The following is a 70,947-nucleotide window of genomic DNA, read 5'->3' on the forward strand; positions in this document are numbered from 1 at the left end:
AAGACCATCAGAAAAACATAGATACCTACATTATGATTCATAACAGTGGCAAAATTACAGCTATGAAGTAGCAACAAAAATAATTTTATGGTTGGGGGTCACCACAACACGAGGAGCTGTATTAAAGGGTCGCAGCATTAGGAAGGTTGACAACCATTAAATCAGTATATACCCAGAAGAGTACATCTATTTTCTCAGGCACCCAGAATTCCTACAAGAACGAATCTGCCTTTTACAGTCTGGTGTTCTTTAATCTTTGGGCTTCTCCTCTTCCTGGTCATGTATGCTGAGCTTTGACCATGTTGGAAGTCTGTAATGGAGTCTTGCCTGCTTCCCACTCCATCCCCACCAGGTGTCCGTGTCAGAGGTGAAGGTGGTGGCTGAAGAGAAGTTTGGGGAACTCCTTGCAGCTGTGAGGAAGGCCCAGGCTGACGTCATGCTTTTCTTAGAGGAGAAAGAACAGGCTGCATTGAATCAGGTCAATGGCATCAAGACCCACCTGGAGTACAGGAGCATCGAGATGGAGAAAAGCAAGCAGGAGCTGGAGAAGTTGGCCACCATCAGCAACACTGCACTCTTCCTGGAGGTACAGAGGCTGCGGGTGGATTGGGAGCAGGGGACTCTCGATGCATCTGGCCTGAGACACACCCGTGCAAGGGACTGTCTTTTCATACAGAGAACTGTAAAAGCAGGGGAGTCAGGTCTTGATTCATCAGGAAACAGTAATACAGGAGGGGCCGAGAGGACTGATTAGATGGAGAAGGTCCTGGAAGGTGGCTCAAGTTCTGAGCTCTGCGTGTGCCAGAAAGAGACCACCATGTGCAGACAGGACTAGAAGAGACCAGGGCTGGCACAAGGAGTCAAGGTGCTTTGACAAGGAGTGGGTGTGGGGTCTACAGTGGCGGAAGACAAGCCCGGCAGGGCCAGACCAGCATGCAACCGTGAGGGACTTTAGGTGGTGATGCGAAGGGCACAGAGATATGTTTCATGAAACACTCTGGCAGGTGTGCATGACAGTGTGAGACCGGCTAGTTTTCAGATTGGGCTTTGTCCACTGGGGTAACCGAGGAGGGCTGAGCAAAGGGGATGGAACCTTCCATCTCACAATGTATCATGTGCATGGGAGGCGTAAACCAGTTAGCCCTAGGTCTGCAGAACATGCCCTCTTGCAGGATAACACTACCCATCACTAGATATCACTGTGTAGTGTTGAAAAAACTCACCCAAACTCTCGAGGGTATCAAATTCCTCACTCACCAAACTGACAGGTCGGAGTCAATAATCTGCAACTTTTCTTTCAGTTTTACTATTCAAATACAAACAATTCCTTGCTTTTGTCTTTTTAAACAATTCCCTTCTACTTACAGAAAACCAAATACTTATGATGAAAACCAGAAATATGTGAAAGAAAAACAAACAAAAATGCTTGTAACCTTAGTAACCAAACTCAGCCAGTGAAAATACTAAAAAAGGCCATGAAAAGTGGACAATCGCTCTTTCTCTCCATTGTTTTGCTTTGCAGTTCCAAAACACAAAGAAAATGTGAACATTTGAGTCCTCAGTCCATGAGACTCTACCAGGATCTCTTTTAAAAAGTGAAAGTAATTTCCCTTTCTTCTTCTTTTGTAACTTTATTATTATTATTAGACAAGGTCCCATGTAGCCCAGGTTGGCCTCTAACTCACTATGTACTGAGGATGACCTTGAACTTCTGACCTTCCTCTTTCTTCCTCCCAAATGCTGAAGTTATAGCAGCAGCCACCATGCCCACTTTATGCCATACTGGGGGTCAAATGCAGGTTTTCATGCATGTTAGGCAAACACTCTTACCGACTGAACTACATCTCTAGGCCCGGTAACTTTTATTTTTGAGATTAAAAAACTTGAATAATCATAAAATATATTTTAGCATAATGTAATTCAGTTGTAAAATTTAGTGAAAGATGGGTTACTGTTTCCACAAATAATTCAAAGTGAAAGCATTTCTTTATTTATTTAGATAGGGTCTTCCTATGTAGCCCAGGCTGGCCTTAAACTTGGGCTCCTCCTGCCTCAGCCTACTGAATGCTGGGATTACTGGCATGGACTGTAATTTATACCAACAGTACCCATGTTTTGCTTCACCTATTTGAATTACTTTTATCTTGCACTGCACCAAACCAATATACAATATGAAAATGTTCGTCTACAGAGCTCTGGTTTGGACCCCTCTTCTATAGGTCTGCCTGGGTATGACCAGTTTCGTTACTGCTCTATCCTGTCTGCTATCTGAAGCTTCATCTGCACCTGAGTAGTGATGATGCATTCATTGCACATAAAAACAATCTTCCCTGACCCTACATTGGGTTTGGAACTTAAGTAGCTTAATGTGATTTACTGATGTATGCATAACTTTCAAATTCTAAAACAAAGTGCAAGAATAGCAAATGCATTCATTGGGTTGACAGGACTGAGGGTTGGCTTGGGACTCTTCAGACCACAGCAGCAGCACCAGCAGCCAGTTCTTCCATTCTCACCACAACTCACACTTAAGCTACGGAAAGAGAAAGGATTTAGGGAAGGACCGACCTAAGACTGTTCTTACTCCCTGGTCCCCAATCTGAGTTGTATATGGGAGCTGTCTGCAGTCATACATCTTTTGACATTAAGAAACCCCCTTTCCTACTTGATTTTAAGAAGGCTCACTTCCTTTGTAGGGTCTAGAAGCATAGAAAAAAACACTTTATATGCACTTCCTCTGTGAAGCATGCATTGCCGTCAGCCCATTTCAAAGATGGAGAAAGAGACATGCTGAGAAGAGCTGCCTGATTCTGTTTCCCTCTCTGCAGGAGTATTGCAAGATTAAGAAGACAGAAGAGACTGTCTTCCCCAGCATTTACATAGGGCTGAAGGATAAACTCTCAGGCATCCGCAAGGTCATCACAGACTCAACTCTGCACTTAATCCAGTTGCTAGAGAGCTATAAAGAAAAGCTCCAGGAGTTTTCCAGGGAAGGTGAGGAACTTTCTAGAATGGTGATGAGGAAAGAGGAAACCTGGGAAGGAAGGGAAAAGGACCCATTTCAAAGCCATTCTTTGGCTAATGATTCTTATCTCGACTTTATTTTATAATTGTAACCTGAAGGAGGTAAATCGGCCATATTGCATCAGCATTTCTGTGACTAACTTCTCAGGCTGCAGACATTTGGGTTTTAAGTGGATTCTGTGTCAGCCTGGGCTCTTCTCCATCAAGGTTTGTCTGGTACATGGTGTGTGCCCAGGTTCCCAGGCACCAAACCCTCCAGAAGCCCCTGGAAGGGCAGCCTGTTTCTTGGGTACTCCCAGTCAACTGGACAGGTGCTATTCACAACTCTCTGATTTTCTAGAGGAATATGACATCAGAACTCAAGTGTCTGCCGTTGTCCAGCGCAAGTATAGGACCTCAAAACCTGAGCCCAGAACCCGGGATGAGTTTCTCCAATGTAAGTTGTGAAAGGCAGCCCCTTCCAACACACTGGTGGCAGTGGGATGCTTTGCCAAAGCAAGAATACCATATCTGGTAGAGGATTTAGGTTCTTGTAACCTCTCATCTATTCCTCAATGATAGACTTTAAAGTTTTTAATTGAAAACATTTCTTCCTGAAATAAATTGAAAAATGCAAAAATTCCTATATACCTACCTAACACTCAGTTTCTCCAAAATGCTGACATCATACATAACTATAATACATCATGCAAGAAAGTAGCATTGCTCCTATATTATTAACAACGTTGCAGTTTTTTACCCCAGCTGTCTTCCTTCCTTTTCTATTACTATGATAAAACGCCACAACCAAGGTATTCATAAAATAAAAAACAAAGTGTTTGTTGGGAGCTCACAGTTTCAGAGGGTCAGAGTCCATGACCGTCATGGCGGGAAGCACGGCAGCAGGCAGGCATGGTCCTGGAGCAGGAGCCGAGAGCTTGCATATTGAGAGGCAACCTAGAGGCAGAGAGAAAGAGACACTAGGAATAACATGGGCTTCTGAAACCCCAAAGCCCAGCCCCAGTGACACATCCCCTGCATCAAGCTCACACCTCCGAATGCTTCCCAAACAGTTCTGCTAACTGGGGACCAAGTAGTCAAATATGTGAGCCTGTGGAGGCCATTCCCATTCAAACCACTGCACTGCCCAAAGTTGAACTCAGAGACACAGATGTGTGTTCTGTTGCTGTGAGAAAACGCTCCGAACAAAAGTGACTTAGGAGCCGGGTGGTGGCGGCGCATGCCTTTAATCCCAGCACTTGGGAGGCAGAGGCAGGCGGATCTTTGTGAGTTGGAGGCCAGCCTGGTCTCCAAAGTGAGTCCCAGGAAAGGCACAAAGCTACACAGAGAAACCCTGTCTCGAAAAAAAAAACAGAAAAAACAAACAAACAAACAAACAAACAAACAAGGAAGTATCCCACCACCCATCTACAAAAGCAATGTGTGCAATATATGGGAAGTCATACATTAGCCAGCCTGATTCAGCCACTCCATAGTGTATATATTTCAAATATCATGTTGTGTATCATAAACACAAACAATTTTTATTTGTCAAATTCAGAACTTAAAGTGAGAAAGTGCTCCATGGTAGTCAAGAATTCATCAGGTTTCACCTCCCAGCTGGAGAAACTTCACTGTAGTCACAGCTCATTTGTACGGCATCCTTCTGGAACATGCAACTGAGGTGTGCTCCTGTGTGGTTGCCCCATCTTTTCCTCTGGTTATTATGTGGGCCCCAGAAACCCACAACTATGTCTTGCTCTTGTCGCAACTCTGAAGGTCTTGGCCTCCACCTGCTTTGTTCCCTCCTGTCTCCTGTCAGAAGCACATTTTAGAGACAAACGTAAAACCATATGCTAAATGCCATTTGGTCTTAAAATGAAAGTTAAGCATACCCCAGTATAATTTGTCTTTCTTTACAAGTGGTTTTACATGTGTTAAACTTTCTTGAATATTATTTTAGGTAATAATACAACATATCGTTTTGAAATACTATTCTTACTGGGGAAAATAATTAAACAGCTTATTATACTATGCCAGGCGAGATTAACATATGGCTGAGATGGGGGTGAAGCAAGAGGCTTGGAAGGAGTGGCTGGGGTACGGGAGGCTTGGAAGAGTGGTGACTGTATTGTAGGAAGGATGAGGGCAAAAGAAATATGGGAAACAATTTTATGTTTGACTTGAGTAGATGTGCATTGGAGGTGCTGTTGTTAGTCTTTGTGGTTAGGAAGAAAACACACTTGACAGTGTGTCTAAGGTGTACCATGTTAAATGCTGGTCAAATACTTAGCAAATGAATGAGTGGATCCAATGTAGGTATACAAGGATCTGAATTTCTGAACTCACCCCAGACCTGTAGAATAGTGCCTGACTTCCTGTATACAGTCTATGAATGAATGGACAAGTTAATTGCTCTATTGAGTTCAGATATTACAGCAAGTGCAATCAACTCGAGCTTCAGAAAGGGGTGTGTTCTCTCCACTGGTTTTCACTTATCCTAGGGAAGCACTGGCTGGGCAGACAGAACCAAAAGATGGTGTACTCTCATGAATGCCTTGGGGGTCAGCTAGGTTTAAAGTTGTCTTCTATGTTTCCTCAGATGCATGTGACATCACATTTGACCCAGACACAGCACATAGGTACCTTCGTCTGCAGGAGGACAACCGCAAGGTCACCAACACCACACCCTGGGAGCATCCCTACCCGGACCTCCCCAGCAGGTTTTTGCACTGGCGGCAGGTGCTGTCCCAACAGAGTCTGTACCTGCACAGGTATTATTTTGAAGTGGAGATCACTGGAGGCGGCACCTATGTTGGCTTGACCTGCAAAGGCATTGACCGGAAAGGGGAGGAACGAAATGGCTGCATTTCCGGAAACAACTTCTCCTGGAGCATTCATTGGAATGGAAAGGAGTTCACAGCCTGGCACAGTGACACAGAGACCCCTCTCAAGGCTAGCCCTTTCCGGAGGCTCGGGATCTATGTCAACTTCCCAGGAGGAACCCTTTCTTTCTACGGCATAGAGTATGATACCATGACTCTGATTCAGAAGTTCAACTGCAAGTTCTCAGAGCCAGTCTATGCCGCCTTCTGGCTGTCTAAGAAAGAGAACACCATCCGCATTGTGGATCTGGGAGAGGAGCCCGAGAAGCCTGCTCCGTCCTCAGTGGAGACTGCTCCTTAGACTCTAGGATCTGCCTCCCAGACTTTGCTAACTGTGACGACTGGGCAGCAGCTGGTATTTTAAGGTAGAGAGAAATATCTGCTGGTGCTAGTTGGCTCTGGAAACTGTGTGGGTCCTGAGTGAACTTTCCTGCCTGCTTCTCATTGCAGTTCTTGAGTGAAAGCAGACACTCTAAGGCACCAAAGCCTCTCCCCAAGCCTTCTAGTGACGGGGTCTGCTCGGGTGATTACCACCCTTCGCTCAGAATTTATGACTAGGGCTCTTCTGAGCATAACAAGACTGCATAGGGTCTGAATAAATCACAAACACATCTCTGTGCATTTCTTATGTACTTGACCGTGTCTGGAGTGTTTTTTCTGTGTTAATTCATGTCATCTTCACGGGGTAAACATTTATGTTGTCTTTATGTTACACATTAAGAGACGGTGTCAGGGCGGCTAGCTAACTTGTTCACGGTTGGTCTGGTCACTCAGTAAATGAGGGGCAGAGTTGGGATTCAAGTCTGGGTAGGCTATTGTTGAACTTGTGACTACGTGTTACGCTTGCCTCATTAGATCATTGTGGTGGTTTGACAGAAAATGGCCCCCAAAGGAAGTGGCACTATTAGGATGTGTGGCCTTGGCCAGGCGGTGGTGGCACACGCCTTTAATCACTTCAATCACTTGGGAGGCAGAACCAAGCCAGGCAGATCTCTGTGTGTGTTTAAGGCCAGCCTGGGCTACAGAGCGAGATCCAGGACAAGTACCAAAACTACACAGAGAAAACCTGTCTCAAAAAAACAAAAACAAAAAAGAACTTGACTAAGACCCCTTCTCACTCACAAAATCCAAAAGATAATGCACATGTGGGGGTCAGAGGACAGCTTGTGGGAGTGGGTTCTGTGTTCTTCTACCATGTGGGTTCCAGGGATTGAACTCAGAGCAAGCCTTTACTGCCCAACAAAGATGTTATTAAAACAGAGGTCCATGTAGTCCAGACTGGCCTCAAATTTATGATTTCCTTCTATCTCCCAAGCATTTGGATTACAGGCTTGTGCCACTTTAAAAAAAAAAAAAAAAAGGATGTGTGGCCTTGACTACTCCGTTCTCCTTTAGACAGATGACAATCATCCATCAAGTCTTTAGGCACACCATGTTAAAATAGATCTCTATGGACCTCACCTGATGTCCCTGGTGGGATTTACCAGAATTATTACTTCCGTGTCATTTCCCATGACCCGTGTCAAGGCCAAATCTCTTCCTGTTCAACCAGTCTTGTGATCCTGTCTCAACAGTGTTCCTTTACCCACTGTGTGTGGGAGTGGGGTGGGGTGGGCTTTGAGCTCTCCTTTTCTCAAGCTTGCCTCAGTGTGACAGTCAGTCTGACCTGTTGCCTGCAAGATGGAGCACTCTCAGCTCCATCACCACAGCTGCCTGCACGCTGCCGTGCTCCCCTTCTATATCATAACGGACTGAACCTCTGAGACTGTAAGGGAGCCCCCTCAATTAAATGTGTCCCTTATAAGAGTTGCCGTGGTCATGGTGTCTCTTCACAGCAATAGTAAACCCTGACTGAGACCATCATGAATGTTACGTGTAAGGGGTAAACCACATGCTAAACGGCCTAGCCAACAAACATCCCTGTGGCTTCCCTCTCAGGGTTTGCTCATCTTTCTGCATGTTCCAGGCTCAGCTTGGTCATCAAGCCTTACACCATCCAAGCACTCACCCCTCGCACAATAGCAGCATGTTATGGTTTTGAACAGCAAGGTTTAGAATAAATGTTTTAGTGAGGCCCTTTAGGGAGGAGTCTCTGTCCTCTCTTCCAAAGTTATACAGACTTCATCGACTTGTCTATTTTCTTGTGCAAAGAGATAGTTCTTCAAGAGTCTGGGGACAGTGCTCACCTCTACTAGGAGCTCTTCCCGTGTTTGTGCTAAGCTGATACTTTCTGCCATGGTTCCTATTTCTCCCCGACACTCTGTTGACTACTCCGTTCTCCTTTAGACAGATGACAATCATCCATCAAGCCTTTAGGCACACCATGTTAAAATATAGATCTCACCTGATGTCCCTGGTGGGATTTACCAGAAATATTACTTCCATGTCTTTTCCCATGACCCGTGTCAAGGCAAAAATCTCTTCCTGTTCAACCAGTCTTGTGATCCTGTGTTGCTTTAGAATTAGACTCTGCACCTTTGGCTCTAAGGCCGTGGACAGTGCGGTAGTTCAATATTTTCACTTCATGTGCTCATATCTGCTGTGCTGAGATACTTTCCTGACCTGTCATCCAGCACATTACCTCTCCTTCTAGCAGAAATAGATTGCTTGCAGTATCCATGGTCTTCTCTTGAGTCTGAACCTTGTGGGTAGATACACTGATTATGATGGGGCCAAAGCCAGAATGTTGGTGACTTTCTTAACTTCTGGGTTTAGTGACACACGAGGTCCTCAGTGGTAGATCTAGGCAGTGGCATGATTCACTGCTTGCCTCCCTTTCCCACCAAACGCAATGAAACACTTTCTCTTTTCTTTCTATTTGAGATAGGGCCTCACTATGTAGCCTAAGCTGGCCTGGGATGCACTATGTATCCTCAGCTGGTCTCAGACACACAGTTCTTTCTCTTCTTAGCTTCCCAAGTGCTGGAGTTATAAGCATGAGTTACCAGTGTGATGCTCAGCTCAGTGAAGGACCTTTTCAGTAGCAAAAATCAGTCTGAATTTCTTGGATCTAGCTGTTAAAGAATACTCTTCAAAAGAGAAAAATCATATCATCTTGGCCTGCTCCATTTTTTAAAAAAATTAAATTTCTTTGTTTTTTATTTTTATTTTTAATTCATGCACAATAACTATGTACATTTATGGAATTCACTGTGGTTATCAATACATGTATGTAATGTATAATAACCAAATAAGAGCAATTAACATGTCTATCACCTCAAATATTTATTTATTTGTTGTAGGAACAAATCCTGTTCTCCAAATGTTTTGAAATAAGCCTTCTTCTTCTTCTTATTATTATTGCTGGTAGCTGCCATTTTAATTACCACAGACTATCTGATAAACCATTTTAGGATTCTGCTTTAGATTAATGCCTCATTTGTGAGTCTCTTGTTTTCAGGAAAAAAATTTTTTTTTGAGACAGAGGACTCATAAACGCTGAGATTTCAGGTGTGTTCCACCGTGTCTGGTTTACTTGGTGTTAAGGAATGAACCTGAGGTTCTATGCAGTCTATGCACAGCTCTCTACCAACTGAACATCTCCAGCCCTTTATTAAAAAATTTAATTTATTTATTGACTCTCTGTAGCAGGAATCTTAAAAGTTCTTATTAATAAAATCAAACTCAGGGCCAGTTACTGGGGTGAATGCTGGAAGATCAGAGAAACAGAACAAGCCACAGATACCTCACCTTGCCAGTTCCTGAGTTGATTCTGTTTCCTCAGACTGGAAACCTCTGAGTCCTCATCTGAATGGGTCCCAGCTGAACTACTTCTCAAAGCCTAAAAGCTTAACCAGCCAAAAGCTGCTAGTTTCTGGTCCTCACGCCTTATATACCTTTCTGTTTTCTGCCATCACTCCCTGGGATTAAAGGCGTGAGTCACCATGCCTGGCTGTTTCTAATGTGACTTTGAACTCACAGAGATCCTCCTGGCTCTGCCTCCTGAGTGCTAGGATTACAGGCCTGTGCTACTATCACTGCCTTATGTTTAATATTGTGGCCATCCTGTTCTCTGACCCCAGATAAGTTTATTAGTGTGCACAATATTTTGGGGAACACAATACCACCACAACTCTCTCTCTCTCTCTCTCTCTCTCTCTCTCTCTCTCTCTCTCTCTCTCTGTATATGTATGGGGGGCAGCGGAGAGAACCATGGTACACATTTGGAGTTCAGAAGATAACGTGTGAGCCAGCTATTCCTTTCTCTCTTTTTTCTTTTTGAGACAGAGTCTTGTTCTTAGCCCCGGATAACTTGAACTTATAACTTTTTCAGCTCAGTGTTACCAAAAAGCCAGGGATTAAGCTGTGCACCACAAAACCTGATTGTTCTTAAGAAAAAAAAATCAAAACTGTCCTCATCTCTACCCTTCTCTCCAGTTTCTCAAAGATTCAGTATCCTGAAATGTAATTCAATTAGGCCAAAATATCCAAGCTTATCCACAAAGAGCCCTTTAGCTGTCTCTTTACCTGGCTTGCACTTTGGTTTTTCTTACAGCTTTTGCCCATTAGTTTTCAGGTTGAAGATTCCTTTTCATATAATAGATCAAAGCAAAACTAAAGAGACTTACATTTGCTTGCTTTCTGTCATTTGCCTCAAGTGATGGACATACCACTTTTCATTTTCTTTGAAACCTAAAAATTAGCTATAATACACAAATAAAAACTAAGGAGAAAAGAGAGAGTGAGCAAAAGACTATTTTTTTTTTTTTGGTATTTTTCACAAGCTGTGGACTTCTCTCCAAGCTTGTGGAAATGTATGCCAACTGTTTGTATTCTACCGTTCTCTGTTGTCCCCACCCCAAACCCCCATTGCGTGGACTTACCTAAAAAGCAAAGCAAAAAGCAAACTGGACCTCAGAAGGCGCTCACTTTGATGTACTTAGATGTAATTTTTAGGCACCGCCTGATTTATTATTAAAAACATTCCTCTGTGTGTGTGTGTGTGTGTGTATGTGTGTGTGTGTGTGTGTGTGTGTGTGGTGTGTGTATGTGGTGTGTGTTGTGTGGTGTGTGTGTGTATGTGGTGTGTGTGTATGTGTGTGTGTGTGTGTGTGTGGTGTGTGTATGTGGTGTGTGTTGTGTGGTGTGTGTGTGTATGTGGTGTGTGTGTATGTGTGTGTGTGTGTGGTGTGTGTGTGTGTGTGTGTGTGTGTGTGTGTGGTGTGTGTGTGGTGTGTGTATGTGGTGTGTGTTGTGTGGTGTGTGTGTGTATGTGGTGTGTGTGTGTGTGTGTGTGTGTGTGTGTGTGTGTGTGTGTGGTGTGTGTGTGTGTACACATGATGGGGTATGTTGCATGTATATAGAAGTAAGAGGACAGCCTGAGGGGGTTGGTTCTCTCCTTCCACCACATTGACTCCAGGACAGAATTTGGGTTGTCAGCAAGTGTTTTAACTTACTGAGCCATCGCCAGCCCTAATTTATCCTTAGCCCTTTGAAAGCAAAGTCCATTTGGTGCTATCTTCCAGGATTCTTGGGAATTCTGGGTAAATCTCCCATGCTTGGTGACCAATGATGAAACATAAATGTTCTGATGTTGTTGTCTCAGTCAGTTCTGTGTTGCTAATATCAGAACACGGAAGACCAAGCAAACAGTAGAGAAAGTAAGTGTATCATTCACATTTCTACAGGTTCAAAGTCAGGGGCTTTACATCTGCATCATCTCTGCGTGGAAGGGAAAAGACAAGGAGACCAACCTTGCAGCCTTAACTCTTTGAAAGTTAGCACTAATGTATCCATGACAACAGGGTCCTCATGACCCAAACATCGGGCCCCACCACCCACGTCATTGCTTCCAACACGTGCTCTCTAGGGTCACAATCAAGCCACAACACTTTTCAACTTGCTTCAGCATATTTTGATAATGAATGTCTGCAAATCAAACTGATTCAAAGTGTGGCCTTTCTAGTGAACAGTATGAGACTAACCGAGAAGAAAACAAGCTGTGTCGTTTGATCACAAGATACCAATTTAAACAGAAGTGAAGAACCATTCCTATGAGAAGAGAGAAAAGGGAATCCATTCTTTAAGATGACAACGGAATAATATGGCTGCATCTGGATTCCCTGCCTCTAATTTAACATCTTTTCTTGGCGTCTTCAGTGGCTGGGTTCTGTAACGTGTTGGTCACTCATGTCCCCGGTCATTTCCCATCTGTAGTGGATGGCCTCAGAGCCTCCACTACATTAGCCTGGAGACTGGAGAAAGGAGGTGTGCCAGTTCCGGCTTGAGGTAGACCCCTTCTGTTTTAGTACCAATACCCAACGCCTCCCCACTCCCATCTACACCACTCGCATATTGGGTGTCGGGGCAGGTGACCCTTGCAGGGAGGGCCGCTGTGCCATGTGACCCTAAAATTCATATGCACAGCACAGTCTGTACAGCTCACAGGGAGCCAGCCACTTAGGCTGCATGAACATACTTATGTTTTGTCTCTAGTTTTGGTTTGCTTGGAAATTGTATTCAGAAAGTCCCATTGTCTTCCAGGAAGACCAGATACCAGAAAAGACAAGTGAAAGCAGATCATTTATAAAATACTGAGGATCAGTACAGCAATGCTTGGTCATGCAATGTTAAAATCCTTTCCCCCAAATCAATAATTTAAATAGTGATGTTAATAGCTATCTAAAAAAGGCCATGTATATATAGGCACAAATGCATCTTTTTTTTGTCTCACGTTTTTAATGTAAACTGTCCTTACAGGCTCATATGCAGATGAGCTAATGCTGTTACCTTGGGAGGCCATGACAGCTTTAGGAGGAGGGGGGGTCTAGCTAGAGAAAGAATCATGGGACATCCCCTTGAAAGGTATACCTGTCTGTCTTAGTTTTCTATTGCTTTGATAAGATGCCATGACCACAACAACCTATAATAGACAGAGTTTAATTTGGCTTATGTTTCCAGAGGGTTAGAGATTATGGTGAAGAGCAAAGGTACAGTGTCAGGCCACTGGAGCGTCAGCTGAAAGCTCACATCTCCATCCACAAGCAGGAGCCAGAGAGACAGAGAGGCACACTGAGAATGGCATGAGTCTTTTGAAGCCTCAAGGCCCACCTTTAGTGACACACCTCCTCTAACAAGGCCACACCTTTTAATCCTTCCTAAACAGTTCCACCAACTGGGGACCAAGTATTCAAACATACAAACCTATGGGGTCATTCTCATTTACATCGCCACACAGTCCATGGTCCCTTCCTCTCTCCCTCTGACAACCAGCAGCCAAGAGGAAAACAATTTTCTTCTTCATAGTCTTGAACCATGATGTTCTTCTTCACTGTGGCCCAGAAACAATGGAGCCAGCTGATCATGTACTAAAGCCCCTGGACCCAAGAACCCCAAAATCCTTCCTCCACCAAGCCATTTCTCTCCCATATTTGGTCACAGGATTGAAGAAGTTGAATGATGTTTCAGAGAGCCCATCCTTAACACTTGAATCCAGAGTCAGGTAGTTCTCTTTCAGTTCAAGCCCAGCCTTGTCTACATAGCAAATCCCAGACCAGCCAGAGCTACATAGTGAGACCCTTTCTCAAAAATATCCCCCCCACACCCGCAAAACTTTCACCAAGTGGTTACAGCCAAACTTTAATCCTTTATAGACCTTAGCGGCCTTTAGCAACAGTATCTCACTTTAGTCTTTTCAAGTAGGTAGGGGTCTACAAAGCAATCCAGGCTTCAACTTCCCAGCTTCACACAATGGCATCCCTAGGCCTCCATTCAGGGGCACCCCTGACACATGTCTGGCCTCAGCGGCTTTCTTTAGTCATGGAGGCAAATTCCATAACCCTTTTCTTCTCTCCTTGACTCTAAAGCCAAAACCTGGCCAATGCTGCCAATGCTGCTGCTTGCTGGGGCTGGAACATGGCCCCTTTGCTCAATTACATCTTCACCAGCTTTCTGTTTTCCATGGTTATCTTCACTGCCTGAGCTCGGCTGTTCTGGAACTTGCTCTGTAGACCAGGCTGGCCTCCAACTTAGAGAACTGCCAGCCTTTGCTTTCTGAGTGCTGGGGATTAAAGGCGTGCAGTACCACACCCGGCTCTAAGCTTTTCTTTAGTTCCTTTTTACAAGTTGAAAATCAACTGGGTGGGATCTTGCCCAGGGCTCACCACTCCCTTTATTTCATTTCTTAATCTGTTCATCTCCTGGAACACAGGACTTAGCTCCATTCCACTTCCTGGTGCCCCTTTTCTCCTCAAAATTTACATTTTCTTACACCTTTTCATCATAAATCTGTATAAGAGTGACCAGTAGTAATTACACAACAGAGTATGTACTAGGCTGTTTTGAGACTTCCTCTGTCATAGGAATTAATTTACATCCCTTCCCTTTAGCCTCAGGCAGACTCTTCCAACAAGGGCAAGAAGCAACCATATTCTTCACCAAAATATCACAAGACCGGTCTCTAGGCCACATACTAACATTCTTCTCCTCCGAAACCTCTTGAGCCAGGCACACACGGTGCAAGTCACACTCGGCACCGCTGTCTTCCATGCGCCTGCTAGGATGGCTCATTAAGCGGTGCTTAAAGTGTTCAACTTCTTTCCTAACCCAAAGAAAGTCCAAATTCCTCCCAACAAAGACATGGTCAGGCCTGTCTCAGCAAGACCCTACTCCTGATACCAATTTCTGTCTTAGTTTGGGTTTCTATTGCTGTGAAGAGACACCATGACCATGTCAACTCTTATAAATAAACACATTTAATTAGGGTGGCTCGCTTACAATTTCAGGGGTTTAGTCCATTATCACCATGGTGGGACATGGCAGTGTGCAGGCAGACAGGGTGCTGGAGAAGAAGCTGAGAGTTCTACATCTTTGATCCGCAGGCAACAGGAAGTAAACTGTGTCACTGAGTGTGGCTTGAGCATATGTGAGACCTCAAAGCCCACCTCCACAGTGACACACTTCTTCCACACCTACTCCAACAAGGCCACACCTCCTAATAGTGCCACTCCCTTTGGGGGCCATTTTCTTTCAGACCACCACAAGTGCTGTTTTTGAATACTGTTTCTCATTTCTTCTCTCACATAATCCTGGTATGCCTAAGACATAGATACTGCTTTCTCTGTTCCACAGATGGAAGATGAAATGTCTCCAAGATCCGAGAGGTTAAGTAATTTGGCCCCGGGCCATTCCACAAGAAATCATGATGGAATTAAGCAATGCACACTTGTGTCTAAACTAGAGTGAGTCTGACTGCTTCTGGATGTAGGTCAGTCTCACAGATTAGAATTCTAATTTAGTCAAACCTTGAAAAACAAGGTATTTTTAGCTGTGGCATTTGTGAGGGTAATCCACCTGCTCTTGTATAGTTGGACAGTGTGCTTTGGGCCTCCCTCTTCCTATTGGCCTCCTCTGTGGTGAGTTAGATCTCAGTACCCCCCTGCCTGCTCTCCAGTTCTCTCTATATAGAAGAGGGTGAGCTTTTAGAACTAACCTCATTTGTCCCCAACCCTGGCCCCAATATGTGACCACTGGTGCCAGCAACTACAGGAGATCATTCCCACTGCCTTCTTCCAACTGTTCTAGCCTTTGGAAGGGCACTGGAAATCCATCTCATATTATATAGCTGAGTAGTAAGGAAAATAATAACATCACCTGAGTCCATGGAGTTTATCTAAATCTACTTGTTGGCTACAACACAACTGCTTTCCTCCCTTCAGTTCTAAGTGGAGAAACTGAGACCTGCTCAGAGGAGCTGGGTAGCTTGTGCAAGACTGCATAACTGAGACATGAACCTTGTATGAAGGAGGAGAATTATCTCAGCACACCTCAGTGAGTACTGCTAAGCCTTTTCCAGTGATCTCCACTCTCCATCTTTATTAGTAATCTGGAAAAATTTCCAATCTATGAAAAGCTGAGAGACTAGAACAGTGGATACTTATGTACTCTTCATTCACACCCATTAACTCTCAGAATTTGGTTATGCCTGATGTTGAATATTTTACAAAGCTCAGGGAGAACTTTATTTCCTTCCAGGATGTGAGGGTGAGCAGAAGTCTTCTTGAGGAGCCATATGGACATGTGTTTGGCCCTAATAATCCAAGTCATTACTTCTGGGGGTGTAGGGAAAATATCCCAGATAGCAGGTAAGACATACATTTCATGCTGTTTTTCTTTTAAAAGCTGCATGTGCGTGCGTGCAGACACACACACACACACACTCACACACTCACACTCACACACACACACACACACACACACACACTCACACACACACACACTTATTGCACTTTTCTTACTCAACTTGACTTATTAATTAAACTTAACACTGGTATATGTGTAGGAAAACACATTGTTTAGGGTTTAATGTTCTCTTTTGGCTTTTGTGACCCATCTAAGTCTCAGAATGTATCTCCCATGGATAAATGGAGACTCCTTCAATGATCACAATGACAGCAGGATGACAGTTGGCACGTAGTGAGGGCGATGTAAGTGCTGTGCAGTCTCTTAAGTGCTGTGTGTACAGTATCTCACTTAATTCTCACATCTCCTATGTAAAGTAGAAACCATCACGGTCTCCACTTTCAGACAAGGAAACTGAGGAAGATTAAACAATCTACTGGTGTCCACACCAAGGAGCAGCCATACCCTAGATCTCACAGTCTTCACTACCAAGCCACACTATCTCCCCACTGCATGGGTGGTGACTGAGGCTAGAAGTCAACTCCCGACATATCCTTGGGACAACTGAAACTTCTGTACTAGACAGTGGTTCCCTGCAGATTTCTGTCTAGCACTGAGAAGTGATTAAATAACTTAACATTGAGGTTAAACTTGTAGGACACTGGAACAGCCCGTCTAATGGCTATAAATGTAAGAAGATCATACCTAAGTTTATATTCATGAATATTTAAAAGTCCTAAATAACAACAACTGAAAGCTCCAGACGTTTTTATTTTTAAAGGGGGTTGTGTACATTTTACATTTGGTTAACAGCATACCTGCTATAGAAATTAGATGACCAGCTCTTCCAGAATATACAGCAACTGTCTCTACTTTTGCAGTGCCAGGCTTAGAAGATTTACGGTAAACTATGTTTCCAAGGAGGTCAGTACAAAAAGCCAGACAGGCAGTTTCTGGGTCAGACCAGTTTTCCATCCATCGAAGTGGCTTCTGTTTTCTCCAGATGCTTATCACTAAGAGCCTCCAAAAAGGCAATTTTTCTGCTTACCCTGTCCCTCTGGTGTTTGGTGGTGTTGCTAACGGACAAGGTTAAAATGAACTGGCCATCTGAGAGTCATGGAAAACATGGAACCAAGACTTAAGCAGGCTCCCTATTTTCGTTGTGAAAAGGGACCCGATTGGGTTCCTGTGTGCCAGAAGTGTGAAACCTGTGTCTTAGCGTGGAAGATCTTTGCTACCAAAGAGTGGTTCAGGAGGGTCAGTGACATATCCCAGAGGAGGTTTTTAGTGAGCATCCTGGGGCAGTTAAACAGCCTATATTTGTTACACTACTTCCAGAATATCCTACAGACCACCCAGGGGAAGGATTTCATCTATAACAGGTCCCGGATCAAATTCAGCAGGAAGGAAGGGAAGGAGGACGTTGTGAAGTCTTCCTTGAACCAAATGTTGGACAAAACGGCGGAGCAGAAGATGAAGGAAATCCTGTACTGGTTCGGTAACAGCACACATCGGACTAAGGCAAACTACACGCTCCTGCTGCTGCAGATGTGTGACTCCAAGTTACTGCTCACTGCTGCCGATGTGATCCGAGTCCTGTTCATGAAGGAGTGGAACAGTATCTCAGGTGAGAGCACAGGGCCCCAGTTGGGCCGACAGTGACTACCCACAGTGCAGGTTGTGGTTCTGTGAACCTTGTCCCGATGACGACACCCAATCGTTTACCAAAGGAGGGACTGCAGAGTGGGACTTCATTCTAGAAAACTATTTGCTGGCCAACACAGGAGGAAGGACAATCCTGTCAACCCTGGGCGCTGAACACAGCTTTCTGTCTGCCTCGGGCCCAGGAATGGCTGGTCCCAGGCTCTGACCACTGCAAGCTGTTGTCATTTCTTCCTTGTACTACTAGGCTTTGACTGGGTGTAGGAGGGATGTGCTGGGGAAACTATTTTGCTTCTCAGCTGCTACAGGCAGAAGCCAAGCCAAATAACACAATTTACAGCTTAAAGAAGTTTCATCTTACCATGTTTCTTGCTTAAGCATGAAACCAAATTTCAATAAGATGCTTTAGAGGCCAACATGTGGCTAATAGTCCGAAATTGCCCAGGGCAATTTCATAAGCAGTGGTTTGCATCTGAGTCTCCAACAGGGCTTGATAAAATAAACTGTGGGCCTCTGTCAGAGCCTGGCCCGGCAGCTGGTCTGAGGTGATGTCTGGTGGGCCTGAGGGGTGCAGGTGTCTGTTTCTGGCTGATACAGACATTGCTGGACCTTGCGGAGAACCTTCTTGGTCCTGAGTATTGACAGGAAAGGCTTGGAAGCAAAAGAAACCAGAAGAGAGGGCCGCGACTTTCAACTAGGAGGGACCCTGAGTGGAAAGGCTGCAGGAGGTTAGGGAGCGGAGAAGAGGTTTAGCCAGGGGTGGGGGGAGAGCAGGAGGGGTGTGCTCGCAGAGGGATTTTGGAGTTTGAGCTCTGGAAGGTGGGTAATTCGAGTCCCCAAAGGATATTTGACTTGTGGTCCCTCCGTAGGCTAATGGAAAACCCTCCCCCACTTTAGAGACAGGGTCTGCTTTCCTTGGCAACCCTAGAGACTCCAACAGCATTCCTCCTCAGTCTCCCAAGTGCTGGGATTACTTACAGGCATGCACCACCATTCATGACTTTCACAGAAATTTCAAAGCTTGATGACCTAGGATGCAATTAGATCCTCACACATGCCAACTGGTTTTTCTTTTTTTCTCTTCCTTCCTTCCTTCCTTCCTTCCTTCCTTCCTTCCTTCCTTCCTCCCTCCCTCCCTCCCTCCCTCCCTCCTTTCTTTTCTTTCTTTCTTTCTTTCTCTTTCCTTCCTTCTTACCTGCCTTCTTTCTTTTTTCTTTCTTTCCCTTCTTCCTTCATTTTGAAAAATGTGTCTATTTTTAGTTTGTTGTTTTGCCTACAGATATGTATGTGTCCCCTGTGAATGTCTGATGACTGTGGAGACCAAATGAGGGGGTCAGATCCCCTGGAACTGGAGTTACAAAATGTTGTGCACTGCCATGTGGACGTGAGGAACTGAACCTGCCTCCTTTGCAAGAGCAGCCAGTGCTCTTAGTAACTGAGCCGTCTCTCCAGCACCTCTCTTTGTATCTTTGGTATCAAAGATATAAAGGATGATACAGCTGAGAGAAAAAAAAAATGAGGGAATCCAAGTGCATTAAAACTAAGTTAGGTTAGTGTGCTGCTCCCTAAGTTTCTACTAAAGAAACAAAAGTCTGGGGAATCTGAGCCTTGGGGCTTGGCCACGCAGCATAGCTGCAGAAAGCCAGCATCTGCCCCCAGCACTTTTCACTGCACTGTGCAATGTGCACGCCTGTCACCCGTTCTCTTTCACCGGCTCCATCCCATGCTGTAGACTCAGCTGTTTGCACTGGGGTTGGATAAGCCCTGTTCTAGATTAAGGCAGATTTCTCTGCCTAGGAGAGCATCGCTCTTAAACAGTTAGAGGTTCTGGGCCTGGAGAGATGGTCCAGTACTTAAGGGAAGGCCCTGCTTTGCAGAAGTCCCTCACTGGACAGTTCACAACCTCCAGCTCCAGGGGACCCCACACTCTCCTCGGAACTCCAAGAGCCCTCTGCTCTCTAGTCTACATATCTCCAGACAGACACACAGTTAAAAATGATAAAAATAGACATTTCTTAAAAGGTAACATTTCTAGTCTGCTGCAAGGGCAGTCACACGTCGAAAGGAAATCAACGAGAGCTTCAGAGAGCTACCCTTCCTGCAGGTCCTTCCACAGCTCCCCTACTTCCTCCTTAAGTACAGAATGCTAGCGATATCTGCAGCGGAGACTTGCCCATAGAGCCCCCCCCCCCCCGAAACTTTTACATGGAAACTCAGACGCCTTGAGTAAAACCAACAAGCCCCTTGTTTGTGCTGCATGTATGCCTCTCTCTATATATATATTTGTGTGTGTGTGTGTGTGTGTGTGTGTGTGTGTGTGTGTGTGTGTGTGTGTGTGTGTGTGAATTCCAGGACCTCAATATCCATAGATGCTCAGGCTCTTTTTAATGTAAAACAATCTAATATTTGCACAGGCTCTGCACAAACTTCCTGGGAATGTTCAATTGCCTCTAGTTTGTTTTTTCAAAGGGACTACAGACCACATGTCGTGGTAGATGCTAGGCTGTACTGTTCAGGGACTAGTGACCAAAACTCTGTGCATATCTGCTACAGATACAGGTTTCTTACTTTTGTTTTATTTTTTAAATTTTCAATTAAAGGTTGATTGAATTTGAGAGATTCAGAAAACTGGCTGTATTTAAACCAAATGAGGAAAAAAAAACCCACCAAGGCCTTTTCTCCCTACTTCATTCCCTCTCTACACCTACTTCAGGAGCAAACTTGTCTTGGTTTTTGTTCACCAGGCCTCCATCAAGACTCCAATGATATCATGTTTTTCCCTGAGAAGAACTACAACCCCGCATCTGACACTTCATACATCTCTTGGGCAGCTAGACCCAAACCCATGTCATTCCCGTTGTCCAAACCTAAAGGTGGGACTGAAACAGGGAGAGAAGCAACTACTGGTAAGTCAGGCTCTACCAAGAAATCCAACACAGCACCAGATGAATTAGACGGCTCACCCTATAGTTTTTGGTTTTTTGGGTTTTTTTTTTTTTTGTGGGTCTTTTGTGACTTGATGGTATCCTGTGTCAGAGAACATCTGTCCTTACATAGTTTGACTTAAGATTTTTTTTTAAAAGATTCATTTATTTATTATGTACACACAGAAGAGGGCTCTGGATCTCATTACAGATGGTTTTTTTTGAGCCACATGTGGTTGCTGGGAATTGAACTCAGGACCTCTGGAAGAGCAGTCGGTGCTCTTAACCTCTGAGCCATCTCTCCAGCCCCCCCCCATTTTTTAAAAATTTTTTTAATGGTTATGAGTTAGTAAAAACATTTTGTTGTGGCTTTCTGAGTTAGTCTTATTATGTATCCTGGCTGGTCTTGAACCCATGATCCTCCTTGATGTACACCCTCTTATTACAATCATAGGCACATGGCAGCATGACATTATTTTTCCTTATGATGGCTTTTCCAGGATGTGACCTCATGTGACATCAAAGGGCTCCTGTATATGAGGTTGGGAAATCTCAATGGAGTTGGAGGCACTGGCAAGGCCTTAGGAGCTGGGGACGTCAGCTGTGAACACTAACCTTCACTCAGCATTATGTGTTGGAGCTGGGTAGTGGTGGCACATGCCTTTAATCCCAGCACTCGACAGAGAGAGCCAGGTGGATCTCTATGAGTTCGAGGCCAGCCTGGTCTACAGAGCAAGATCTAGGGACAGGCACCAAAACTACAGAGAAACCCTGTCTCGAAAAACCAACCAAACAACTAAACAAACAAAAAGCATTATGTGTTGGGCTCTCGGACTTTTCTTTTCTCATTTAATTCTCACAGATGGTAAGGGCAGAAGGATAACAACTGGCCAGTATTACCACTGATGCTCATGCTTTCCCTTCCATAAGACACTCCTGAAAACAGAGGTCAGAAAGGAACTTTCTAGAGCCTCTCTCGAATTTTCCCTCTACTCTAGGCCCCAGTGTACTCTCTGTCTCCTGAGCTCTGGTACAGTACATGGTGGCCCTCTAAGAGTTCAGCTCACCAGCAGCTGTTTTTGAAGCATTGAATTCAGTTTTGTGAGGGAAAATAATGTCGCGGGCAATGTGGTTCTGGACCTTCCCAAGTTGGTCTTTAAGAAGTGAGGCCCACGAGCTCATGAGTCATTAGTTCAAGTTGGCCTGGGAATCTGCTATGTAGATAACTCTGGGCTTGAACTTGTAGTTCTTTTCTGAGCCTCTCAAGTGGTGGAGTTAGGGGTGTGCAGCACCACACCCAGCTAGGGATATGTTCTGGGAATGTACTGTCAGCTGACTGCCATTGTGGGAAGATTCTGAAGTGTACTTTCATAAACCTGGATGGCATAGTCTACTATATACTTAGGCTAGGTCATACATGCTGTCCATCATTGTCTGAAACATGGTGTGATTCATGGCAGTCCATGAAATAAGCGTGAGAAATACAAAGTACCTTTTAACTGAAAATTTCAAATTTGAAGGTACATAGGACAGCATAATAGCTAGTCATATGACGGCTAGTCATACTGACCAACGTTGATCAATGTTTTAGCAGTGTTAGTAATTTTGGGAAGCTGGTCACTGAACCTCAGACCTCATCCTTGTTAGTAAGTGCTTTACCACTGAGCTACACCTCTGACCTGGCAATTTTAACTTACCATTCTTCCCTCTTTTTAAATTGTTTCAATTTTCCTTTACCAGAGCATTGTGTGTGTGTGTGTGTGTGTGTGTGTGTGTGTGTGTGTGTGTGTGTAGTGTGTGTAGATACTGGGTGGGTGCATGTGGAGGCCAGAGGTTTTTCTTAATTGTTTTCTATTTATTTATTTATTTATTTATTTATTTATTTATTTATTTATTTATTTATTTATTTATTTGGTTTTTCAAGACAGGGTTTCTCTGTGTAGCTTTGCACCTTTCCTGGAACTCACTCTGTAGCCCAGGCTGGCCTCTAACTCACAGAGATCTGCCTGGCTCTGCCTCCTGAGTGCTTCCATTTTATTTTTTGAGGCAGGCACTCTCACAGAACTGGGAGCTGAGCCCCAGGAGTCTTTCTGTTTCTGCCCTCCCCAGCTCTGGGGTTACAGGAGCAGGGGATCACTGTGCCTGGCTTTTAAGTTGGTGCTTGGAATCAAAACTCAGGTCATTATGTCTGTGCGGCAGGCACTTTATGGACTGATCTCTCGCTCATTGGAGCATTTTATAGGAAACTCCAGATAAGATGCCATTTCAGTCTTTACTACTATAAACATCTGGAGCTGAAAAATACTTGTATGTTTGAATCAGGAGGTTCCGTTTTAGTGGGGAAAGACATTGATTAGAAGATTCAGTGGCCCAGGGGTTTTATTATTTATGAAGATTTATTTGGGGGCAAGCTTTGTGGTGGATTTGTTTGGGGACTAGAGTACTGCAGACTCAACTCAACCATCTACCCTTCTTTGGCTTTGCTCTAGAGGAAAAAGGGAAGAGTTCGCTCCAGTGTATCTCTGAGATGAATAAACAATTTTCTGGAAAAGTGGGTATATCCAGACTGGGAGATGATCCGTGCCACCTGCTGCTGAGCCTGGATGATGTCCAAGTCCTGTCTTCTGGGTCCAGCAAACATCGGGACTTTATACGTTACCTGCCCCTCCACCTCTCCAAGTACATTCTAAGTATGTTGGGTAGCTGAGGGGATTGGCAGAGATTTCCCAGCTGGGCCCAGTTCTGGGGGTTTCTGGGTCCATCTTCTTTCTTTTTCTCTCAGGAATGCTGGATAAGAACAGTCTGAACAGGTGTTCTTTTGTGAGCCAGCACTGGGCCGCTCTGACCCAGCAGGTCAAGCTGGACCTGTCCATGCACTCCTTCATTCAGAACCAGATTTCTCTCCTGCAGGTACTTTGGGTCTGAAAGGGGTGTGTCTGGAGAAGCTTTGTTTCCATAGTAAGGTTGAACATTTGTGTCTCCCTGGTAGACCCCCAAATGGCTTCCTATCCACATGTGTAGCCACCCCCTGGTGCTCCGGCCTCCCTGTGGGTCAACATCTGTCTTTCCATTGTCATTGTGCTCAGTAGGGACAAATACAGAAACCTTTCAGGTGGTGGGATGGTTCAGTGGGTGGAGGTACCTGCTACCAAGCCAGATGACTTTGATCTCCTAAATCCACGTGTTGAAAGGAGAGAACAAATTTCTCCGAGTTTTCCTCCGATCACACATGTGCTGGGGTAGACATGCCCATTCCCTATATACACATACACACAAAATAAACAAGTGGACCAAAAAAATCCTTTTTAACCAGAAGTCTTTCAGGAACACAGGGGCTCCAGTCCAAGATCAGTGTGCTTGTCTAGCATGTGTGGAGCTCTGGGAACCTTACTTTGCGAAATGGTTGAATGTCCTTAACTCAATAGGGCATCACCTCACAGAGTGGAGAGAACATGATACTTGCCTTTTCAAGGGTATGATCTATTGTCATTATATACTGTGAAATTATTATACAATAGATCTCTTGAATCACCATGTCTAGAATCGCAAGATTCCCAAACCGAACCCAACTTGAGAGGCAGAGAATTCTCCCTCTGCAAGAAGAGTTACAGCGGCTTCTACAACCAGAAAGCCGCTGACGAGCTTCTGAATCAGCTCCGAGCTATCCACTTACCCACAAGGCCCAAATGCAGGGGGTTCGGGTGACCAAGAAGTTCTCTCCAACAGTAAGCACCTGAGTATTTCCACCTTTGTTTCTGACCTGAGACCTAGCCCTGAACTCCGGAGTTCAGGCAGCGCCAAAGGGAGAGAGGCAGGCACAGTAAGTGGACCACTGCCAGGAATGGCTCCTCTCTCCCCTGGGCCTCCCGCCAGGCATTTGGTATTCACCATCCTTCTTGATTCATCCACACTCAATCCTGGTGAAACTGGCCTGGCTTGGGTCTTCAGGGTTCAATCGTCTTCAGATTTCATCAAGAACTGGCTTCCCCCCTTTCTCCTGGAGAGTAGAAATGAAGAGGAGTCATTGTGTGTGTGTGTGTGTGTGTGTGTGTGTGTGTGTGTGTATTTTAAATATATATTTAAGGCTGTGGATGCAGCTCAGTAGTAGAGTGGTTGGTTCAACCCCCAGCACCACAAAATATTTTCCTTGAGATGATAAATAGCATTGTATATATTTGTCATGTAGGATATGATGTTTTGAAGTATGTGTGCATTGTGGAATGGTTAAATGTCACTAATGAATGAACCACTTCACCCTGGAGAGAGAGCACTCAGCTTTGCGTTTTCAAGAATGTGACATATCTTCATTAGCTATTATGAACTTACTGAACAACAGATCTCTTGAACTTCCTCCTGGCTAACTGTAATCATGTGTCCTTTGACCACAACCTCTGCCCCCTCCCCACCCAGAAACCACCCCAGTCTCTGGTGATCACTATTCTTTATACCTTTTTTGAGATCACCTTTGTCAGGTTCCACACAAGTGAGATCATGTATTTGTCTCTATGTACCTGGCTTATTTCACTCCACATAATGTCCTCTACTTCCATGCACATTGTTGTAGATGACAGGATTTCCTTCATATTTATGATTTGTCATATTCCATTGTGGGCATGCACACATGCACACACACACACACAGAGTTTTTGCTTTATTCTTCTTTAATGGAGATTTACTTAATTTTATATTTTAGCTACTGTGGATAGTATGAAAATATACACGTGAGTACAGATGTTTTTCTTTTTCTTTTTCTTTTCAAACCACACAGGGATCCTACACACGGGGAATAGATCCTAATTATGCCAGCAAAGTCTCTATCCCAGTTCCTAAAATAGTCAATGATGGGAAGCGTTCACGGGCAAAAAGTCAGAAGTGGAAGCTGAGAACAAAGGTGGGTTTCATGTCTGGGGTAAGTAGCTGAAAGTGTGGTGTTCCTGATGACCACAGAAGGTTGACATCCACAAACAAGGAGAGAGGCTCCTAGGAGGTACCACTATCTGAAGGAGATGAAAGTTCTGTGTTGCTGCCCACATACAAGTCATTCCTTCTACATAAGCCTTGACATCATCCTCCGCTGGATGAGTGGAATTCATTGGGCTGTCCTCTAAGGCATCTACATCAATGGCTTTAAGTCATCTAAGTGGAGGTTTCAGAGGCTGGGAGCAGGGTCAGCAATGCCTCAGACTCCCCATTGTCCTAGGAGTCCACACATGTCAAGGCTACTTGTGTCTGCTGCTTTGGATTGAGAAGGGCATGTAAAGAGAGCTAATGCTTGTCTAGAATGCCAGATTCCTTGCCTCGCTACTGGGTTTGTTCTGTTGTTTAATGGAGGGGAGGATCAGTTACCTATAGCTCTCCTCATCAGTTCTTAGGCATTAATTAATATAGAACAAAGGGAAGAAAATTGGAGCATTATGCATTTACTATCTAGGCATTGTAGTTACCCCCAAGACCATGAGACTTCTAGGCCATCCGCTCTGTTTATGTTCCATTTATTCTGGAATCTATTCAGTTGGTACTAAAGGGATACTTTAATGGGGGGTGGTTTGACTTGGGTGCCCATAGGGAACCTGGGAAAGACAATTTAGAGAAGATTTACCTCATGTGTGTGTGTAGCGCCAGGCAGAGAACAGAGAGAGTGGGTGGCCTGTAAAGGATATTGAGACCAATGAACTGAGAAGCGGCTGCCCTCCCAAAAGGTCCACTAGCTACGCAGCTCCAGCTAATTATGCCACTGAGGACTGTGGAATCTGACCTCCCAGACAATTTGAATTTCCAGGAGAAGGGAAAAATCAGAGTTATGTGAAATCTCTTGTATTGCCAGATGTGGTGGCATATATCTGAAATCTCAGCTGAGGCAGGAGGATTGCCTAGGCTACATAGTAAGCTCCCAGCCAGCTTGACCTGGCTCAGAAACAAATACAAAAACAAACAGATGGAACCTCTTGTCTTTTTTAAAGATGATAGGTGTTTTCACAAACTCCGTAAGCTAAGAAAAGACATTGGGGAGTCTTATTTACCTGCAAATTTTTATCTCCAAGTTGGTTCATTTATCCATTTTGTCAATAAAGAAAACTGAGGGTCAGAAAGCTCAAGGACTTCCAGCCAGCTGAGTGACAGAGGCACATGTTAAACACAGACATAGACACACACATACACATACACACGCACGTGCACACACACAAACGCAGGCACACACACACATGCACGCATGCACACACACACACACACACACACACACACACACACACACACACACACACACACACACCTTTTCTAAGGCTCTTTTGTGTCAACCAAGCTCCATGGCCCCTGGAGATCAGGCAGGTTTGCAGATTCTTCTGGAGCAAGACTTTTAGGTGAGCATCTCTGTATGGTTAAAGCTCAAGAAGCATGAGCAGAGGGGCGAAGGCATCTGAGCAAGAGTCCAGGACACGGAGGAGGGCACTAGGTCTGAACAAGACTTCCTGTCTGGTGTAAACACCAGGTAGTTTTGCTCTCACGACAGTCTCACTTTGCTTCCTACCAGCTGAGCGTGTCTGCGTGTGTCTGCTTCCCCACCTTCCCTGAGGGCTGGGGAGAGGGATGGAGGTGGAAGTTCAGTTCAGCCTTCTACACCAGAATTTGTCACACCTGGCAGGTTGGAGCCATTCAGAAATGGTGTGGTGAATGGCTGGAGGGAAGGAAGGTGGGAAGCGGGAAGAAAGGATGGAAAGAAGGGAAGGAGGAGAAATGAGGCCGATCAAATTCCTTTTCCCTCCCCGAGTCTCAGATATGTCACCTGTAAGGTGATGAGAGTACTGAATTGGCAAGTGGTCTGCTTTATGAGTCAGCTGCAAGGACACGGTCGGGTGTCTATGAGCACTGGACTCGAATGTACCAGGTGCAGCACAGTTTCACCTTCGGTGGATGTTCTGGTGTGTTCTGTGCTATTAGGTACCTGGACTAGAAATACAGCATCCCTGATTTTGTGAGATGGTTGGTCAAAGGCAACTGTAATTTGATCTGTGGTGAGCATGTCCTTGCCAGCATGTCTGTGTGAGCCTGCCTGTGCCAGCATGTTCATGCAAACATTTCTATGTGAACATGCCCATGTGAGCATGTCTGTGTGTGCCTGTCCATGTGAGTATGTCTGTGTGAGCATGCCCATGTGAGCATGTTCATGTGAGCTTGCTCATGTGAGCTCATTTTCAGTCAAGTTGCGCTCCAGGCAGCATTTGGGATTCAGCCATGAAAGTGCATAGAGCTGAACTGTAGAAAATCCAGAGGCGAAAACATGGATTAGTACCTTCGTCTTAGTGTTTTCTCTCACAGGTAACTTTAGTGCCTGCTTATGGGCCTCTCCTCATCCACCCCAAACAGCAGCTATAGCCTTGAAGGGAAGAGTCCGTGGGAGATTGGGGATGGGGGCGGTGCATCTAGGACTCTGGGTGAAGTGCGTGCCACCTTTGACTCCAGCTATCTCTCCTTTAGAATGATTACAACTTGTGGAATGCATACCAGAACCAAGAAACCCAGCTGGTGCAGATGGAGGAGAGGAACGTTTTCTGTGGCACCTACAACATCCGCATTCTCTCTGACACGTAAGCACTGGCGTGAGAAGTTAGACCTTTAGAGGCCTTTGAAGTTACGCCAACTGGCACTTTAGGCTTTTCTAGACTTTCTCTGACTTGGGAAGGCCGAGCTCCTCCACTTAGGCTCCGGGTCTGAACTAGCTAGCATAAGATCCTGTGTGGACAACAAACTTGCACCATTCTCTGCAGCACGGGACACCCTCATTAATTTTAGTATTATCTTTGGCTCTTTGAAATTTCACTATTGTCTTACTTCAACTTGGGAGCTAATCCATGGAGAAAGGTCCTAAAAATCCCAGCCAGTGTACAGAGAAATAGGGTCTCCTGTAATTGTGTCACCAAGAGCCAGCCACCAGTAATATTTGTCTTAGGTAGGGTTACTACTGGTGTAAAGAAACACCACGACAAAAACCACCTGAGAGGAAAGGGTTTATTTACCTTACGTATCCTGCATCACAGTCCATTGAGGGAAACCAAGGCAGGAACTCAAACTGGGCAGGAACCTGGAGGCAGGAGCTGATGCAGAGGCCATGGAGGAGGGTTGCTTACTGGCTTGCTCCTCAAGGCTTGCTCAGCCTGCTTCCTTATAGAACCCAGGACCACCAGCCCAGGAGTGTCCCCACTTACAATGAGTTAGGCCTTTTTGAATCAATCACTAATTAAGAAAATGCCCTGCTGGCTTGCCTACAGCCCTGTCTTATGGAGGCAATTTAGTTGAAGTTCCCTCCTCTCAGACGACTCTAGCTAATTTCAACTTGACCTAGTAAACCTAGTAAACACAATATTGACCTCTAACTTCCAGAATAGTGTCTTTGAACACATAGCACATACTTGAAGGAAAAGGGATTATATTATACATTTCTGTAACATATTACAGCAAAACACTCTGGTTATCTATTTTAAATATGAAAATGTATTTATAATAATTGTATCATGTGACATCATTTGGATATGTCATAAGAAGTCTTGCTTATTTATTTATTTATTTATTTATTTATTTAGGTAAGGCTGAGGATGGAACATGGCACCTCACACATGCTAGGCCTGTGTGCACCTGCCACTGAGTCATAATCCCCGCCCCAAGAAAGCATTTTAACAGTTTATGTTTTGCCATACTTTTGGCCTAGGTCCTTTCTCTTTATTCACAAGGTTCTGTAGAGGCTGCCTGTATTTTATTTTCAGTCTGTGTGGGATAGTTTTACTGTTTGGGGATGGCTCCTCTTCAGATGTGTGTGTGTGTGTGTGTGTGTGTGTGTGTGTGTGTGTGTGTGTGTGTGTCCCCATAGATATGACACAAGGAATCAAGAACTTCTCCTATCAAAGTGATCTTTGCCTTCCTGTTTGCTGTAACATTGCCTCCTTATTGTGTGGCCATGGTGTAAAGACAGTGTCTTCTTTCACAATTAAGGATGGCTCTACTTGGACAAATTATTTGGTCGTCCTGTTCATAATACCCAACTGTATAATAGTTTTCTGATTGGGAAATCAAGTCATCTCACCTGGCAGTAGACTGACTATAACGCTCACAGTGAGCAAGGGCCACATCACATTCTTGTTTGTTGTTGTTGGTACTTATTGGCATAGAACTCCGATCCTAAGACTTGCGTGCTCACACACACACATTATAAATTTACCCATGTCTTTAGGGTTTTATCCTCCTTGGCATAGATTTCTGTGGTATGAGGCAGGGATCATCAGCTCCCATTATCACTTGGCCTTGCCTTCTGAAAGTCCCTACGTTTCCTATTATTCCACCAATGTAGGCAAAGTAAGGTGTTGTGGAAGCCCAGGAAGACACTAACTCTTCTTTCCTATAATCCATCCCCTCCGCATCCTGAAACCCAGGAAGGACCAAAACAGAATCATCCACTATAATGGGGGCGATCTGATGGCTGTCTCATCCAATCGGAAGATCCACCTTCTGAACATCATGGAGGCCAAGGAGTTGCCCATCGAGTTCCGAGGCCACGCTGGCAGCGTCAGGGCTCTCTTCCTAGCTGAGGAGGAGAACATTCTCTTCAGTGGGAGTTACGACCTGAGCATCAGGTAAGAGGCACAAGGTCATGACCCTTGTCCTGCTTAGTGCCAGCAAAACCTAGGCTTTTGTGAGAGGCACGCATGACATGCTTCTTCCGTTTTGTATTTATTTACAGGTTATCTTTTATTACATTAGTTCTAGAATATCTATAAAAATAAATATTTTTGCAAGATAAAACCCAAGATTTTATTTACTGTTTAAACTTTTAGCCATTTTGAAGAATGTAATGAACACTCCTGCTCAGACCATGAAAGAGCCCTTCCCTGACCTCTGAGTCATTTGTCCTTGTTTCTTTTTTTTTTTTTTTCCAGACAGGGTAATGTTGCCAAAAGTTTTATATTGATTATTCTCTTGTATTTCTTCATAGCTTTTTCTTCTTTTTATATATTTTCAAAAATAGTATCTATTTACTTATACCCACGTTTCAAGTCAAAACAAATGAAATTGTACTTTGAAAAGACTTGGTTCTTGCCCTGGATTGATTTAAGAGTCACCATATGATGTGTACAGCAGTCATAGTGTATTTGTGTGGGGGCACAGTGTTTCACTGGGTGAATATTTGTGCAGAAGAATACTTGTGTTATTTCTGGTGTTTAGCCCCAGAGTGCCGCCACAGATGACCGTGGCTACACTATCTGGTGCCTGTGTGCATGAGCTCTGGGTTAGGTTTTTCTTAAGTGTCTCTCTATGTAACCAGGCGAGACTGGTACTCCAGGCAACCTTCCCGCCTTAGCCTCCTGAATGCTGGGACTGTAGGCCTGTGACATCCTGTCTGGTTTTGTGGTGTTTTCCCTAAAGCCCTATCTTGTTCTACTTTTGCCTTTTACTTTCAGACCTGCAGTCTACCTAAAACTCATTCTTGTTATGACCTCCTACTGTTTTAAGAGGCTCTTCATTTGTGTCCCCAACTGTCCCAGGACCCACTTGTGAAAAAGAATGTCCTCGTGTGTGACTGGCTGTGTCCTAAGACTTGCGTCTCTATCTTGCCATTCCTGGGCTCGAGGTTCTACTTCAGTTTTCTTTTTGGCTGGCTTTGATCAACAACGTTTTAATGACTTTGATTTTTTTTTTAAACTTTATATCTAGTAGGGCAAGTCCTGATCTCATTCATCTGGTGGCTCTTCTCAGACTTGGGTTTGGTTGATTTTCAGTTTTGTGTTTGGGCATCAGGGAAAGGGAAATGAGCCGCCTGGAACATTCCAGTTCACACCATCTGATCATTATTGGTCTGCACAAGGCTTCATTTCTGGTTTTATTTATCTGTTACTCTGTCTCATCTCTACCTTTCTCTCCCCTCCCACTCCTTGGGGTACTATCTCATCTCTGGCCCTAGCCCTAGTGTTAGGGACTGAACCTAGGACTTCCCAAATGCAAGGCACTGAGTAGAGTTGCAAGCCCCTCCTAATCTTTCTCAATGTGGATACCTTTCCCTCTGAGATAGAGTGTATTACTGGCCTAGAACTCACCTAGCAGGCTAGGCTGACTGGTCAGTAAACCACAGGGATCTGCCACCTCCCCAGCATCCACACTACACACACAGATCACCACGCCAGGCTTTGTATTATGTGGGTTTTGGGGGTCAGAGTCAGGCCCTTGCCCTTCTTACTGAGTTATCTCCCTACCCCCTTCTCTGTTATGTTTAAAACTCCTTATAACAGTCTTGTACACTCTCATTAAACCTCATAATTCTATTTGATTCTGAATGCCATCATAGCCTTTTGTTTTCAAATTGGTTACTGATAGGCAAGAGGAATGGTTTTGAGTTTTCTAAGTTGTGTCCAGCAGACTTGCTCACTTTTGTTACTAGTCCTAAAGTGCACACCGTGCTGATTTGGATTTTCAGCGAGGATGATTTTATCAATGCTAATAGTGATAAGACTCTGTTGCCCACTATCTATCTATCTATCTAAAGGAACCCTATGCAGTAGGATCCTCTGAACCTTCAGAAAATCTCTGTCCCCGCCCCATTTCTCCAGATACTGGGATGTGCAAACTGGGGCTTGCGTACGAAACTTCTATGGTCACCAGGGGACAATCACTTGCCTGGATTTATATAAGAACCGGCTTGTATCTGGAGCAAAAGATGGACAGGTGAAAGGTGAGAAATCTGACTTAATTTTCTTTCTTCCTCTCCTCCCTTTCTTTTTCCCCTCCTCTCCACCTTAGCACAGGGTCTCCTGATATATATATAGCCTGGGCTGCTTTGAACTCATGATCCTCCTATGGCAGCCTCCAAGGTTCTGGCATTTCTGGCACATCCACCCCACTCAGCTTGTACTTCACTCATATAACTAGTCCTTATATATATGTCTACCTATTCATACATCTGTCCATCTATCCATCCAATAATACTTCAGAATCCTCTGCCTAGGGAATGGCACCACCCACAGTGGGTGGATCATCTCACCTTAATTAATGTAATTAAGATAATCCCCAAAAGATATGTTTGGAGGCCCATCACCTAGGTGATTCTAGATTTTGTCAAGTTGATAATTAATAATTAACACTACCATCACAACCACTGGGACAAAAAAATTAGCCACAATCAGAGCTACAAAGAGAAAAAGTAGGGATTTGAATTGAAGACTGTCTGGCTCTCCATCATGTGCTTCTAACTGCATGCAGTGTTCAAAAGGAACATAGAGGTAAGGATAAATCAGGAAAAGCTCCATCAGCAGGATGCCACTTGGGTGTGATCTTAAGGATGAATAGTTCCATAGGCAGATAGTGGAGGGTGTTCCCAGCAGAGTGAACAAGGACAGACAGACGTGTGTGAAGATGAAGAAGACTGTACTGAGTACCTCCCATTGTCTGTTGTGGCTGGACTGCTGTGTGCGGTATTGGCTATTCTTCTAAGCTTGTTTGGGGACCAGTTATAGAGAGCTTTCTGCATCACGATGCCAAACTGAACCTTACAGCCACAGGTGTGCCTTCACCTGTGGACCTGACCCCATCGGATATGCACTTTAGACAATAACTCACATGAGAGTTTGGAAGAACTTGGAAGAGAGCGGCCATGTGCAGATGGGGGACAAAGGAAGGTACCTTGCACCCTAGAAAACTGCCAGGGTGCCTTCAAAATACTTGAGAACCAGCAAGCATGAGAAAACTTAGGTGGATGTAGCTTCATATTCAATGGCCCAGGTGAGAGACTTCCAGAAGGGAAAAGGCCAGGACTTTCTCATCAACTGGATATAAAAAGAAGGCTATGAAAACAAGTAATAATGCCATTAAAAAAAAAAAAACCCAGGCTGCCAGGCATATAAAAATACAATTCATGGAAATAACAAAGACGTACAGAGGGGGATCAAAGTAGGGGGGAAACAGAGAGGAGGTCATGAGTTCAGTTTTAGACATATCAGGCATGGCAGGCAGGGTAATGCCCAAGCAAAAATGTTTACACCAACGCTTGGAGTTGGTGGTGATCCTATCTTGTGCTAGGCTGTGATCCCCCTAAAAGTGCATGTGTTGGAAGCTTGGTCACCACTGTGGCAAGTGGAAGTGACCTAGGAACTGATTGGGAAGTTCTGGGGCCAACTTGGGGCACTGCCCACAGAAAGGATTATGGAATCCAGTGGCTCTCTGGCATCCAATTCGGCAATGTTCCTACACACACACACACACACACACACACACACACACACACACACACACACTTCTACCATGATGTGATATAGCCAAGAGAGCCCTCCAAGAGAGCTGAGCTGATGCTAGTTGGCACCATGCCCTGGAACCTTCAAGCCTTTGAGCTGAATAAAGTCTTCTCTTTGTAAATGCATACATCAGGTATCTTGTTAAAGCAGCGGCATATAGACTAAAATGTCTTGGGAAGCAAAAAAAAAAATGATTTTCTTTTTTTCAGATATGGTTAAGTGAATGACTTTAGGATGTGGAGATGATTCTAGATTATTGATGGTGGGCTGATGTATTCATGTGGAAAGCACACATACAGTGTGAGGGCTCACCTCAAAGAAATGGCCAGTGGAACCAGAGGCCCCAGATGCCTGGGTTTTAGTTCTGAGCCTCCTGCTCAGTCCCTTTCTAACTTGAGGTTCCTGAACTCTAGGCCTCCATTTCTTCAGCTGCACAGGGTGGAGTAGAGACAGTGTTTTGCTGTGACAATGAGAGCATGTGGCAGACACTTCCATTCCTTGCTCTTTGTGAAGGCTCTGCCGTTTCAGATACACCATCCCTCTTAGGTGACTTGTTCTTTCACTTCAGGACAAAAGCACCTCTGGGGGCTGGTGAAGTAGGGCTTTCAAAATCCATCCTGGGACTCGTGGTCCCCACCTGAAGCATCTTGTAGCTCTATTTGCTCCCATATCCACCCCTTCCCATCCCCACCTAACCCCAGCTCTAACAGTCTGCAGAGGAGTAGCAGCAAAGTCACCCTCATCTGAAAATGATGTCCCAGAACCCCAGGGTCCCAGTCAGAAATACCTAGAAAAGATGACGACTTGCCTTCTATTGATGGAAGGTGTGGGCCAGGAAGAGAGCACCTGGCAAGGGACATGACACTAGGTATGTCTTGGTTTTCATGTTGAACCATGTTCAACAGCAAACACAATTCAGGCTTATTCCATCGGTTGCCCAGCACCGGCAGTTCCAAGGTAGAGTTCCAGGGTCAGAGCGAAGGCCTTCCACATTGCTGGTTTTCCCAAGGGTCTGTTGTCAGGGGATGCTGTGCCATTGCTGGTGAGTCTGGAGGGGTTCCAGCAAGGTGAGGTTTCTGGGGAAGATTCAGTAAGCTAAGCTTTATAAGAAGCAGCAGAAGTTCACTGTTAACCCTTTCCCCTTCAGAATGGGACATAGACACAGCGAAGTGCCTGAAGACATTTAAACACAAAGATCCCATCTTGGCTGCCAAGATCAGTGAGAGCTACATCGTGAGCAGCTGTGAGCGAGGCACAGTCAAGGTGTGGCATATTGCCACAGCTCAGCTGCTAAAGGTGAGAAGGCAGTGAGTAGGAACATTGGTGAAGAGTTACAGCTAGCAACCAGTGAATCCCAGAATCACTCAAGGAAGGGTCTCCAAAGACATTCAGGGTAGGCCAGCACCACAGGTTCCACCCCCACATCATGTTCCACATTATCAAACAGTGGGTGGATGAAGGCTGCCTAGGATATGAGCCCTTGGGCCTTCAGAGGCAGAGGTAAAGTACCCTTTCCTCTTCTGGAATACCCTGCCCTGACCTGAGAGGTGGTCAGGGGATGAATACATTTTTCCCGCAATAAATTAAAATTATTTTCTCTTTTTCTAAGGAAGCCCCACCACCAATTATATCAGAAAAAAAAATTGAGTGTTGGAAAAGTAGTTTTTGTCTGTCTTTACTAAGGATAAGAGAACACCCGACATCTTGAAAGCCGTTAGTGGCTGTCTCAGTCCATGTTTTGTTATTCTAACATAGAAGTTTATTTAGCTCCTAGTTCCGGAGCTGAGGAAGTCCAGGAGTGATGCTGTCATCTGGTAAAGGCCTTTGTGATGGGCCATGCTACGGTGGAGCATTGGGTGGTGAGACAGAGAGAGCATGGCAGAGACCACTGTTCTTGTAACAAAGTCTCTCCTGGGACTACCAGTCTGAGGGATCAACTTCCAACACCTGAATTCTGTGGGGGTGCATCCAAACTCCAGCCTGTGTCCACGAACATTGTTGCTGGATTTGGACTCCTGGGTTTAGTGGGTCCTGGGCAAGATCTGGCTTGTGCCACAACCACAGGACCACAGTGGATGATGCATCTACCTGGTCCATCCTGTCATCGTGGCTGAGCCTCGGCTGCAGGCACAAGAATGCCCACCTATATCCTCTGAGTTGTGGTGAAGAGCTGAGGATAATGGCAGAGAAGAGGGACTTCAGGCCCTCTCTGTGCTGCAGGGAGATGGCGCCTGTCCCAGCCACTGACCCACCAGAACAAGAACTTACCTTACTCACATTTCTCCTGAGTGGGGAGGAGCCTTCTGCCAAGAGGGAGGCAGAGGCTTCTTGGGTCTCAGAGGAGAAGTTAGGTCAGCTGAGGGATGTGCTAAGTGAGGGGCAGTCATGGAGGCGTGGAGAGGGTCTGAAAGTAGAGGCATCTTTTCTTGCAGACTCTCACTGGGCACGAGGGAGCTGTGAAATGCCTGTTCTTTAACCAATGGCATCTCGTCTCTGGAGGTGCTGACGGCCTGGTCATGGCCTGGAGCATGGTGGGGAAGTATGAGCGGTGCCTGATGGCCTTTAAGCATCCTAGGTAGGTGCTGGGGAGTGCAGTGCTGACTGTGGCCTTCGCTCCTTTCCTGGTCCTGTGGAGATTACGGTCTTCAGTGGATGGGTCCCTCTGTGTCCTGCTGCTCTCCTGGCCCTTCTTTCCCTCCTTTCACTCTGCCTTCTTCCCACCTGTCACCCATTTCTACCACCATTCTCCCTTCCGGACGATCTTTCCTACCCTAGCTTGTTTCTCCTGAGAAATAATAGCACTAGATACTCAGTTGAGAAGTTGTTGGGGGAAAATGGGGTATAGTGAGGGTAGGGCTCCCTATGTAGCCCAGGCCCGCTTTGAACTTGTGAGCTTGCTTTGGCCTATTGACTGCTGAGGTTACAGAGAACACGTGACACCCGATAGATCATTCCAAATAATGCCAACTCTAAACTTAGAATTCCCGAACTTGGCCTTTTGGCCAGGAAATGCACTCACAAAACCTTAAAATGATCCACGTGTCAAAGTTTTAAAAATAACAAAAGAATTTTAAAAGTTCATACTTCAAAGTCTATGGACTGAGTTCTTCTCCAGGATTGCAAATGGTTTTGTTTTCTATTCCAGTTCTAATTCAGTGCTGACGGCTGCTGGGCGCCTATTAAGAAGTTTTCTGAGGTCACAGCTGGGTTCACTTAGAAAGGCTATTGTGGCCAGTTAATGATTCCGCTGTGCCTACGGTTTTATAGACTACACAGATAATGCTTTTCACCCTCAATGCATTAAAGTGCCAGGAAACACAATACTATATTACTTGATTAAAAGAGCAAGTGGATTCCCTAGAGGATAGCTGTTTAATAAGTCAGGCTCTAGATTTCCTGATAATCTTCATACACTGGCCTTGTGAGAGGTGTACAAGATCTGTGTATACACGGGTATGCTCTTTGTGGTACACAATGAGTACATTATTAGCAGGTGAGTGCGAGGAAATACCTATGCTCAGTGAATTGACCTAATCCCCAGGGAACTGTGAGCAAGCCTTTGAGTGTGGCACCTAGACAATCAAATTGCTACTTCAAGGAGAAAGTCAGCTTTATGATGTCTCCTGAAAATGATTAACTATATGTTTTTTACAACCTTCTAAACAGCATCCAGTAAGACTTAGTGGCTGAAAAATAATGGTTTCAGCAAACCTGACAGTTTGGTTGTTATCTTGTTAACCCATGGGCCTTCTTCAGACAACTTCAGAAACTGCCACTCATGCTGGATGTCACCACCAACATACCATTCATATTTGTTATCTAAAAATTTTAAATTAGATTTACTCACTTTATTTTATGTGTGAGTGTTTTGCCTGCATTTAAGTAATGTGCACCATTGGTGCTTGGGGAGGTCAGAAGAGGGTGTTGGATCCCCTAGAGCTGGAGTTATAAGTAACCACATGTAAACCATCATGTGTGTGCTGGGAACCAAGCCCAATTCCCTGCTAGGGCAACAAATCCTTTTTCTCACTGAGCCATCTCTTCAGCCTCATATTGGTTCTTGATACCTGGCATGGACACAGAAAAACCATAGCTACCTGGAGGATGTGACTAACACTTTTGTTTGGAGGCCCCTCCAACCCTCTGTAATGGTATTGGCTAGATACAAGTGCTCAAAAATATTTGATTGGCAGCAAGCATTCATTTAGAGATTGCTTTTCTGCAGAGTTCTAGTGAATGGGTTGATACTTATCCTTTGAATGTGGCAGAGTTACTATGTTAGGGTCTGCAGATCACCGCACAAAAGACTACCACTCACAAATACAGAAGCAAGAGTGTTTATTTTTCAGAGAAGAATTCCTGCATGCTGGGGTCAGCCACACAACACAATGGTGATGACCCCCAGAGAAGCTCACAGGCTCCTTTTATAGACAACCAGGAGGGGATTAGGTCATCCTAAACATGACTGGCCAAGCGAGCAGCAGCGACACTAATGTGTTGGCCGGGGCTGTAAGTGCTGAATCATGCCTGGTATGCAATATCTCCCTCACCTGCCTAATCAGAAACAGAAACTGAGACATAAACAGAAACTGAAACTCAGGGGCTAGGCCAGGAGACGCCCACCATGGTGCTACCATGGCCTCCCCACTATCTGGGTGAGGAGCTGCAGAAAGGCATCTCCTTTTTGAGTTCAGTTATGTTTTCAGCTAAAATTATGATTTTTGATTACAGTGTGGGAGAAGAATATGGGAGAAGAAATCTGAGCATGGAGAGTTGGTTTGGCAGATGGTGATCTTATTCTCTGTTTTTGTTTTTGTTTTTTAAATAATCTTCAATGTCTTTTCTACAACCCATACCATAATTAACTTTTTGCAATTTATAATTGAGACATAGTTTTCATGATGTAAACTTCACTACATTAATAGGTAGCAGTTTATAGTATATTCACAATGTTGTATAGCTGTTACCATTATGTACCCATAGAACTTTCCATCTGTCAGCAGGAATGTCCCCTGGTTCCTCCCTGGCATTAGTTTCTTGAACCTTCTCTCTTCTTTGATTTCCTTTTCATTACTAGGAGTTGAACAGGGTATCACAGCCCAGGCAAGCACCCTGGGCCACACCCAAAGCCTTTCTTCTCTTATTTTCTCAGTCAGATAGTCATTGCTGACTATCTATCAAGGTTTGTTGATCTTTTCAAAGTATTAGCTTTTGGTTTCATGATTTGCTCTATTTCTTTAATTCTCAACCTAATTAACTTATGCTATCAGGTTTTATGATTTCTTGTCTTCTGCTTGATTTTGATTTGTTTTTCTTTCTTCTAGTTTTAAGGTAAAAGGGTCGGTTACTGATTGGAGAAATGTGCACATTCATAGTATAAAATTTCCCCCAGCACTATTTTAGCTGTTTTTCTTTTAAGACAGGGTCTTGTTATGTAGCTCAGGCTGCCCCCAAACTCAAAGTCTACTGCTTCCGCCTCCTGAGTGTTGGAATCACAGGTATGTTTTGACATGCTGTATTTTCATTTTCATTCACCTGCAAAATATTTACTAATTTCCTTTCTGATCTCTCCTTTGACCTGTCTTAGTATACTCTTCCACCTGCACAGAACATCAAGGGTAGCTGGGGGCGGGAGCTCAAAGCTCTCTCAGACCTTTCCTAAGCATGAGCTGGACAGCGTGGATGTTGGATTCTGGGGGATATGCTGGAGATTTTTGAGGACCCTGGACCTCTCATTCCCTGGCATTTCCTGACTTTTTTGTTAGTGTATCACTTGCCCCAGTGACTTTCTAGATCCTCAGGTAGCAAGAGCCCAGTTATCCACATGAGACTTTCCAGCAAATGCCCCTCAGGTAGCTGATCCAGCATTGAAAGAATTCTTGGTCACAAAGACAAAGCTTTTGAGAGGGTCTTCCAAGAACCCTTAGACAGTCCAAACAACTCATCATTAACACAACCTGTCTGCTTCTTTCTTGTGCTAAGAATGTGGCTATTTTTTTCCCCTCACTACAACTGAAGTGAAGAATAGACCAGAGTCAGTTAACATGGCACAAAACACGCCATTCTTACTGACTCTAAGACCATTTTTCATGTCGAAATGCTCCTTAGTCTGCTGCAAACTTTCTACAATTTTCCCATGACCCTGAAAAAGTGGATTCTGACAGTTTTTTTCAGTTTGTGTTGGTGTTCCAGAAGGTGGAATTTTGTAGTTTCCATCTCCACCATCTTCATTGACGTTACTTTCTGAGTAAAGGTCAGAAGGAGCAAAGCAGAAGACATCTACTGGGCAGATAAAACCCAAAAGGAGTCTGAGCTAGTCTAAGACCAGTAACCACCACTGTGTCAGGTACTGGGCAAACTTTAAAAAAAAATCAGCTAATTAAAATGTCGCAGAAATTCTATGGGGCAGAAATGATGATTCCTTTCAATGGGGGGATGTGAAGGAAGACTGGGAGGTCGATGTGCTTCCTCAGTGATGTGCAGCAAGTATGTGGTGGTGTCAGGCTTCATGGTAGATGTTTGACTCTGAAATCTATGTAGTAATCATAGGCTATACTGGCACAAGTTGAACTACCAAATGTCACAGGAACCTGGGGGAAGTGTAGGTCCAGCTCAGCAAAGTCAGGAAAGACAGTGAGGCAAGCCCTTTTGCATAGGCCATCTCTGTCCCAGTGCCGGATAACTGCAGGGGCAGACTAAGAGGTGCCTAAGCTATCGAAGCACTGGGACTTCATTGGATGTCTATCTATTTGAATAAAAGCCTAGTTTGATATCTTCCACCTCCACCTAAGGCGGAATCCAAGCCACACTGGCCTCACGGCTGTTTTTAGATATCCTGAGCATGTATCTGCTTTCTGAGGTCTCTGCTGTTTCTCTTTTGATAGCTGTTAGGTCGCTCGCTGAAGAATCTTCACCTGGCCCTGAGATCAACCAAAGTTCAAGTCCAATAGGGTAGACTTGGTTCTTTTAACATTTCTGTAGCAATGACCATACTCTGAAGATGTAAGTCACCTTTAGAATAACTATATATTTAAGACCTGCTACAGGCTAGGGACTGTGCTACGTGTTGCACATTTGGAGATGAGTATGACATGAGTTATTCCCAAGAAAATCTGTCAGTGTATGTAAAGTGTGTATTTATTTATATGTAGTGGGGAGGAAATGGCGAGAACTCTGTTTTGTTTTGTTTTGTTTTGTTTTGTTTTGTTTTCTTGTTGTTGTTGAACAAAGTGACAGATGAATTAGGCTTTGGCTGGTGATTTCTCATTGCTCAAATGAACCACCCAAAGCTGGATGGGTTGTAAAGGAAGGAGTCTGATTTAACTCACAGTTTTGGATGCTGGAAGACCAGGCAGTCCTGTGTCCAGCCTGTGGTGAGGGCCATGTTGGTGGCATCTCAACACAGTGGAGACCCAGGAGGGACTTAGTATGTGAAGTGGCCTTGCTTTCTAACAAGGCCTTCCTCAGTTACTAACTGCAAATGTGTACACACTGCCAGCTATGACATCTTGCTGAGAGTGGGGCCTCCCATGATTCAACGAGGTCCTGCCTCGTCAAAGTTTTTCTTAACTTGGCTACCCCAGAGACCAATACTCCAGCACAGGAACCACCCACACATAAGCCATAGCAGATCTGGGTGGGGAGATCATAACCAACAGGCTTGCTATGCACGCAAGATCTAGCAAGTTGATGTGACTGCATTCAACTAATCAATAAAAAAGGCATTGTATTTGTCAGAACTGAATAAACCAACTTGAACCCTGTAGCTGGGGAAAGACTGTTTTGGAGGCCTCTCCCTGGGTTTTCCCTGGTTCCCTCCTTGCCTAGAGGTCACTACAAAAAGACACAAATTTCATCCCAATGAACGTACAATTTTTTTTTTTAAGGATGTTCTTTGTTGGAAGGAATGAAAGTCACTCATTAAAGATGGAAAAAGAGAATCTATACATTTAAGATGTCTGTTCATCCAAAACTAACCCTTAGCCTTATACTGTTCTTTCTTACATAACAACACTGTTCTAAATGGGATCAAAAACCAACCCTCAGTATAAATAAGTTGCTAAGACTCAACTTTCATGACAAACATAAATGGCGATCTCATGTATCACCCCTCTCTCCCCAACTTCCCCGTACGAGCCTGAAGCAGAGTCCTTTCGCCTTTGCTGACCTGTGGCCTGGGACTAAGTTGCAAACAGCTGCAGGGTGGGGATGGGATAGCTGATGGTTAAGGATTTAAATCTAGAATTATAAAACATGGAAACAGTATTTCAAAGATAGACATGGCTCCTATCTCCCAACTGCACACAAACACTACAGACCACGAGCAGATCCCAGAGTCTTCCAGAAGGTGGGTACTGCCTGTTTGTTGCTCTGTTCCCTTTCAGGGAGGTGCTGCAGGTGTCTCTTCTGTACCTCCGTGTCATCAGTGCCTGTGGAGATGGCAAGATCCGCATTTACAACTTCCTCAATGGGAACTGTCTGAAGGTGATAAAAGTCGATGCCAGAGGTGACCCCGTGCTATCCTTCTTTTATCAGGGCAACAGGTGGGTGGTAGGTAGGTGTGGAGGGTGGAACCATGAACAATTCTGTGTGTTTTTCTTTTTCCTCCTCTGGGACTCTGGATTCACTGGCCGAGCAGAATAGGCCATGCTTCCCTCCAGCTTGGCTGAAGGAAGTATCTCTGGTGGGAGTAACTGGCCTTTGCCCCAGACTTAGTGATCGGGGCACAGGTAGAGCTGTGCTTACTCTTCAGGGTGTCATGATGCCCAGCTTGGGTGATCTCCTCTGGGTTTGAGTAAAGAGAAACCTGGTGGAGATTTCTTAACAGAATCTGACTCCTCCAACTCCATTTCAGCATTTCCAGACCAAATAAGATGCTTTTCTAGAGTTTACACTACAAGTTAAAGTCTTAAAATTACAGTATTTAAGGAGGAAACACACACACACACACACACACACACACACACACACACACACACACACACACATGAACACTTCAGTTTCTTTGTATAGTTTCAAGAAATCTAGACCCACAAAGAGGAAAGCAGCTTACTTTGTGCAAATGAAAAAAAAAAAGTGAAAGAAATGAGTGGGAGATGGGAAGTGTGCTGGGGGTGGAAGACGTGAGTTCCAAACCTCTGTCCCCTGGGGAGTGAGAGTGGGGATTAGAGGCAATAGAAGTCACCAGGCTTTATAAAATGTCCCCATTATGTCCAGGGGTCCTAGAGGGTGCTGTGAAGCCAGTGGGGCTTTGTGTGGGAGCTCAGCAGAGGAGAGGAGACTTCCCTATTGACAGTTTTTATTCCAAGGATAAAAATGGAAACACTGAGTCTAGACACTAAGCTTAAAAAGAAGAGTGAATTTCCAGACATCTCCCTGCAGAGTGCCTAAGCTTTTGTCTTGGGCATCCTAGGTACTTAGCACTCCAGAATTAGAAATTTACTGAAAAGGTATTCCATCCTGAGCAGTGAAGCCATCAGAACACGTGTCCCTTTCATGGTTAATTCTCAAAGAAAAGAGTTACAAAACTACCACCCTTGCCTGATGCACCACTGCTTTCTGCAGGCAACACCCTAAACCAGCCCATTCCTATGGTCATTGCCTGGCCTCGCCTCCCCAAGCCTAGGGATCGGGTAGGACACAACTGCAATGTATGTTTTGGTGGCCTCCATGCTCCTTTTGTGGACACTCTCATTTTGGTTCCAGGATGGTGGTCCAGACGGACAGCAATATCCTCATGTTCCAGTTTGAAAACGTAAAGTGGCAGTACACCATGGACAAAACCAAAACAAAGAGGAGTAAGGATAAGGAGGAGGAAAGGGAAGAAACCAGCATTGGGGATGGGCATTCCAAGTCCAGCACTCAGGTTCAAAGTCTGAGAGATTCTGTGTCCAGTAAACAGACTATGGCCCAGGAATTCTCATTAAATAAACCTCAGAAGTCTCAAGTTCATCTGAAGCCAAACAAGAAGCTCTCTTCAGGTAAAACATCAAAATCATTGTGATTTCAATGATAATCAGTGGGGATGAGCTGTGTGTGTGTGTGTGTGTGTGTGTGTGTGTGTGTGTGTGTGTGTGTTGATAGAGACAGGGAGGGGGAACCATTATAGATATTATGGACATTTTATTAAGCTATTACTTATTATGTCCCCAGGAGAGACACAAAGTTACTATACACAGGAAATTGTTCTATACAGAATGTGTTATCATTAGACTTCTGAGAGAGAATCTGTGCACTTGAAGATGTTAGTTATAAGGCAAGTGTGTGTGTGTGTGTGTGTGTGTGTGTGTGTGTGTGTGTGTAGATATGTAGGTGGGGGTATGTACATGGTCCCATGCTATTTATGACATCTAAAGAGCAAATCATATGTGGGTTAGACTAGCTAGACTCCTTCATGCTACCTGTCCTCTGTGGCATGAAGCTGGACCCAGGATCTACAGAGAACAACAACAGGTCACCTTCAAGAACATCACACTGCAAATGACCAGTTAATTCTGGAGAAACTGGGAGTTTCAGATGTTTAAAGCTTGATATTCTGTAGGAAGGATCTGTGGAAGGGGAGCCATGATGGAACCCAGATCTTAGAGCCAGGCTGCTTAGTGCCAGCTACAAGGATCATACAGTGGTATCTTGAGTAAAAACCAGTTATTGCTGTATCCCCACTACTCAGGTCTAATCAAATTACCTACTGACTGTGGTTTCTTCTTCAGTCTTAACCTAATCACGTTAATAGAGATTTATGAACAAGAAAAACCAAAGACATCCCAGAAGGAAGGCAGGAAGAGAGCTAGTGATGTTGGGGAAGATGGGCTAGAGAATCTGAAATCAAAATCTGCAGGTGAAGAGAAGATGAATAGTGATATTTTACTTTGAAGAAGAACTAAGGTCTCTCCCACCCCCAATCTCTCTCCTTGCTTTACAGCCTAAACTTCTGCTTCTTTGGGAATGGTGTTTTATGCTTTCTTCAAAGAAGGACTGGCTTCCCACTGGTTCCTAGTAAGAGGGATTGGTTTCTTGTCTCTTTACTAACTCAAGCCTTTCTAAGTGCCTCCCCTGTTTCCTGTCTCTGCCTCCCAAATGGCTCCCTCTTGCATTGTGTCATTTGGATTAATGGGCACATCAGAAGAAGGAAAGGGGGTCAGGCTGGTTGGAGGGGATTTCTTGAGAGAGGAGAGAGATTGGAGTGTGTGTGGAGAGGTGTGTGTGTGTGTGTGTGTGTGTGTGTGTGTGTGTGTGTGGTGAGTGTGTATGGGTGATGTATGTGAGACAAGCAGATGAGGGAGAAAGTGACAGGAATGAGATTTTTCAGAAGTACTTTTAGATACTGCAGCTGGGATGCCTCTGATGGTTTTGAAAGGTACTGGAAAACTTTTCAAATGTTTTTTTCTAATATATTTTGACTAGTAGTAATGTTCCTTTGGAAAAAAAATCCCCAGTTTCAAAGTGAATCACTTTTTTTTTTTTTTTTAAGATTTAATGATCTACCCTAAACATGGGCATCTTACATTTGTGCATACATACAGTTGTATCTACAGAGTAGAGTCCAAGGAATAAAACTGCTGAGCTAAAGGGCAAATACACTTAAAAACTAGAGAGTTATTGTCATGGTCAAACTTAAAAAAAAACTGCAGAATCAATTTATACTCCCATTAACCACATGCAAGCCAGCTCTGGGGATTGCCTATCTCCTCATTCCTGTTTACATGATAAATAAAAAATGGTATTTACATTTCCTTAAGGTTCATTATTAACAAATAAAATGTCCATTAGAGTAGACAATGGTAAATAGTAAACCACTATTGATATTATATAACAGCCAAGATTCATACCATGAAGATCTGTATGTGTATCAACTTGCAGATCTAAGATATATTACCATACCAAAACAAACAAACAAAAAAACCCCAGAAAACCATACCACAACAAAATCCCCAGAATAATGAAAAACAAAAACAAAAACATTCCATGTTTTCTGGATTTGGAAGGAGAAGGGAAGATTCTGACAACCGAATTACCTCAGTGTTTAATTAGCAAAGCAAAGATCAGGAACACTTGGAGTTTCACACTACCCTCATCTGTCCCCTTTGGGATACCACCCAATGGCCAAAGGAAATTATATACATAATACCTGGATGCTGTTCCTTTCATGGCAGAACTCTGGGTTTGGATTGTTGATAGGCTTCAGACAGGCAACTGATTTCTCTTTTTCTTGACTCAGTTATTTTTTGAGAACAAGGACCTTGTTTTTCTGAAGGGACTAAAAAAGGCAAAATGAGAATGATATAAGAGATTTAGGGGCTGGAGACATGGCTCAACAGTTAAGAGAACTGGTTGCTCTTCCAGAGGTCCTGAGTTCAATCTCCAGCAACCACATAATGGCTCACAATCATCTCTAGTGCAATCTGATGCCCTCTTTTAGCATAAAGTCATAAGGCACTCATTTACATAAAATAAATAAATATATCTTTAAAAACAACAAAAAAAAACCCCAAATGTTTAAGAAAAAAAAAAAGAGAGAGTTCTAAATTGATCCAAGAAGACAGCTTTGTTAACTGGATGGTCTTAGATACCTTAACTATAAAGTGGTTTTTAGAAAGGATTCTGTTGTTATGGTGAACATTTCAGATTCATAACTATTGGTCGACTCCTCTTTAGAAATCTAGTTTTAGCTGTGCTATGATACATTGCATTAAGTAGGAGTGACATTCTTAGAATCTAACCCTGATTCTGGGAAACCTAACTGAAGCTGGTTAATTAAATGAGAATTGATCTTTGCAGTAAGGTTATTGATGACTATGTAGTTATGCTATAAATCTGCAAGACCTGTTTTATGGGAGTCATGAATGAGATGCGAGAGTCATTCTCACAAGAATTTTTGAACATGTGTGGAACATTAGAATTACATAGGCTGCCTTCAAAATATGGCACCCTACACAAATATTAGTACAGTCATTAGAAACAAGCCATTTCTGCTGTCATCATTTCAGCTGGGATGTTTATTGGCATGCCTTTTGGGCAACAAAACCTCAGTGTTCCTAGCAGTTAGAACAGCTTCAGCTTTTCTGTATAGATGGTCCCTATTTTCCATGGAATGCTGACGCGCCTTTGTTTTCTTTTTGAAGAAGCAGATGATGGGCCAAGTCCTGGAGATCAAATCAGTCTTCCAAAGAAAAAGTTCTGGAAAGTCCCTATGACACCTGACCGATTCCTTCTGACTATCAATGCTCTGCAAGAAGCCCCACAATTCTGAAGAGTTTGCTTATCCCCACAGGCCCCGAAACTCCAGTCATTGATGCCTGGGGGCCCTTCTATTCCGTATCCAAGGAAGGTCCTAAGTTTCAAAGGAAAATCAACGCAACATGCAGTTGATCAGCTGCGATCCAGCAACCTTTCCACCGATGTGAAACAAACCAATATTCCCCTGGAAATTCAGAAACTGCAGCCCAACTTGAAAAGTCCTTGCATAGTCCCAGAGTCCAGTCTACCATACCCCAGCCCATACTTATCCATTCCAGAATTTCTGATAGCCCAAGGGATGAAGAGCACTTGACCAGTTCAATTGACGGGGCAAAGCGTCGTGTGGGCCCCCTGACCAGCATGCAGGTCATTAAACCAAACCGAATGCTCGCTCCTCGGGGTGGCATAGCCACCCTGTCTCTCAAGAAAGAACGGCCACGTTTCTACACAACCCTGGATCCTCTTAGACTGAACACTGGGTTCATGCTGTTGACTGTGAAGGAGGAGAAAGAATATGGAGAAGCCAAGATGAAGGAATATCAAGCCAGTGAATCCACTAAAGTAGTCGACCCAGGTAAAGCCAGCAAAGCTGCGTGGATTCGTAAGATCAAAGGCCTGCCTATCGAGAATTTTATGAAGCAAGGGAAAACAGCGGCCCCTGAACTTGGACAAAATGTGTTTATCTGAACCAGGCTTGGGAAATTACAGCACCATTACAACAAACAGAAAACCAAGTGAGTGTTGGTGTCTGGACCTTTCTTTTCTTTTGTCTTTTTTTTTTTGAGATTTCTTTGGCAATTCACAGGAACCTTTATAGGAATCAAAGAGCACATAGAATACACTAAGACAAGAGGGGATAGGGAGAGAGTGCCATCTATCTTCCATTTAGTGAGTTGAAAGCAAGTTCACTGATGGGTGTCTGTGTGAGGAGGTTGCCATCGGCAGGTAGATGCCATTCATCACTACCAACTTAGGATCATCATAGCTTCCAGAAACTTTTAAGTGAGTATCAGGATTATATAAAGAAATTTCCTGGTATTTTTGCATAGAATGAAGCTCAGTTCTGGTAAAGAGAGTGGGGGAGCTCAAAAGGTTGAGCTGTATTTAGAACACTGTATTTGATTTTACTGCTCCGAACAAACTCCATCTGATGAAAATGAAGCATATTCATATTTGATACTAAAAGAGCCACTAATACCAAGAATATTGAGGCTCCTATTTAAATGTTTAGGGGTGGTGTCAGGGACACAATAGGTAATTTTTGAAGAGTAGCTCACCAGCAGGGATATAGCTCACTGACGGCCTCAGGACCTATATAAAGAGTGTAGTCCCTACACAGAGCCAGTCAGACCTTCTCCTTCATTAAGACCCAGCTCTTGGGAGGCTAAGACAGGAGGTCTGAGCACCTAAGTCAGTTGGTACTATGAAGCAACACCCTGTTTCAAAAGCAAGCAAACACCTCCCCCACCCCATCCTCCAAAAAGGGGGAAAAAAGTCCCCCAAACAGGTCAGAAATTCACTTTCCTGTCAAATGTTTCTAAATTTAAAAATACGGTAACAAATTCAAATTGCATTTATATAAAAAGTGAAAACAACCAAAAGATAACTCCACACAACCCACAATACAGCGTGGGCCACCAAAAACATGCTCCAAGAGGTTTAGGACATAGGTAATCTGTTCAGCAAGCTTTCTCTGCTTGGGGAATTATGTTGCTGGTTCTTCACTATTCTGACAGTAGTTTTGAAATGGTGCTGGCAAAGAGCCAGGTAAAATCTGGGTTTCAGTGAATAAGTTCCTTCAGTTACGAAAAGGTAGGGATGGACACTGCATGAATCTTCCAACAGTCTGATATAAGTGGAGCAAACAGAATACTGCTATCATTAAATTTTCAAAGATGGCTTTAAATTCTCTGACTTTTAGATCTAGGCAGGATCACACCATCATCAGGTGACTTAAAACAGTAATAAAAACAACGCCTGCCACTTTATTAACTGCTCTGGAAAGCCATCACTATCCTTCCCATTTTACAACTGAGGAATTATGTACACAGAGATTGGTTCTATAATCGACACATAGAGGGCAGATGCGGAAACCCGAGTGCCTGATTGCTAGGGCGCAAGGGACCAGCCTCTGCCTTTACAGCACTACACCCACTGCTTAGTTAGTCCTCTGGCCTTTTACTTACTTTTTTTAAAACTCCTTCCAGGGACATATTTATTTCTTAAGTATTCCTAAAACGTAAAACGCAAAAGTAAGACTATACAGAAACACATTTCCAAAGTGAAGTTGTAGAATAAAGCCCCGCCTTTCTCAGAGCATCCACACTGGTGCTGATGACTCACAGTTTGTACTTTACAAGTGGCAAAAACCATTTTTCCTTCATAACTCACGAAGCCTCCCTTCAGAACCTACTAAGTTGGACAACTCATTCCCAGGCTTTTTGCTTCTTAGAGGTGCAGCCCTTGCCCCGCCCACGCTTGCCCCGCCCACGCTTGCCCCGCCCACGCTTGCCCCGCCCACGCTTGCCCGCCCACGCTTGCCCCGCCCACGCTTGCCCCGCCCACGCTTGCCCCGCCCACGCTTGCCCCGCCCACGCTTGCCCCGCCCACGCTTGCCCCGCCCACGCTTGCCCCGCCCACGCTTGCCCCGCCCACGCTTGCCCCGCCCACGCTTGCCCCGCCCACGCTTGCCCCGCCCACGCTTGCCCCGCCCCCACGCTTGCCCCGCCCACGCTTGCCCCGCCCACGCTTGCCCCGCCCACGCTTGCCCCGCCCACGCTTGCCCCGCCCACGCTTGCCCCGCCCACGCTTGCCCCGCCCACCTCTGCCTGGCTCCCGACAGAGCCTCTGCGGTATGGCTCCGCCCACACGCCCCGCCTCCTCCTGCGCGCGTCCGCATTTTGACCCGCTTCATCAACACTGCAAATGACCAGTTAATTCTGGAGAAACTGGGAGTTTCAGATGTTTAAAGCTTGATATTCTGTAGGAAGGATCTGTGGAAGGGGAGCCATGATGGAACCCAGATCTTAGAGCCAGGCTGCTTAGTGCCAGCTACAAGGATCATACAGTGGTATCTTGAGTAAAAACCAGTTATTGCTGTATCCCACTACTCAGGTCTAATCAAATTACCTACTGACTGTGGTTTCTTCTTCAGTCTTAACCTAATCACGTTAATGAGATTTATGAACAAGAAACCCAAAGACATCCCAGAAGGAAGGCAGGAAGGAGCTAGTGATGTTGGGGAAGATGGGCTAGAGAATCTGAAATCAAAATCTGCAGTGAAGAGAAGATGAATAGTGATATTTTACTTTGAAGAAGAACTAAGGTCTCTCCCACCCCCAATCTCTCTCCTTGCTTTACAGCCTAAACTTCTGCTTCTTTGGGAATGGTGTTTTATGCTTTCTTCAAAGAAGGACTGGCTTCCCACTGGTTCCTAGTAAGAGGGATTGGTTTCTTGTCTCTTTACTAACTCAAGCCTTTCTAGTGCTCCCCTGTTTCCTGTCTCTGCCTCCCAAATGGCTCCTCTTGCATTGTGTCATTTGGATTAATGGGCACATCAGAAGAAGGAAAAGGGGGTCAGGCTGGTTGGAGGGGATTTCTTGAGAGAGGAGAGAGATTGGAGTGTGTGTGGAGAGGTGTGTGTGTGTGTGTGTGTGTGTGTGTGGTGTGTGTGTGGTGAGTGTGTATGGGTGATGTATGTGAGACAAGCAGATGAGGGGGAAAGTGACAGGAATGAGATTTTTCAGAAGTACTTTTAGATACTGCAGCTGGGATGCCTCTGATGGTTTTGAAAGGTACTGGAAAACTTTTCAAATGTTTTTTTCTAATATATTTGACTAGTAGTAATGTTCCTTTGGAAAAAAAATCCCCCGTTTCAAAGTGAATCACTTTTTTTTTTTTTTTAAGAATTAATGATCTACCCTAAACATGGGCATCTTACATTTGTGCATACATACAGTTGTATCTACAGAGTAGAGTCCAAGGAATAAAACTGCTGAGCTAAAGGGCAAATACACTTAAAAACTAGAGAGTTATTGTCATGGTCAAACTTAAAAAAAAACTGCAGAATCAATTTATACTCCCATTAACCACATGCAAGCCAGCTCTGGGGATTGCCTATCTCCTCATTCCTGTTTACATGATAAATAAAAAATGGTATTTACATTTCCTTAAGGTTCATTATTAACAAATAAAATGTCCATTAGAGTAGACAATGGTAAATAGTAAACCACTATTGATATTATATAACAGCCAAGATTCATACCATGAAGATCTGTATGTGTATCAACTTGCAGATCTAAGATATATTACATACCAAACAAACAAAACAAAACCCCCAGAAAACCATACCACAACAAAATCCCCAGAATAATGAAAAACAAAAACAAAAACATTCCATGTTTTCTGGATTTGGAAGGAGAAGGGAAGATTTCTGAAAACCGAATTACTCAGTGTTTAATTAGCAAAGCAAAGATCAGGAACACTTGGAGTTTCACACTACCCTCATCTGTCCCCTTTGGGATACCACCCAATGGCCAAAGAAAATTAATATACATAATACCTGGATGCTGTTCCTTTCATGGCAGAACTCTGGGTTTGGATTGTTGATAGGCTTCAGACAGGCAACTGATTTCTCTTTTTCTTGACTCAGTTATTTTTTGAGAACAAGGACCTTGTTTTTCTGAAGGGACTAAAAAAGGCAAAATGAGAATGATATAAGAGATTTAGGGGCTGGAGACATGGCTCAAACAGTTAAGAGAACTGGTTGCTCTTCCAGAGGTCCTGAGTTCAATCTCCAGCAACCACATAATGGCTCACAATCATCTCTAGTGCAATCTGATGCCCTCTTTTAGCATAAAGTCATAAGGCACTCATTTACATAAATAAATAATATATCTTAAAAACAACAAAAAAAAACCCCAAATGTTTAAGAAAAAAAAAAAGAGAGAGTTCTAAATTGATCCAAGAAGACAGCTTTGTTAACTGGATGGTCTTAGATACCTTAACTATAAAGTGGTTTTTTAGAAAGGATTCTGTTGTTATGGTGAACATTTCAGATTCATAACTATTGGTCGACTCCTCTTTAGAAATCTAGTTTTAGCTGTGCTATGATACATTGCATTAAGTAGGAGTCATTCTTAGAATCTAACCCTGATTCTGGGAAACCTAACTGAAGCTGGTTAATTAAATGAGAATTGATCTTTGCAGTAAGGTTATTGATGACTATGTAGTTATGCTATAATCTGCAAGACCTGTTTTATGGGAGTCATGAATGAGTGGCGAGAGTCATTCTCACAAGAATTTTTGAACATGTGTGGAACATTAGAATTACATAGGCTGCCTTCAAAATATGGCACCTACACAAATATTAGTACAGTCATTAGAAACAAGCCATTTCTGCTGTCATCATTTCAGCTGGGATGTTTATTGGCATGCCTTTTGGGCAACAAAACCTCAGTGTTCCTAGCAGTTAGAACAGCTTCAGCTTTTCTGTATAGATGGTCCCTATTTTCCATGGAATGCTGACGCGCCTTTGTTTTCTTTTTGAAGAAGCAGATGATGGGCCAAGTCCTGGAGATCAAATCAGTCTTCCAAAGAAAAAGTTCTGGAAAGTCCCTATGACACCTGACCGATTCCTTCTGACTATCAATGCTCTGCAAGAAGCCCACAATTCTGAAGAGTTTGCTTATCCCCACAGGCCCCGAACTCCAGTCATTGATGCCTGGGGGCCTTCTATTCCGTATCCAAGGAAGGTCCTAAGTTTCAAAGGAAAATCAACGCAACATGCAGTGATCAGCTGCGATCCAGCAACCTTTCCACCGATGTGAAACAAACCAATATTCCCCTGGAAATTCAGAAACTGCAGCCCAACTTGAAAAAGTCCTTGCATAGTCCCAGAGTCCAGTCTACCATACCCAGCCCATACTTATCCATTCCAGAATTTCTGATAGCCCAAGGGATGAAGAGCACTTGACCAGTTCAATTGACGGGGCAAAGCGTCGTGTGGGCCCCCTGACCAGCATGCAGGTCATTAAACCAAACCGAATGCTCGCTCCTCGGGGTGGCATAGCCACCCTGTCTCTCAAGAAATAACTAACCCTTAGCCTTATACTGTTCTTTCTTACATAACAACACTGTTCTAAATGGGATCAAAAACCAACCCTCAGTATAAATAAGTTGCTAAGACTCAACTTTCATGACAAACATAAATGGCGATCTCATGTATCACCCCTCTCTCCCCAACTTCCCCGTACGAGCCTGAAGCAGAGTCCTTTCACCTTTGCTGACCTGTGGCCTGGGACTAAGTTGCAAACAGCTGCAGGGTGGGGATGGGATAGCTGATGGTTAAGGATTTAAATCTAGAATTATAAAACATGGAAACAGTATTTCAAAGATAGACATGGCTCCTATCTCCCAACTGCACACAAACACTACAGACCACGAGCAGATCCCAGAGTCTTCCAGAAGGTGGGTACTGCCTGTTTGTTGCTCTGTTCCCTTTCAGGGAGGTGCTGCAGGTGTCTCTTCTGTACCTCCGTGTCATCAGTGCCTGTGGAGATGGCAAGATCCGCATTTACAACTTCCTCAATGGGAACTGTCTGAAGGTGATAAAAGTCGATGCCAGAGGTGACCCCGTGCTATCCTTCTTTTATCAGGGCAACAGGTGGGTGGTAGGTAGGTGTGGAGGGTGGAACCATGAACAATTCTGTGTGTTTTTCTTTTTCCTCCTCTGGGACTCTGGATTCACTGGCCGAGCAGAATAGGCCATGCTTCCCTCCAGCTTGGCTGAAGGAAGTATCTCTGGTGGGAGTAACTGGCCTTTGCCCCAGACTTAGTGATCGGGGCACAGGTAGAGCTGTGCTTACTCTTCAGGGTGTCATGATGCCCAGCTTGGGTGATCTCCTCTGGGTTTGAGTAAAGAGAAACCTGGTGGAGATTTCTTAACAGAATCTGACTCCTCCAACTCCATTTCAGCATTTCCAGACCAAATAAGATGCTTTTCTAGAGTTTACACTACAAGTTAAAGTCTTAAAATTACAGTATTTAAGGAGGAAACACACACACACACACACACACACACACACACACACACACACGCACATGAACACTTCAGTTTCTTTGTATAGTTTCAAGAAATCTAGACCCACAAAGAGGAAAGCAGCTTACTTTGTGCAAATGAAAAAAAAAAGTGAAAGAAATGAGTGGGAGATGGGAAGTGTGCTGGGGGTGGAAGACGTGAGTTCCAAACCTCTGTCCCCTGGGGAGTGAGAGTGGGGATTAGAGGCAATAGAAGTCACCAGGCTTTATAAAATGTCCCCATTATGTCCAGGGGTCCTAGAGGGTGCTGTGAAGCCAGTGGGGCTTTGTGTGGGAGCTCAGCAGAGGAGAGGAGACTTCCCCATTGACAGTTTTTATTCCAAGGATAAAAATGGAAACACTGAGTCTAGACACTAAGCTTAAAAAGAAGAGTGAATTTCCAGACATCTCCCTGCAGAGTGCCTAAGCTTTTGTCTTGGGCATCCTAGGTACTTAGCACTCCAGAATTAGAAATTCACTGAAAAGGTATTCCATCCTGAGCAGTGAAGCCATCAGAACACGTGTCCCTTTCATGGTTAATTCTCAAAGAAAAGAGTTACAAAACTACCACCCTTGCCTGATGCACCACTGCTTTCTGCAGGCAACACCCTAAACCAGCCCATTCCTATGGTCATTGCCTGGCCTCGCCTCCCCAAGCCTAGGGATCGGGTAGGACACAACTGCAATGTATGTTTTGGTGGCCTCCATGCTCCTTTTGTGGACACTCTCATTTTGGTTCCAGGATGGTGGTCCAGACGGACAGCAATATCCTCATGTTCCAGTTTGAAAACGTAAAGTGGCAGTACACCATGGACAAAACCAAAACAAAGAGGAGTAAGGATAAGGAGGAGGAAAGGGAAGAAACCAGCATTGGGGATGGGCATTCCAAGTCCAGCACTCAGGTTCAAAGTCTGAGAGATTCTGTGTCCAGTAAACAGACTATGGCCCAGGAATTCTCATTAAATAAACCTCAGAAGTCTCAAGTTCATCTGAAGCCAAACAAGAAGCTCTCTTCAGGTAAAACATCAAAATCATTGTGATTTCAATGATAATCAGTGGGGATGAGCTGTGTGTGTGTGTGTGTGTGTGTGTGTGTGTGTGTGTGTGTGTGTGTTGATAGAGACAGGGAGGGGGAACCATTATAGATATTATGGACATTTTATTAAGCTATTACTTATTATGTCCCCAGGAGAGACACAAAGTTACTATACACAGGAAATTGTTCTATACAGAATGTGTTATCATTAGACTTCTGAGAGAGAATCTGTGCACTTGAAGATGTTAGTTATAAGGCAAGTGTGTGTGTGTGTGTGTGTGTGTGTGTGTGTGTGTGTATGTGTGTATGTATGTGTGTGTGTGTGTAGATATGTAGGTGGGGGTATGTACATGGTCCCATGCTATTTATGACATCTAAAGAGCAAATCATATGTGGGTTAGACTAGCTAGACTCCTTCATGCTACCTGTCCTCTGTGGCATGAAGCTGGACCCAGGATCTACAGAGAACAACAACAGGTCACCTTCAAGAACATCACACTGCAAATGACCAGTTAATTCTGGAGAAACTGGGAGTTTCAGATGTTTAAAGCTTGATATTCTGTAGGAAGGATCTGTGGAAGGGGAGCCATGATGGAACCCAGATCTTAGAGCCAGGCTGCTTAGTGCCAGCTACAAGGATCATACAGTGGTATCTTGAGTAAAAACCAGTTATTGCTGTATCCCCCACTACTCAGGTCTAATCAAATTACCTACTGACTGTGGTTTCTTCTTCAGTCTTAACCTAATCACGTTAATAGAGATTTATGAACAAGAAAAACCAAAGACATCCCAGAAGGAAGGCAGGAAGAGAGCTAGTGATGTTGGGGAAGATGGGCTAGAGAATCTGAAATCAAAATCTGCAGGTGAAGAGAAGATGAATAGTGATATTTTACTTTGAAGAAGAACTAAGGTCTCTCCCACCCCCAATCTCTCTCCTTGCTTTACAGCCTAAACTTCTGCTTCTTTGGGAATGGTGTTTTATGCTTTCTTCAAAGAAGGACTGGCTTCCCACTGGTTCCTAGTAAGAGGGATTGGTTTCTTGTCTCTTTACTAACTCAAGCCTTTCTAAGTGCCTCCCCTGTTTCCTGTCTCTGCCTCCCAAATGGCTCCCTCTTGCATTGTGTCATTTGGATTAATGGGCACATCAGAAGAAGGAAAAGGGGGTCAGGCTGGTTGGAGGGGATTTCTTGAGAGAGGAGAGAGATTGGAGTGTGTGTGGAGAGGTGTGTGTGTGTGTGTGTGTGTGTGTGTGTGTGTGTGTGTGGTGAGTGTGTATGGGTGATGTATGTGAGACAAGCAGATGAGGGAGAAAGTGACAGGAATGAGATTTTTCAGAAGTACTTTTAGATACTGCAGCTGGGATGCCTCTGATGGTTTTGAAAGGTACTGGAAAACTTTTCAAATGTTTTTTTCTAATATATTTTGACTAGTAGTAATGTTCCTTTGGAAAAAAAATCCCCAGTTTCAAAGTGAATCACTTTTTTTTTTTTTTTAAGATTTAATGATCTACCCTAAACATGGGCATCTTACATTTGTGCATACATACAGTTGTACCTACAGAGTAGAGTCCAAGGAATAAAACTGCTGAGCTAAAGGGCAAATACACTTAAAAACTAGAGAGTTATTGTCATAGTCAAACTTAAAAAAAAACTGCAGAATCAATTTATACTCCCATTAACCACATGCAAGCCAGCTCTGGGGATTGCCTATCTCCTCATTCCTGTTTACATGATAAATAAAAAATGGTATTTACATTTCCTTAAGGTTCATTATTAACAAATAAAATGTCCATTAGAGTAGACAATGGTAAATAGTAAACCACTATTGATATTATATAACAGCCAAGATTCATACCATGAAGATCTGTATGTGTATCAACTTGCAGATCTAAGATATATTACCATACCAAAACAAACAAAACAAAAAAACCCCAGAAAACCATACCACAACAAAATCCCCAGAATAATGAAAAACAAAAACAAAAACATTCCATGTTTTCTGGATTTGGAAGGAGAAGGGAAGATTCTGACAACCGAATTACCTCAGTGTTTAATTAGCAAAGCAAAGATCAGGAACACTTGGAGTTTCACACTACCCTCATCTGTCCCCTTTGGGATACCACCCAATGGCCAAAGGAAATTATATACATAATACCTGGATGCTGTTCCTTTCATGGCAGAACTCTGGGTTTGGATTGTTGATAGGCTTCAGACAGGCAACTGATTTCTCTTTTTCTTGACTCAGTTATTTTTTGAGAACAAGGACCTTGTTTTTCTGAAGGGACTAAAAAAGGCAAAATGAGAATGATATAAGAGATTTAGGGGCTGGAGACATGGCTCAACAGTTAAGAGAACTGGTTGCTCTTCCAGAGGTCCTGAGTTCAATCTCCAGCAACCACATAATGGCTCACAATCATCTCTAGTGCAATCTGATGCCCTCTTTTAGCATAAAGTCATAAGGCACTCATTTACATAAAATAAATAAATATATCTTTAAAAACAACAAAAAAAAAACCCCAAATGTTTAAGAAAAAAAAAAAGAGAGAGTTCTAAATTGATCCAAGAAGACAGCTTTGTTAACTGGATGGTCTTAGATACCTTAACTATAAAGTGGTTTTTAGAAAGGATTCTGTTGTTATGGTGAACATTTCAGATTCATAACTATTGGTCGACTCCTCTTTAGAAATCTAGTTTTAGCTGTGCTATGATACATTGCATTAAGTAGGAGTGACATTCTTAGAATCTAACCCTGATTCTGGGAAACCTAACTGAAGCTGGTTAATTAAATGAGAATTGATCTTTGCAGTAAGGTTATTGATGACTATGTAGTTATGCTATAAATCTGCAAGACCTGTTTTATGGGAGTCATGAATGAGATGCGAGAGTCATTCTCACAAGAATTTTTGAACATGTGTGGAACATTAGAATTACATAGGCTGCCTTCAAAATATGGCACCCTACACAAATATTAGTACAGTCATTAGAAACAAGCCATTTCTGCTGTCATCATTTCAGCTGGGATGTTTATTGGCATGCCTTTTGGGCAACAAAACCTCAGTGTTCCTAGCAGTTAGAACAGCTTCAGCTTTTCTGTATAGATGGTCCCTATTTTCCATGGAATGCTGACGCGCCTTTGTTTTCTTTTTGAAGAAGCAGATGATGGGCCAAGTCCTGGAGATCAAATCAGTCTTCCAAAGAAAAAGTTCTGGAAAGTCCCTATGACACCTGACCGATTCCTTCTGACTATCAATGCTCTGCAAGAAGCCCACAATTCTGAAGAGTTTGCTTATCCCCACAGGCCCCGAACTCCAGTCATTGATGCCTGGGGGCCTTCTATTCCGTATCCAAGGAAGGTCCTAAGTTTCAAAGGAAAATCAACGCAACATGCAGTTGATCAGCTGCGATCCAGCAACCTTTCCACCGATGTGAAACAAACCAATATTCCCCTGGAAATTCAGAAACTGCAGCCCAACTTGAAAAAGTCCTTGCATAGTCCCAGAGTCCAGTCTACCATACCCCAGCCCATACTTATCCATTCCAGAATTTCTGATAGCCCAAGGGATGAAGAGCACTTGACCAGTTCAATTGACGGGGCAAAGCGTCGTGTGGGCCCCCTGACCAGCATGCAGGTCATTAAACCAAACCGAATGCTCGCTCCTCGGGGTGGCATAGCCACCCTGTCTCTCAAGAAAGAACGGCCACGTTTCTACACAACCCTGGATCCTCTTAGACTGAACACTGGGTTCATGCTGTTGACTGTGAAGGAGGAGAAAGAATATGGAGAAGCCAAGATGAAGGAATATCAAGCCAGTGAATCCACTAAAGTAGTCGACCCAGGTAAAGCCAGCAAAGCTGCGTGGATTCGTAAGATCAAAGGCCTGCCTATCGAGAATTTTATGAAGCAAGGGAAAACAGCGGCCCCTGAACTTGGACAAAATGTGTTTATCTGAACCAGGCTTGGGAAATTACAGCACCATTACAACAAACAGAAAACCAAGTGAGTGTTGGTGTCTGGACCTTTCTTTTCTTTTGTCTTTTTTTTTTTTGAGATTTCTTTGGCAATTCACAGGAACCTTTATAGGAATCAAAGAGCACATAGAATACACTAAGACAAGAGGGGATAGGGAGAGAGTGCCATCTATCTTCCATTTAGTGAGTTGAAAGCAAGTTCACTGATGGGTGTCTGTGTGAGGAGGTTGCCATCGGCAGGTAGATGCCATTCATCACTACCAACTTAGGATCATCATAGCTTCCAGAAACTTTTAAGTGAGTATCAGGATTATATAAAGAAATTTCCTGGTATTTTTGCATAGAATGAAGCTCAGTTCTGGTAAAGAGAGTGGGGAGCTCAAAAGGTTGAGCTGTATTTAGAACACTGTATTTGATTTTACTGCTCCGAACAAACTCCATCTGATGAAAATGAAGCATATTCATATTTGATACTAAAAGAGCCACTAATACCAAGAATATTGAGGCTCCTATTTAAATGTTTAGGGGGTGGTGTCAGGGACACAATAGGTAATTTTGAAGAGTAGCTCACCAGCAGGGATATAGCTCACTGACGGCCTCAGGACCTATATAAAGAGTGTAGTCCCTACACAGAGCCAGTCAGACCTTCTCCTTCATTAAGACCCAGCTCTTGGGAGGCTAAGACAGGAGGTCTGAGCACCTAAGTCAGTTGGTACTATGAAGCAACACCCTGTTTCAAAAGCAAGCAAACACCTCCCCACCCCATCCTCCAAAAAGGGGGAAAAAAAGTCCCCCAAACAGGTCAGAAATTCACTTTCCTGTCAAATGTTCTAAATTTAAAAAATACGGTAACAAATTCAAATTGCATTTATATAAAAAGTGAAAACAACCAAAAGATAACTCCACACAACCCCACAATACAGCGTGGGCCACCAAAAACATGCTCCAAGAGGTTTAGGACATAGGTAATCTGTTCAGCAAGCTTTCTCTGCTTGGGGAATTATGTTGCTGGTTCTTCACTATTCTGACAGTAGTTTTGAAATGGTGCTGGCAAAGAGCCAGGTAAAATCTGGGTTTCAGTGAATAAAGTTCCTTCAGTTACGAAAAGGTAGGGATGGACACTGCATGAATCTTCCAACAGTCTGATATAAGTGGAGCAAACAGAATACTGCTATCATTAAATTTTCAAAGATGGCTTTAAATTCTCTGACTTTTAGATCTAGGCAGGATCACACCATCATCAGGTGACTTAAAACAGTAATAAAAACAACGCCTGCCACTTTATTAACTGCTCTGGAAAGCCATCACTATCCTTCCCATTTTACAACTGAGGAATTATGTACACAGAGATTGGTTCTATAATCGACACATAGAGGGCAGATGCGGAAACCCGAGTGCCTGATTGCTAGGGCGCAAGGGACCAGCCTCTGCCTTTACAGCACTACACCCACTGCTTAGTTAGTCCTCTGGCCTTTTACTTACTATTTTTTTTAAAACTCCTTCCCAGGGACATATTTATTTCTTAAGTATTCCTAAAACGTAAAACGCAAAAGTAAGACTATACAGAAACACATTTCCAAAGTGAAGTTGTAGAATAAAGCCCCGCCTTTCTCAGAGCATCCACACTGGTGCTGATGACTCACAGTTTGTACTTTACAAGTGGCAAAAACCATTTTTCCTTCATAACTCACGAAGCCTCCCTTCAGAACCTACTAAGTTGGACAACTCATTCCCAGGCTTTTTGCTTCTTAGAGGTGCAGCCCTTGCCCCGCCCACGCTTGCCCCGCCCACGCTTGCCCCGCCCACGCTTGCCCCGCCCACGCTTGCCCCGCCCACGCTTGCCCCGCCCACGCTTGCCCCGCCCACGCTTGCCCCGCCCACGCTTGCCCCGCCCACGCTTGCCCCGCCCACGCTTGCCCCGCCCACGCTTGCCCCGCCCACGCTTGCCCCGCCCACGCTTGCCCCGCCCACGCTTGCCCCGCCCACGCTTGCCCCGCCCACGCTGCCCCGCCCACGCTTGCCCCGCCCACGCTTGCCCCGCCCACGCTTGCCCCGCCCACGCTTGCCCCGCCCACGCTTGCCCCGCCCACGCTTGCCCCGCCCACGCTTGCCCCGCCCACCTCTGCCTGGCTCCCGACAGAGCCTCTGCGGTATGGCTCCGCCCACACGCCCCGCCTCCTCCTGCGCGCGTCCGCATTTTGACCCGCTTCCCCCGCCCCTCCCAGTACGTGGCCCTGCCCTCTCTGGCACGGACCCGCCTACCGCTCTTCCGGTCCAGGGAGTTGCTCCCTCCCTCGAGCCTTATCGAAAAGGAAGTGTTGCCGGCAAGTGGCTTCCGGTTGGCCCTGTAGGTTGGCTTCTTGGCCTGTGACGACCAACCGGCGTCAGTTTCACACCGGACCGGGTAGCAGCTGTGTTGACGTGGCTCCCGGAAGTGGGGTGGGGGGAGGATTTGGCGCAAGGCCGTCATGTTGTCGCAGGTGAGGGAGGGCGGCCGGGTTCCGGGAGCGGGTGCGATCCTTTGAATTGGGGTCTTGCCCAGTCCCCGAAGCTGTTGTGTCCGTGTATGTGCCCACTGCCTGTGCTGGAGGAAGGGCAGGCTGGGTGGGCAGAAGTGCAGGGGCCCGGGCCAGGGGTGGCGAGGGTTCTGTGCGCTCCGAGGGTCGGGTGGACCGGGGGCTTGGAGGCGCAGAGCTGGGGATGCTGTGTGGAGGCGGGTCGCCAGCGGGCGGAGCCCTGGCTGCAGGCAGCTCTGGGTGTGTGATGTCAGGGTAACCCGGCTCTCCGCAGCCCACCCGGATGAGGGGAGCGGCCTGCAGACGTCGTCAGCTCCCTTGCCTGGACACTCAAGTGCAGGGCGGTCCTGGAGGGAGAGGAGAGTACCAGAGCTTTGGTTTCGAGTAGGTGTTACCACGCTGTTACACTGATAGTCACGGTGGCTATCACATTTGTGCCCCTAGGGATCGCTGTAGCCAGTTGGCTTTCGGCTAGAGATTAGTAAACGTAATATAGTATTTCCTTCCTTTAAAAATTTACTGTGAACTTCCATTTAGATTATATATTTCTCTTTTTGTTTTACAAGTAATTTCCTGCGGGGTTACCATGGTTCAGGCAAATGCTCCAGGTCCAGAATAGGAGTGAATAACACTGACAAGTTTCTTGCCCCTCCTTGTGAGGTTGGGGTTGTGGTTGTTGGGGTCCGCAACGGGCGTGGGAAGGCGAGAGGTTAGGTTGGGGAAACAACATATTTTTGGAACATAATAGCAAAGACATGGTAGTGACATACCAAGTGTCTGAGGATGAGACAGCTGGAATTTGTGATCAGAAAAGTCTGCTATGGGGAAATGTGGAGTGGAGAAAATCCGTTGGTGGTTTCAACTCTGAAAGTGCGCCCAGATTGAAGGGAGCTGGGGAAAGACAACCATGTACTTGTAAGCCTGTGACCATGAACCTTGGATCAGCTCTTCCAGCTGCTAGGCATTTGACATTTTGGTAGTCTCTGCCTTCCCTTCCCCAGGCAACCTTTGCATTAAAACTTTTCTGCAAATTTAAACGTTTATTCCCGTGTCATTTTGTCTGGTGGTCTTGCTGCTTGTTTCACTGAGATGCAGCCCACCAAAGGGATTTTCACACCACTCCCTTTCCTGACTGCATCTTCACTCATGGTCACCCACACGCTCTTTTGTGGATTCTGTGGTACTCCATTATTGAGTTGCAGCTTCACCTTTGCTTACTGGGGAGCGTTCAGCTGTTGAACTGTTGATGCCCCCCCCCCCACCTTTTTTTTCTTTTGGAAAAGCTTGTTCATGTTAGCGCAAAGACATGCTTTAGTTTCTCCTATTTTTTTTTTTTTCCTTCACCCACCTCCAACTGATGGTAATCATCTTGATTCAGTCTTCCAAGTGCTGGGATTACAGGCACAATGGACCACACTTGTAATTTCTATTAAAAGAGTGAAGACTCCCCACATGACACCTCTGGTGTCACCCCATTCATTGTTCCTGAAACATTTGTGCATGTGCATGCTTGTATTTTAATTCTGTCTCATCAGTTCTGGTTGGTAGCTCTCCCCGCTTCCCCGCTGTTCTCAGGAGTTCACAGAAGTTCCTTAGAAACCCAGTGGTCCTTAGTTTTCATCTTTGAGCAGCATTCTTCAGTGGTTGAGGTGTGCTTTATTCATCTTCCAGGATCATCACTCTGGTGTGAAGGATTTTGTATATTGATTAGAAAGACTGAATTGAAAGAAAGAATAGGAAGAAAATAATGGAACAAGTCCTTAGAGGCATGATCGTTCAGCCTCAGATAAGAAGAGAAAGCATTGTGAGGAGTCGAGGAAACAGGCTGCAGTCATGTGGTTTTCTGAGTTTCTCCCCCAGGAACTTCTGTTTCCTCAGTGACTTGAGAGAGTAGCTTATGATAGACGTCAGCTTTTAGGAGCTTCATCTGCTCCTTAGTGTTCTGTCAGCGCTCAGGCAGATGTCAGCTGATCATGAAATTGTCATGGAGAGTTGATTGTTTTCTGATGATTGGAGTTTCCGGGGAGGATCTGCAGGTGCCTCTTTTCCTAAGCTGTGAATCCCTGGTAATTGTAACTCATGATTTCACCTTCCATTTTGAGGATTGTGTAGGTTTGTATGTAGTAGGCATACAAGCACTGAATTTCACTTTTATCATAGATATTTAATTTCCTAACAGGACAGTAATGATGACACTGAAGATGTCTCACTGTTTGATGCAGAAGAGGAGGCAACCAATAGACCATGGAAATCCCAAATCAGGTACAAGGTTCTGTCTAATCTGTTCTGTCCACTGTTGGTGTCAGCCGTTGGGATTTGTGTTGACTTTTTTTTTTTTTGACACAGATTCAACCTGTAGTCTTGGCTGTGCTTACCTGGGCACAGAGATATCTTTCTTAGTGGGTGGTGGGTGGTGGTGGTGATGGTGGTGGATTAAAGGTGTGTGCTACCATACCCAGCTCTGTGTCCCACTTTTTGATGTGAGAAAACATCTGACAAGACCAAAGAGGGGGAAAAAAACCTTTTATCTTAAGTGTATTGGGAAGTTTCAATGCACAGGCCCTGTTTTTGTTTGGCTCTGCTTCTGGGCCCGTGGGGAATGCAGGACATTTTGACACAGGAGTGTAGTGGAGAAACACTGCTTACGTCATGGCGGGCTAGAAACAGAACCATAACCTGCCCTAAGTGACCCATTCCATCTAGATAGGCCCACATCCTAAGGTTTCCAGCACCTTCCACACCAGTATGCCATCTTGGTCTTCAAAAGGAGCTCATGGGGGTATCCAAGGCAGAGTAGGTTAGGTGTGCATGTGAGTTAAATGTTGTTGATTTGACATAGTACGAGACAGAGGTAACTTGTGATTTTGTTAGGAGTAGTTGGCATGTAGAATTTTGTTCAACACTGAGCTTTTAAATTAGCAAACTTGAAAAATCAGTTATTTGAGCACTGATGTTTTATGAGAATGCACCATTTCTTTATATAATTTCTGTAGGGATGTGTTTACCTCAGTAGTAGAACTTAAAGCCCTGGGTTCAGTTCTCAGTTTTAAAAAAAGACAAAAATCACAAAAACCAAGGAAACTATAATTTTGGTAGATACATTTTGATTTCTTTTGTAAATTTCAGAATTATATCTTATAGAAGTGATAAAACTAAATGTACTTCTAAATATATTCTCTAAAGAAATTCACTTAATAAAGTAAAATTCTACTTGAACCTTGAAAACACTGTGCTAAGTGAAAGGTGCTGGTCACAGAAAAGTATTGTGTGATTTTACTTACACAGAAAGTCCATAACAGTAAATCTACAGAGACAGAAAGGTGATTGGTTGCTTAGGGCTGAAAGGTTGGGAACAAAAGAGGAGTGATTGCCCGTGGGTATAGACTTGCTTTTTTTTTTAATATTTATTTATTATATATGCAGTGTTCTGCTGGCATGTGTGCCTGCACACCAGAAGTGAACACTAGATCTTATTACAGATGGTTGTGAGCCACCATGTGGGTGCTGGGAATTGAACTCAGGTCCTCTGGAAGAGCAACCAGTGCTTCTAACCTCTGAGCCATCTCTCCAGTTCCCTAGACTTGCTTTTTGAAGAAACAAAATGTTGTAAAATTGATTATGGTGATGATCACTATATTAAAAAAAAGTTAATTTGTAGAAAAATTATGTGATATTTGAATCACATGTCAATAAAGCTGTTTTACAAAAAGCGTGTGTGTGTGTGTGTGTGTGTGTGTGTGTGTGTGTGTGTGTGTATATGTATGTATATATATATATATGATAACGTGATAACGCATGCATGAAGTCTCAGAGATGAGGACTGGAAGGTTATGAATTTGAGGGCAGCCTGAGCTTCCTAGTGAGACCCTATCTTAAAAAAAGGAGGAGGACAAAAGGAAGGAGGAGGAGGAGGAAAGGAAGGGGCAGAACTCTCTATGGTGACTTTGACTTAATGCTAGAAGTGGTTTCTCAGTCTGAGGCTCCTGTGATGTGATTAGATAGTCTAAGCTGGTGTGGTTCTGGTTAGGTGCTTTGAAAGTTTATGCTCAATGAGGTATCAGAGTCAGCTCATGTAATATAATTTCTTGTGACAATAGAACCTAGCTAAATGGTGGGAACTTAAGAAAGAGGTAAGCTGTTTGCTTTCTCCTTCCCAGACCCCCCCCCCCCCTTGTTTCATGGTTATGGGTCTGCTGGCTCTCGCGGTAAAATGTGATGATGCTGTTTATGGTGTCTTGATTTTCAGACACCCCGTGGCATCCTTCTTCCATCTGTTCTTCCGAGTCAGTGAGGTTGTAGTCTACCTCCTTTGTGAGCTGCTCAGCACCAGCTTCATTGCCTGTATGGTGATGGCTATCTTGTTACTGTCATGTGACTTTTGGGCAGTGAAGGTAGGCTCTATTGTTTTTATTTTAAAATTGTATTTAATATGAATCCAAGTAATGAATAAATTGAAAGAAACAGGACAGCGCCTTGGAATGGTGTTAATTTACCTGTTACTTTAGGCCTTCCCTGTGTTAAAGTGCGGGTGTATTTGATCACATGAACACTGCTCAGTAGTGGTGCCATGTGCCAAGCTACAAAATATCACTGGCAGCTATAGAATCTACATATTTTATTCCAGTGTCATTTATGAATATTCTGGGTGTAATTTAGGAAGTGTCTTTTTTTTTTTTTTCCAAAAACCACAAGGTATTTGGGATCAATCTTTTTCAACCAGGGGCAAGTTTATTTTTCTGTTTTTTGTTTGTTTTTTTGTTTTGTTTTCCTCTGTGGTCTGGCTGTCCTGGAACTCACTCTGTAGACCAGTCTGGTCTGAACTCAGAGATCTACCTGCCTCTGCCTCCCAAGCTCTGGAATAAAAGGTGTGCACTCTCCTCACCCAAAAAGTTGGTTTTTTTGTTTGTTTATTAGTTGTGGACATTTTTCAATCTCTGAAGCATTTTTGATACTTCCAGGTGGGACTGGAAGTAAGGGCACATTTGTTTCAATAGTAAATATTCTACTTTTTTTTTTAAAGATTTATTTATTTATTATGTATACAGAAGAGTGCACCAGATCTCATTACAGATGGTTGTGAGCCACCATGTGGGTGCTGGGAATTGAACTCAGGACCTCTGGAAGAGCAGTCGGTGCTCTTAACCTCTGATCCATCTCTCCAGCCCCCAAATAGTCTATTTTTAAGGAAATAAATATTGGTTAAAATCCCATTCTAAAGATAAGAATTCTGAGATTGGGTCAAAAACAAATTTTGACCGAAAAGCAATGTATCAGGCTCCAAATCATGACGTGGAGACTTATGATTTTATGAATGCTCAGCCTTAGTTTAGGCTTGTTTCTGGCTAACTTTTTAAACTTATATTAACCTTTTTCTCCTCATCTATATTTTGCCTCAGGTCCTCTTACCTTTCTTTCCTCTTCTGTATGTTCTGCCTCCCTGCTTACTCTGTGTCTGCCTGGGGGTGGCTTTCTGTCTTTCTCCCTCCTACTTATTCTCTCTGCCCACCAGCCCCACCTGTCCCTCTACTGTCTAACTTTTGGCCAGTCAGCTTTTTATTAGACCAATCAGGTGCCTTAGGCAGGCAGAGATACACATTTTTACATCATTAAACAAATGCAGCATTAACAATGTAACACATCTTTACATAGTTAAACAAATGCAACACACCTTTACATAGTTAAATAATAGTTCCAAAGAAACTTGGCAGTGTAAGATTAGAAGCAGTAGGGGCCTAGGACAGGTATGGTATTACTTACCTGTAATCTTAGCACTTGGAAGGCAGGAGCAGATGGATCACAAACTCAAGACCAGACTGATCTACATAGTAAGTTCTAGGTCAATGAAAGCTATGATATGGGACACTGTACTGGCTAGTTTTATGACAACTTGACACAAGCTAGAGTCATCAGAGAGGAGGGGGCCTCAGTTGGGAAAATACTTGTAAAATATCAGTCTGTAGGCAAGCCTGTGGAGCATTTTCTTAATTTTTAGTTTATCAGTGAGGGCCTAGTCCAATGTGTGTGATGTCTTCCCTGGTCTAGTGGTTATGGGTTCTCTAAGAAAGAGGCTGAGCAAGCCATGAGGAGCAAGCCAGTAAGCAGTACCCATCTGCATCAGCTCCTACCTCCAGGTTCCTGCCCTGACTTCCTTAGATGATGACCTGTGACGTGGAAGTGTAAGCTGAATAAACCCTCTCCTCCTCAGGTTGCTTTGTCATGGTGTTTCATCGCAACAGTAGTAGCCCTAACTAAGACAGGCCCCATCTTAAAAATTGAAGATTGGAAAAAGGAAGGGAAGACCTAGGAAGGAGTTAGGTATTTAGAGGAAGGGCAGGTGCTCCATCTCAGGAAGAAGAAAGGATAGTGCTTCTGGGTGTGCCTGGTGCTTATCCTGTAAACGCCGTGCATCCTGGCCATCCTGGCCTCAGCATGGCTACTTTGTTTAGTCTTTAGCTGGGACTGGTACATAGTGGTTAACTGGCTGCCCTAGGGGAAAGCTGAAGAATTTTGTGAAATAGTACACTAAGATGGGATTTACAATGCTTTAAATTATACTTAAAAATATGTATTCATGTTAATCTTTCCCAGAATGTCACTGGTAGACTAATGGTTGGCCTACACTGGTGGAATCATATTGATGAGGATGGGAAGAGCCACTGGGTGTTTGAGTCCAGAAAGGTAAACTGATAGAGTGTGCAGGTTCTTTTGAGTTCTGAAGGAGGAGTCAAGGTTGACAGCACTACTGCAGAACTCTTGCCCTGTTAGTACTAAAGTCAGCCTCCAAAGCATAATGCTTCTGCTGCTTCTGTCTGGCAGCAGACATCCACAGGCTGGAATCCCAGGAGCAGGACAGGCTAAGCTGCTGGTTGGTCTACCTGCTGATGAGAGCCGTCCTGGTGGTCTTGGCTTTGTTACTCTGCTGGCCATCACCTTGGATCCTTCTGTGTTCAGCAGACACTTCCTCTCGTATCTCTGTCTTTGTTCCCATTGTCATTTCCTATTTGTCGGGAAGATCGCAGCTGGGTACAGGGTCAGAATGAGTGGTCTATTCTTTAAGCAGATGACCTCAGGAACCATGGAGAGCCTGTTTGTTTTGGATCACCCTGCTTCCTAATAGTGAACATTCCATTTCCTTGTGGAAGTTTTTTGGGAGACAGAGGATAAAAATCTTGGCAACACTACCAGTTAAGTTGCTTGCCCTCTACTTGGAAGAGCCTTTCTGAGTAATACTTCTCAGAAAGCAGCACTGTGCTCAGTGAGCTGTGTTCCTGACATCAAATCTGCCATGGAAACAACTCATCACCATCGTCAATTCCTGGGTTTTGCTGAGACATGAAATCTCCTAGATGACTCTTTGATTTCCTTAACTCTTACCTAGAAAGGCTCATGCAAAGCTTTCTCATGAATAAACAGGCCTTGTCTTCCTGTTCTCCCGCAAATATGCAGCAAAGTACAAGAATTCATTTATTAAGGTTGTGGTGGTGGTGGAGCCCCTAGTTTATGTCTTTGGGATGTGGATCGTCTCTATTAATCTTTGAGTTTGAGCACAATGTGTTTTCTGTTTAAAAAGGTTTACTGGTAAACCTGATATTAGTCATCGAATTGACTTTGTACTATTTGTTTCTGTAGTCTACTCCTGAAGACAACCAAACCATTTCTGAGGCTGAGTCAAGAATCTTCTGGTTAGGCCTCATTGCCTGTCTAATCCTGTGGGTGATCTTTGCCTTCAGTGCTCTCTTCTCCTTCAGAGTGAAGTGGCTGGTGAGTATCCAGGTCCCAGGGTGACTGCCGTTATTCAGCGTCGGACCTGTGCATCAGACCTGTCCTGACTGGGCCGCCTCATGTTGTGTTTCTCAGTTCCAGTCCCCAACTCTGTTTTCCCTTGAGTACCTGGGCACAGCCATTTGCCAGTTTCTGTGGTATCAGTGGTCGTTGTGGTCTTTTAAGGAAACTGTGGTTGGTAATCTCGTCTGCTTACTCATTGCTGGGCTAGCAAATCACCCCAGACCTCAGGAGAACAGCTGTCAACTGTGTTCTCCTCACAGTGATTGGCTCATGGCATCCTTGGGTGGTCCAGCTCATGGCTGAATCTCTGGTTGAACTCGCCGTCACTGTTGCTGTCACTCACCATGCTCAAGGGAATGGAAATTGGGATCTCTTTTCTGGGAATTAGGAGGTTGTGGAAGAGCATATGAAACAGAAATATAGTTGCTGCTGTGTTTGAAAGATGCAATCCGTCACCTGAGCCAAACTGAGTCTTGTCGCTGTAACGGTTGAGTTTATTGCACGTGATGCACACTGGCTTCATGTATTGTAGCCTTAATTAGATCCCCGTTTCCCAGGCTTTCTATCTCCTGCCCTGTTTTGCTGTGAAAACTTGGCTGTGTGTGTGTACACTGATATTTTCCTGTTAGGATGTGGGGTGCTGCTTGTTTCCCTTAGTAGCCATCTTCATACATTTGTATCCTAACCTCCTTTCACAGATTAAGAGATGCATTCAGTGTTTATGGATTTGCTGCTGTGGTAGGGGAGACAGCATTTATGGGTCTCATTTGTGGATCTTGGTTGGTTGTCTTAATTTAGGTGTACTGCTTTTCTTTATTACTCTGAATGCTATAATTAGTAAAGACTTGATGTGGATGAAAAGAAACATTTCCGTGTCCCTGTATTTTTTCCATTTTTGTTTGTTCTTGTGTTATTTTGTGTGATAGGATTGATAATAATTACCCTTGGAAATACTTTCTGATTCTTTGGTCTTGATCTGCTTGTGGGTATGCATGTGTTTGTGTGAAGGTAGCGCATGGGTGTGTGTACACATGCATGTGGAAGATAGAGCACAACCTCAGGTCGCTGTTTTGTTTTTTACCCAGGGTTGCAGCTTGGAGCTCACTGAGTAGGCCCAGCAGGCCAGTGAGCCCTAGGCTCTGCCAGGCTCAGCTGTCAGCATGGGACTGCAGGTGTGTGCCACCTGCAGTCCGGTGTGAACTCAGCTCCTCATGTGTGCTTGGCAAGCGCTCTCCTGTTTTTACACGCATCCATTCACACATCCTTTTATTGCAGTGTCTTCTGGTGCTTGGTTGGCTGCATTATACTGTGGGGTGAAATTTTAAAAAATAACTTGTAGGTTTATTCTCCTTTAACTTTTTATGCCAAAGAATATGTCTCTGACTTCTCTTGAAGGATGACTTGATTATGTTACTGCAGCTTGTTTTAAGCTAAGGAGTCTTCAAGAGAAAAAAACCTAACCTCTGTGTAA

At 44.2% G+C, this 70,947-nt stretch overlaps 4 protein-coding genes across 6 annotated transcripts in view; all 4 read left to right on the forward strand.

The window, feature by feature from the left end:
• The window catches only part of Trim16 (tripartite motif containing 16), a 19,396-nt gene extending 12,614 nt beyond the window's left edge, over nucleotides 1-6,782 (forward strand). The window contains exons 3-6 of one of the 2 annotated variants that reach the window (XM_036196458.1): nucleotides 353-586; nucleotides 2,829-2,994; nucleotides 3,365-3,460; nucleotides 5,606-6,782. In XM_036196458.1, coding sequence (XP_036052351.1) covers nucleotides 353-586; nucleotides 2,829-2,994; nucleotides 3,365-3,460; nucleotides 5,606-6,189 — 1,080 coding nt within the window. In that variant the 3' untranslated portion in view covers nucleotides 6,190-6,782. The remainder of the gene's footprint in view (nucleotides 1-352; nucleotides 587-2,828; nucleotides 2,995-3,364; nucleotides 3,461-5,605) is intronic. The other variant, XM_036196459.1, reaches the window with a different exon arrangement.
• Nucleotides 6,783-16,936: 10,154 nt separating this feature from the next.
• Cdrt1 (CMT1A duplicated region transcript 1) lies at nucleotides 16,937-47,828 on the forward strand. Its single transcript, XM_036196463.1, is given in 17 exon segments — nucleotides 16,937-17,634; nucleotides 20,414-20,575; nucleotides 23,083-23,283; nucleotides 23,376-23,503; nucleotides 25,362-25,484; nucleotides 28,067-28,176; nucleotides 30,013-30,213; nucleotides 32,182-32,303; nucleotides 35,006-35,154; nucleotides 36,291-36,433; nucleotides 42,243-42,401; nucleotides 43,564-43,838; nucleotides 46,980-47,095; nucleotides 47,097-47,129; nucleotides 47,131-47,157; nucleotides 47,159-47,309; nucleotides 47,312-47,828. Coding segments are annotated over 17 exon segments (3,081 nt in total). The 5' UTR covers nucleotides 16,937-17,123; the 3' UTR covers nucleotides 47,782-47,828.
• A 5,364-nt stretch (nucleotides 47,829-53,192) lies between these two features.
• On the forward strand, nucleotides 53,193-59,203 carry LOC118590194 (F-box/WD repeat-containing protein 10-like). Of its 2 annotated transcripts, none has more exons than XM_036198077.1 (3): nucleotides 53,193-53,758; nucleotides 54,914-55,188; nucleotides 58,357-59,203. In XM_036198077.1, exons 2-3 carry the CDS (start codon nucleotides 54,915-54,917, stop codon nucleotides 59,154-59,156), a joined length of 1,074 nt encoding a protein of 357 aa, XP_036053970.1. In that variant the 5' UTR covers nucleotides 53,193-53,758; nucleotide 54,914; the 3' UTR covers nucleotides 59,157-59,203. The 2 variants fall into 2 exon arrangements, with proteins under 2 accessions (XP_036053970.1, XP_036053969.1); XM_036198076.1 differs by having other exon boundaries at nucleotides 53,193-53,721.
• Nucleotides 59,204-61,449: 2,246 nt separating this feature from the next.
• LOC118588676 (Golgi apparatus membrane protein TVP23 homolog B-like) overlaps nucleotides 61,450-70,947 on the forward strand; it is a 39,781-nt gene continuing 30,283 nt past the window's right edge. Inside the window, 5 exon segments of the mRNA XM_036195238.1 lie at nucleotides 61,450-61,655; nucleotides 63,871-63,953; nucleotides 65,938-66,082; nucleotides 68,280-68,369; nucleotides 69,321-69,452. Of these exon segments, the coding sequence (XP_036051131.1) occupies nucleotides 61,644-61,655; nucleotides 63,871-63,953; nucleotides 65,938-66,082; nucleotides 68,280-68,369; nucleotides 69,321-69,452 (462 nt within the window). The 5' untranslated portion in view covers nucleotides 61,450-61,643.

This window comes from Onychomys torridus, chromosome 8, assembly GCF_903995425.1.
Source record: "Onychomys torridus chromosome 8, mOncTor1.1, whole genome shotgun sequence".
NCBI classification, from domain to species: Eukaryota; Metazoa; Chordata; class Mammalia; order Rodentia; family Cricetidae; genus Onychomys; species Onychomys torridus.

Coding starts and splice junctions, on each gene's coding strand:
- LOC118590194 (XM_036198076.1), top strand. CDS start 53,495: ATGGCTCCTATCTCCCAACTGCACACAAACACTACAGACCACGAGCAG. Junction 53,722..54,913: donor GATAAAAGTCGATGCCAGAG/GTGACCCCGTGC, acceptor TTTTGGTTCCAG/GATGGTGGTCCAGACGGACA. Junction 55,189..58,356: donor AAACAAGAAGCTCTCTTCAG/GTAAAACATCAA, acceptor TTCTTTTTGAAG/AAGCAGATGATGGGCCAAGT.